This window comes from Teleopsis dalmanni, chromosome X (assembly GCF_002237135.1).
Source record: "Teleopsis dalmanni isolate 2A chromosome X, ASM223713v2, whole genome shotgun sequence".
Lineage (NCBI taxonomy): Eukaryota > Metazoa > Arthropoda > Insecta > Diptera > Diopsidae > Teleopsis > Teleopsis dalmanni.
The window spans coordinates 87,238,184-87,310,272 of record NC_051848.1 but is presented as its reverse complement, the minus strand read 5'-3'; the positions used below and the strand labels follow the sequence as shown (position 1 = coordinate 87,310,272).

The following is a 72,089-nucleotide window of genomic DNA, read 5'->3' as shown; positions in this document are numbered from 1 at the left end:
TGGATATACTTTGGACTCAGATTGAGGTGAATTATCTTGTCGTCGGGTTTGTTTACACTTTTTCATAGATTTGTATATTACGTAAGTGCAACACAATGTCAGCAGTAAAATAGTTCCCACGTAACTAATTATATGGTGTGGTTGAGAAACTGGTTCGGCCTTAACTGAAAACTTATCCATAGCCTTTAACCTTTGATGTAACTTGGACAGTTCTTTCAGTTGTGTGTCAAGATGATCGTCAGCCTTGTTGATGATTGTTTTTATTTCATTTGGTGTAGTTATGGATGCAAGCTGTTCTACATGAAGAAATGATGAATGAACTACAGATGACAATGAGTAATGACCTTGAATTGTAACTAGATTATTTCTTATTGTACATTCTGGTCGTAATGTTAGAATACCCGATCCTTCTATTGTGACTTGATTTAATTGTGTTCCGCAAACAGATGATATTTCAGTTCTATTCACTGTAGCATATATCCATTGATTTGTTTGTTCCATTTTCGTCCAAACCATCTTATTGGATAACTGTGTTAATCTGCAGCTTGTTGCGGTTCGATTATTAAATAATTCTATCTCACACGTATGAGTTTCTGCGTATCTGCCTAGTTTTATATGCTTTCTAGAACAAATATACACCTCCTTGTTCGGAATTTGACAATTATCTAGCTCATTTTCTCGCAGGGGAATGTATTGAACTCGAAATGTGTTTACTGCTGTAAACGAGACATCACTTTTGATTGTTAAATTGGTGTTGTTTATAACTGTTGGTATATGTAATATCCTAAATAGTTCCATGTCATAAGAATCTATAAGTGGTACCTTAATAACAACTATAATTTGTTCCTTAGTTACTGCTCCAGATATTTCCATGATTCTGTAGAGTTGAACTAAATCATCTTGATTAACCGGAAATCGTCGAGATAGTGGAATATGACTTCTTATATGCTTAATCTCATTTTTGAGTTGTTGAGGTGATAACAATAGAGGACTTATTTTTCCATGATGAGAGTCAATTAAAACATTTATAATTTCTGCTTGTATTCTTTGCAAATTAGCATCCATCAGTGTCAATTGTATTGCAATTGATAAGAATATCTGCGTAATTTTAATTTGTTCGGTTTCATTGTCAATTCGATTTAATACTTGGCTAATTTGATCTTGAAGTTGACCAAGTTGATTATTCACAGTTACTTCATCACGTTTAAGTATATTTAATGTTGAATCTATTATGGAGGTTTGATTCTGCAGCAATCTAGCTAAGTGGTTATTATCTTCCTTAAGCTGATTTATTGTTTGTGCCATATTCTCTGCGTAATTTGAGTCCAGAACCCCAAATAAAGTCTTTGCCACATTTCCAACGAGGTTTATGGCTCCTCGTTTATCTCGTCTGTTGTTTAATAAAATCTTCTCCTGTAGAATATCATCTCTTGTATGCTCAAACGTACCTACGAGAGTGTGACAAGCCGAACCCTGCTGTAGTTTGATGCACAATTTATCTAGTGTAAAAATTCCATTAACGAATGTGTTATATTGAGTCTCTACCGGAGCTAATTCATAATAAACAACCATTTTCCATTCACCTGTTACCATCTGAACAGTGCCCATATTTTCGAAGTAGAGACCGATACTTGAATTAAGCTGCGATTCATCCAGAAACAATTAATCACAATATATATATATATATATATATATATATAAATATTGCTAATAACAATTTAGTGTAGTTTCTTTACAAAATTATATATTGCCAACTTGACATTTCTAATCTATTTTACCTATTGCGTTGGTTACTGTTGTTAATATATGTGTTAACTTGCATGGGTAAAATTCTGGAAAAAATCATTGGTAAAATAATTTTGGGGTATTTAACTAAAAAAAACTAATAAGTCATAATCAAGTCGCCTTTAGTAAAAATCAAGGCACAGCTGATTTCCTTCTACGTCTCCAGCACTATGCGTCTTCTGCTCTTTCTAGTAAAAATCATGTAACTATCTTAGCTACTGATTTTGAAAAAGCCTTTGATCGCATCGGAGTATACGCTATGTTTCAGCAGCTTGGAAAGTTGGTCAAAGGATCTTTAATTTTGTTAAAGCCTTTTTGACTAATCGCAAATTTTGTGTTAGGATTAATTCAACTCGCTCCGATATCTTTGCTCTGTGTAATGTGATTTCACAAGAATCTCCATTATCAGTAATTTTCGTTATATTAGCTTTCGACCCATTAAGTGAAATAATATTGAAACACAATAGAGTTGAACACGCTATCTACGCCCATGATGCAATAATATTCTCCAAAGCCAAGGATGTTCAAATGGTTCCATTATTACGACTGAGGTTCTTTTCAACAAAGGCAAATTTCTGATACTCGTACCGGTAGTAAATCTACAATTGAAGCAGTGAACTTACGTGAGCATACGTTTTCCAAACAAAATTAAAACCATGTGGGTTTCTGGGCATTCAAGAATCAGAAAATGAACTAGCAGATCAAGCTGTTGTGAATAAACTTAATCCTGCCACGCCAAATTATGTTGTATCTTACCAGTAATGTTGTGTTGTTTCCAAAAATGTTGTGTTGCATTTCTCGCCTAAATCACCTAGAAATTGTTGAGTCTTCTGCTTTCTTATTGCCGACTCTGACACAGTCTTTGTATCTATTTTTATTATCAATTAATCGTTTGAACTCCAGATTGTCAATTAATAACTCTGGTATAATTAAAACACTCAAATTTATTTTTTCTCAACTTTTATCAAGTTTTCGATCTCTAAAATTTAAGTTAAATATTTTAACATTTTCTAAGTTCTCTACGGACGCACTGTGTTTTTTATTTAAACAACCAAAATCAGACTTCCCAAAGCACCATTACATTCCATTACAGGTCAAGACTCACAATTAGACTTGTCGTCATGAACTCTCTAACTGAACAGAAACTCTGTTCTTCCAAAATTTCTACCCATATTCTCATCTTCAGAAAACTGTGAAAAACTTGATCATGTGCTTTATGCATATTTACGCAGAATAATAGAAAGTAAAATATTGGCCTATTTCTATTGGTGACTCCCAATTTTCTTAAGTTGAAAATTGGGAGTTAAGTTAAACTACCCACTAAGAAAAATGGTTCGTAAATAACATAATTTTTATGTTAATATATCTAGTTAGACTAGATGTACAACCAAGCTGTCTCTGACGCTATTCGCTCTCCCTTATTCTTACTCAATACATTCGGAAAAAAGAGAGATTTTGAACTTTATAAACAAACATTTGGATGACGAAGGGACTATGGAATGGTCAGTGTACAAATCGCTACAAATTTTTATTCGACTACGTATGGGACATTCTAAGCTTTTTCATGAACACCTTTTGAATGGAGACCCCACGATTTAATTGAAATACAGAACGAACACAAAGCTTCAGTTTTGCAAACACGTTATTCAAAATTAATCTTAAGACTGACTTAATAATGCTTTTTCTGCAATACCTTAAGTAAAAATGCTTTGCTCAAATTCAGTTGACCCTGAAATGCATTCACATTAATATGATATTAATAAAAATATGTATGTCTATATGGAATGTAGTTAAAATATATAATAGTATATACATAAGGTATGAGAATGTAACTCACTTCGCACAAAAAAAGTCCGTGCTTAGGGTTTAACCTCTTCCTAGTTGTCACCTCTGTATATTAGGTGATACACATTGATCATGTATCCATCACATGACAGGAAGTTCCAAGTAATTCTGCAATTGCGGGTGTTGGCATTGCAACGTAGGATTACTTAATGAGTTCAATGACTGAACCCAATAAAGCTTATTACCCATTTAATAATTTGACTTTAAACCAAATTTATACGGTAGCAACGTGAGATTGTTAAAAAAAAAAGCCAAACTCTTCAGTGATGAATAAATAGTTTACCGGTTGGATAACTACTCACTATCACCCAATTTTAGGCAAGGTAATGACCATATATGTTTCGTAAAAAATCAATATATACCTTTCGATTCATTCAGTACAGTGAAGCTACCAGGAAAAGCATTGCAGAATGAAATGTTTTTAATTATTGTTTGTATACGGACTTATAATCACATTTCAGATGTGGATGAGATCTGGAAACCTTTGGAAGTGTAACGATGGCGAATTTAAAAAACTAAAGTTGAATTAAAGAAAAAAATGTACACAGCATGATGTTATTACTACATCACACCTTTTTTTAGATATTATTACATATCATTACATATTTCACTATAATCCACAATATTCTTCTCCATTAATTCTCACAATATAATATATATAATATTTGTGCAATAGTCTTATGTTGTTATCTTACTTAACAAAATTATTAAATGATATTATCTAATCCAAAGCTTATATAAATTTAAATATTTTATGCAAATTAAATTAATTGAGAGTTAAATTAAAATATTCTTTTTTCGTTTGTTTCCATGTTATTAGTTATTAAATTTTAACAAACTACAAACCTCATTAAGTACATTATCTTAACCCGACCTATCCTATTAAACCTTTGAAGTTTGTTTTATTTTATTTCTAGAAAAAATTTTCCTTTACAAATTTGAATAATTGCTTTGTTGACTCATTACAGAACGTACCTTTCTTCTCGTTCTTTCGCCAACATCCTTGTATTTACCGGTTTTCTAACACCAGTAACTTTATATGGCCCTCTCAAATAGGTGAAAATTTAACAAAAACAAACTTTTTCTCCTTTGAGCCCTTGTCGTAAAAATTTTTTGATTTAATCTTTGCCATCTTTAGATTATTCCTTACCAACTCATCCGAGCGCTAGATTTGATATTTAAGAATCTTTGAATAATCCTCAAGATTGAACAACGGGGCTGTTTTCCGTTTCAACGCTACCGGCCTTTCAAACTCGAACCCAATAGTGTTCGTGTAGGAGTTTGTTTTGTTGAAGTATGTATGTAATTATTACTTGCATGCATTGTATGATGCTAACATTCGTTCCAGTTTTCTCCATCTTCGGTAACAAAACTTCACAGAAATTCACTTAATGGCCTATATCAAATATGGCCAAATAATGTTTGACTGGATCGCCATGTAATATGAGTATATGATGTTCTCAAATAGATTGATTATTATCTTAGCTCTCTAGCTACTTGTTGTATCCTTCTAGCAAATCTGTCGTACAGAACGTGAGATTCGTAAAATGAAAGTGTGTTCTTTTTAGTCAAAGTTGAATCGCTCCTTACTCATAAAAATGTTCCAGTATTTATACCGTTCGAAACTTTTGTACTAACAATATTTAAGATTTCTTATTTATTATGAGTAACCAAATAATGCATTGTTTAAAAAATACTATTTATAAATATATAGATATATAATCTATATCTTCTTTGCTCTTTTTTCTACTTATAACATTTCAATACTTTCTTACTTACAAATTTAGTTTATAACTATATGAATATTCTAGTTTCACCTCTGTCCTCGCGCCTTATGTTACAAATGTATACTTGTAACTCCATGAGAGTCGACAAAAGTGGATGTACGTTACTTGGTGCTAACTCGAATCCTTAATCTGTATTAGCTTGGTAGCCTATTTTTTGTGTGAAGTAGCTTGAGCACTTGTAACCCAAACTAATTGATATGAGAAATAATAATTACCAAATGATTTGTGTTGTATTTCTGAACTTTATTAAAATTATTTACTCTATTTATATAATATTATTTCATATAAAAAATATTCAATTATGCATTAATTAACAATAAATATTAGTGCATAATTCACAAAACAATAAATTTGCTCATGCTGTGCTGATATAATTGTTAGGGTGTTTAACTAAATAAGTACTAAATAAACACTAATATTACACTAAAGAAGTGCGGTCATCACAAAATAAAGTGCATAATTTCACTTTTCGTGGGTCAATGGTTGGTGGCAGTGTTTACCTAAATAAAATGTAAACACACATAACCAAATATTAGTGTAGTAATCATAAATAAAAATATTGAATATGTATAAACATAAACATTCTCTCCGCCATTGAGTGCCAACTCAACTTGTCCTATGTTTTGGTCACCGTGAAGTCCAAACGTGCTGTATTGTAAGTTCCGCTTATTGTAAGTTACTGGCAGGTTTTATATATATTTTTCCAACTAAGGCTTATTATTATCGTTATTGATATGATTAATGCCAAATAGCTTATAGTGTGATGACGAATGCTCTTCAAACGTACTTGAGAGGGAAGAGCTGGTTTTTTGATGGTGTGAGTTCCTTGTGCTGTGTTTCTAAATAATTGCTTGTTGTATTGAAGATATTCTGCACCTCATCAATGTGGACAACTGCTGATAGATTTCCAAATCGTGGAAATGAAGTGGACGCAATGCTGTAGATATAATAATAGCCATGTATAGTCACTTCTGAGTTTTTAGCAATGCATGTAAGTCCAAATGTAAGCATTTCGAATCCTATTAGTGAAAACTGACTCAAGTAGGTTTCGCAACTAGCTGACATCAATGTTTTAAATTTTGGTGCGTATAGCCACTGGTTAGGGTTGTGTAATTGCCTCAGTGCAATGTTTTGTTGGAGTTTTATTATGTTGCACATGGATTTATCGATGATTCCATACCCAATCTTGTTTGTTTCTTAGCGCAAATATATATATTATCCTTTGTTAAAAAACATTCCCTTAACTCATGATCATTAAATGTAATGTACTGGTCTGGACACTGTTTGTTGTTAAATACTCCACTTCAGGTTTGATAATTACCATGGTGTTGTTAATTACAACCGGTATCGGTGTTGTTTTGACACATGACACATGACGATTTTTAATTCTTGACTTTACTCTCATCAGCTTGCAAAAATCGGTTAAATTGTCTTCCGTGAAAGGTAATGTACGTGACGATGGTAAGTGGCACTTGATTTCGTTGATCTCCATTGTTAATTGCGTAGGTGTTAGTAGCAGTGAATTTTACCGTGATGTGTGTCTGTAAGCACATCAATTATTTCCGACTGGATATGTTGAAGGTTGGATACCGATTATGTAAGTTCTGTTGATAGAAAGAGTAGCAACTGAGTAGCGACATGAATCTGTTCCGCTACAACTCCAACTTTATTCAAACTCTTATCACCCTCATTTTGAAAATAATCAATTCGGGACGGCATGATTATTTTATCTCGCTTATTTATGTTTATTGTGGAGTCGATTATAAATGTTTGAATATGAATTAATTGCATCGCATAATCAACTCTACTGTTAAGTTGATTAGTTTGAATCAAGTTCTTCGAATAAGGTGTGTGCAATTATATATGTGAGTCCTGCTGTGTATTATATCTTGTCCAAAAGTTGTATATTCGAGACTGATCTAAATGTTGTATATCTTCCTTTTTTTATTTGTTCTGATTTGTTTAATTTGTTCGTGGTTTGTTATTTCCACAAATTGAAGGGAATGTTGTATTTCAATATGTAAATTTCATAATCGGTTATGGGATGAATTCTTTCTTTATTGAATACTCAGTTACAATTTCAGTGTTTGTCCATGTTACTCCACATATTTCATCACATGTAAGATTTTCTTTATTAAAATGAACTTTCCTTAAGTAACTCCTTATTGCTTCTTTTACTAGAAACAATATCGTTCAAAGAATACAGCCTTTTTTCTTAGTGCATTCTGATATTAAATTTCTGATTAGTTACATCACAGATTAACCAATCTTTGATGTGTCCACACTTTTTAATACTGCATTTTTCTTCAACTTATTTTTTCTTGTCAAATGCTTAACTGACTTTTCACTTATCAATTACTTTCACTAAATCCATACTAATTCTCTATTTAAGAAAACAGACTCTATATATATAGAGCTGCTTTCACCTACGCTTAAAGCTTTCTCTAATGTGACCTTTACATTAGACATGCCCCAATAACCCAAAAAATTTTAAAAATTAATTAAAAATTAAAGTTTAGTTTGTAATAATTTTGCGTAATTTGCAAAATTATTCGTCCTCCATATTTTTAATTGTCTTTTCAACAATTTGTTTTAGTGACTTTTTGCTAAACTATTGTGATCTTTAAATCACAACATACCAGTAGTGGAGCTGCCTTCTCGTTTTGTTCTAACTCGTGGATCATCTTGGATATTTTTTTTTAGAAAATTATTTCAGGATCAGTTTACGGGATTACACGTTCAGAGGTTACATTGGTCCGTCAGGTGTAGGATCGCAATGTAATTTGTCGATTTTCGATAGGTTGAGTATTATCTGAACTCTTCAGCCGCTTGTAGTATCCTTTCAGCAAATGTACCGCATTGGATATTGTTCTCATCAGTAAATATGCCGTATAAAATCTGAGACTCATATTCCTTAAAATCAAAGTTTAATCTCTGTTTATTGATAACAATATTTAATATTTTTTATTTACTATGAGTAATCAATCAATGTATAGGCTGCTCCCACATTGCTAATGAATAATTAATTTAAATATATGAATTGATGCTTTGCTATTCTAATATATTTAATAATACATATTTTTAATGCATATTTTTATATTTAGTATTTAGAATACTTCAAAGCGTCGGATTAGTAAACATCGTGTTATTAATTGATAATCCACTGCTTGTTTTGCATGAAGCATCAAATACAACTTACAGTTTTGTGGTGCTGCTTTCAGATCGAAGAACGCTGTGATTTGGGATGATTTAGTGAGATGTGAATTGGTTAATATCAGTTTTCTTTATATGTCTTAAGTCAGCATACTCATTCATACTCCACGTACTATTTCTTAAGTATTACATCCATTTCGAACCTTCTTTCTAATGCCCAAAACCTGTTTATAGCAATTTGCTTTGATTCACCAAGAATTGATGGATCTTGTTTCAATGGTAGTCAAACACTGAACCGACCATCGGTTTTTCTTTTCATGGATGTTGCAAATTGGGATTCTCACAATTCTTCTGCAAGAGTAATTTTTTTTGTTTGAAGTTTCTAATACATCTTATTGCCAGAATCGGTCGATTACATTTTTACATCTTGCTCATCCTCTAAACATATATGGCAAGTTTGGACTTAAGTTAATAAAATGTAGTCAGTTATCTTTTCTACAACAAGTCATCTAAGAACTATGTTCTGTAATAAGAGGAGATCCTTTCCAATTCTTATTTGGCCGATTGATAATATCTGATGAGCAAATTTGGCTCCAAGTAAGGTATTGATTTTGTTCAGATTGTTGAATGATGGATCTACCAGTTTAATATGTTTTGGTATCTTCCAGGTTGAACTTTCAATGTGAGTGCTAGGCTGATCACACACAGTAGTACATAGACTTCTACTCTGCTTGTGTATCCGTTTATTCTGGAGGAATCAGTTAAGATTATTCGTTGTTGTTCAGTTTGTTTTTTTTTTGTCAGTTACACGGTTGACTTGTGAGCCGGAGTCCAGCAATACTATGCAATTAACTGTTTTATTGTTAATACGAATATATCCATGTCAGTTGTGTAGGAGCATAATGTCTGATTTTATTTCTTCTATAATATTGTAAAGAGATTAGGGAAGTATAGAGAGTTAAACGTAGCCCTGGTGCAGCGAGGCGCCCTTAATGTTCGCAACGAGGCGAATATATTTAAGCTAGGTTGCAACTAGGCAACTTAAAGCAAGTAAAGTGACAGACTAAGCATTGAGTTGAATCTGAGTTTATTGGTAAAAATTATACAGTATTTATACTTATTCTAAGTCAAACACTAACCTACCTAAATATTATGTTCCCCTAGTATTTTTCGTGCTAAAATGCTAATTATGCATTTTAACTAATTTGATAAAGAATATATTTTATTATTTAATAATTTAGGCTAAATGAAATTCCAAATCAAGTTAATGGACTTTAAGAATTTCATTTGCGCAAAACAAAAGGATCAAATAACCTTTCTTTTGCGCTCCTTCACATACCAAGTGTGGGGCTAATGTAGAAGGCAGGTCTTTGCTCTTGATATGTGCTGGTATTGTATATCATCATTTTACATGTGAATTTCCGAACGACCTTATATAACTAAATCATCCATATGTAAGTATGCTTGTGTTGGAGTTAAGCCTGAGAAGGCAATAGTTCTTTGGGATGAATTAGGTGCTACTTTTGAATGAATTGGAGTTAAGCCTGAGAAGGCAATAGTCATCATTCTTTGGGATGAATCAGGTGCTACCATAGGGTGAACTTTTAAATCTGAATTAACCTTTATCTGTTGAGAATGAAGTAATATCTTTAGAGTTTTCATCAAGTTCTATTTGGTGAAATCCAGATGTTATATCTTAACAAGAACAGTATTTTGTTTTGCCTAAATGATCAAGTATATCATCAATTCTTGGCAATGGGAACTTATCTGCAATTAATTTTTTATTCACATTTCTGTAATCTACCACTAATCGCCATCGTTTTTCAAGGCTTCCTGGTAAGGATTTCCTGGGCAATAGTATCGGATTATTATCATATTTATATTTTTGCGGTAGCTATACAACGCTGCTATACAAATCCGACCATGATCTTCAATGCTTACCAGTGGTAAAGTAGCTAATTCCTCTTTATTCTTAAAAAATTTTAAAACCTTTTTAATTGTGTCTGTAGTAGACCGGTTCCACAGTTCATCTCTACCTAGAAGTCCGTCTGCTGGTAATTGGCTACCTACTGGCACTACATGCATTTTGAATTGTAGAGCTGGAAATTTTCGGTGTTCAATATTGACCGTACCCAATGTACTTATATTGCCTCCAAAAGCTCCTGTAAGACCTTTTGTGTCTTTGGTGTTTATATCTTTTAAATTGATTAACGCCTCTGTTTTTATAAGGATGGTGTCTGCTCCCGAGTCAACTAAAAGTCGAAGTTTATTCCCCACTGCACGTTCGCAAGGTACTCCTACATAGGCATCATCAAACGATTGACTAATGCTACCTTTGGCATTGTAACTCGCTCCTTTTGCCCGTAGAATTCCTATTTGTTCAAACACCCACTCTGATTTTTCTTTCCAGTAATCCGATAGTATTGAACAATATGAAATTAGTAATGTAACTATACATGTCCAAATACTGAACATATATTTGTTCACCCTCAACACTATATTATTCAATTTCGGCTTTTTCGAATAACTAATTTTTTCCTCTGAATTTTTAAACCCTATTTGGTTGGTCAAATTTTCTTGCACTTCCTTATGTTTTATCGTGATTATACCATGATTCCTTGAATTAACCGCTTTGGCTCCTAAATTCTTCATCTTATTATTTGTATTCGATCGGTTCTGAACATTGTTGTTGCTGTTACTTTTAGTTATTCGTGCAGGTCCTAAATTAAATTGACATTTACTTTTTGAATTTACGGCAGTCCAGTCTAATGTCATAGACTGGGCCGGTTGAAGTTTCCCGACGGATTTGGTACTGTTATTCTGCAAGTTATTGCAAAATGTCCTTCTTTGCCGCACCTAAAACATCTAAGATTTGCGCTCAAAGGTCTTCCACTTGGTCTGCTAAAGTTTGGATTACTGTGCTTTAAAGGTACTGAATGGTTTTGCCAGTCCCTCTCTTGTCTCACGTTACTGTAGTTATTTTGGTTCCCACGTCCTGTATGTCCCAATTCACAAAATTTATTCTGTTCATGTCCTCTCACTCCACAAGAAGTACAATACAATTTGTTTAGTCTACTGAAACAATCCTTTGTATCGTGACCCGTCTTCTTGCAGAAATTGCAGGCCGATTTTTCTTGTTTTACTGTCTCCATAGGATGTTCTCTACATTTGGGTCCATTTTCATGCCCATATACTCCACAATTTGTACAGTATGGCGTATTTTGTCTTTCTGGGCAGTATGCCCATCCATGTCCGTCTTGTTTACAAAACGTACATTTCATTTCTGTTCGATTCTCTGTGGTGGACATGTTTATATTTGAACGTGATTCACCCAATAATTCTTCGGCTGATTCTGCAATAAAAATTAGTTTCTGGATAGGATCATTCTCTAACCCAATAAACCTATGCTTTAAACTATTGTCTTTCAAACCCTTAATAAAACAACGTACTGTTAGTCGCCTGTATTCTCCTAACTGTGACAGAATTTCACTCTCACCTCCTTGATTTCTTATTAGTTGTTCGGCTTCATGTAGTAACGCCTCCAGTTTACCTCCAAATGAACTCGCCGACTCATTCTGTCTTTGTTTGGTACAAGTTAGATCATTCCTTATGTGTTCCAATGTACGTTTCCTGTGTTATGTACGTTTAACCGCCTCACACAATTCATTTACTGTGTTGAATGGTCTACCGGCGATATTCTCGTAAGCTACACTCACTAACCTTTGTTTTATGCAACTTACGACATACTGTGCTCCCTCTTGCGGTAGTGCTTGTTGTACCAGTTCACAACCCGCAATAAACTTGTGTACTTCACTCCGTAGATCGGGTCCTTCTGTGCCCGTGAAATACGATACCACCTTGGTTACTATTTCCATGATTGCCGTAATCGATGCCATAACTTTTTTTTCGTTTTTGTTTGTTTCCACCATTGTTCTCAGTAACTGTTTTGTTTGTCCGCACTTCGCTAGTTCTTTCTTTAAATCATCAATTTGTGCTGTTAGCTTTTTAATCTCGTTTTCCCTAATGTGATCTGTACCTTCTGAGTCCAAGATTATACTGATGTCCTGTTCCGTTTTTCCCTGGTTTTTTAAAACGTTCTCCAAAATTGCCGTCTGATCTTCCGCGTCTTGCAATAAAGATGTTAGTTCTTCCGTGCGTGAACTTAGTTGCTTACACTTATGTTCCAAACCCTTTTTAGCATCTGACAAATCTTCAATAACGTTCGCCAATTCTTTAGACCTTATCCCTTCCACACTCTCTATATTTTCCTTTATGTATTCAAGTTCTTCAACCCTCGTTAACCTGTTATGTCTAATATGATCTTTTGTTAATTGAACAAATTCCTTATCTGGATTAAGTTCAATTAATTTTTCCCAAGCGTGTACTCTTGCCGATTCTAAATATCTTTTAAATACTCTAAGCTCCTGTTGTAAATGTTCGATTTCCTTTTCCATTTATGAGAAATAAAAACAAAACAATTACGTGATCCCACTCAACCAATAACAATAATTAATTAATCAAAAGAAAAAAAAAATACCAAACCATATCTCTGCATTACACTTATTACTTAGAGAAAAAAAAACAGTGTTTAATTCCACAATTCTCTAAATTCTTGCCTATATTGTCGGGCCCACTCTTTATCTGTTTTTGGTACTGGTCGTTTTATGCAGTTTTTATTGGGTTTTATGCTTATGTTTTCGTAAAATATTCCCTTATCTTTTGTATTGTCTATTTTACTAATAATACGATGTGCTTCCTCAAACAACCATTTATGCGAATCTAGATGGTTTTCTAAATCTTTTGCCTCGAATTGCTTATCGCAAACAAAACAACTTTTCCCCATATTTGAACAACCTTAAAAATTAAGAAATTTCACATAATAACGTAGAACAACAGAACTCAAAAAAAAAACTTACATACAGAAATAAATTTACATACAGAAAAATTACATACAGAAAATTTACATATAAAATTTGATTTTAAAAAAAAAATAAAAATATATATTATATCATTTCAATATTATTTTTATGTGTTGTAATAAAACACATTTGATTTGATTTGTCTTTCTTCTATTTTAAAAACTTAACTATAAATATTTCTTATTAATGACTTACAATTTTTTCTCCCATTTTTCTTCTTGTTTTTTGTTTTTATTGATACTCCTTATTAATCCGGGTCTTGTCTTGTCCTTAATGTGTTGGTCCCTCGCTGTACGTTTTGTTACTTTTAGTGGTAAAAAAAAACGTGTATCGGCTGCCAATTATTATGTGTTGCCAAAAATTATTATGTGTTGCCAATTATGTTGTGTTCAATTAATTAATTAATTATGTTGTGTTGTTGCCTCACCTTCATATAAATATTCAAAATAAGTTATTTCACAATTGCAAAATTGCTTAAAATAAAAATTGAATGACAGAATTTAGCAATGTGAAATAATTTGATTATTACTTAAATTCTACCTTAACATTCTCCCCTCCGTTGAGTGGTATAACAATAACTAAACTATTTACACTTCTACAACAAGCTGTTGTCGTCCTGGGATAGGTTGTGGATATACTGTAGACTCGGATTGAGGTGGGTTATTTTGTTGATGGGTAATTTTATTTTCTTTGATGGACTGACTATCGTATCTTCACGACTGATGTCCTTCTGGAAATAATGGAGCAAGCCCATGAAAAGGCGTTTTCAAATTCTTGCAGTTGTCTTCACTTGCGCTACTCGTACCATGCCATCATCGCCGTAAAACACTTTCGTAACACGACTTAAGGGCCAGTTGAGTGGAACTGTATCTTCCTTGATTATAACCATCGTGTTTTCTTTTACATTGTCAACTGGAACCTTCGATTTATGTCGCTGTTGTAGTTCTGTTAAGTATTCAGCGTTCTATTCAAGTCTCAAGTGAGAATTTCCACCTTATAAGTAAGTTATGACTTGTCCCATGAACATTGGTGTCTATAGGTGCAGTGAGTGGTTCACCAATAAGGAAGTGACCTGGTGTCAATGCGGAGTTCGTTGTAAAGTAGTCTGTTCTGGTTCTTTTTTAGTTTGATTGTTTAGCTTTTTATAAATTATATATAATAGTAAAGATAGAAATGTAATTCTTCAATTCTTTTTAAATTTTCTTTTTGTTTTATTACTATATCCTCAAACGTTGAAGATTGCTTTCTTGGTTCTAGTTTTTCTATGTTAGTGGATGGTAATACAAAAACTTGGTCTATTTTCACTTCAGTGTTTCGGAAAACGATATTATTAACCTTGTTGTGGGTACATACCCAATAGGGTGTGTAGAAACCGGCTTGACCGGCAGTGAATAAAAAAATAAGAATAGCCTTGCAGTAAGTCTCATGTTAATACGCTGAGCATTAGCATTAAGATGAATCAATTACAATAAACCTAATAAATTTAACAACTCAACCTAATAAGTCGTGTTTTACTTTTCACTAATAAGCACACTTCATTATACTTATCCAAACACATTAATGAATTGGAAACGTCCCATCCGGACGTTGGTTTACTGTACCTCTACCCGTTATCTGGTACTTAAACGAGATACCCCAGGTATGAAAGTAGTGCTTTAAAGTTACGGAATTTGTCAAAACAGTAAAATCAACTGGTGTTTCAAAAAACAAAAAAAAAAAAAATTTATATGCGCCTATACAATCAACAATGCAATTGGTTGATTGATAAAATGCAATTGATTGATAATAAAATCATAAAACCATGTTATGTCGTCGTAACACGAGATAATTCAATTTTAATGGTAACAGTGATAAACAAACCCAAAGCCAACAATTGAAGCGAATGTTTTAAATAAAAATATTTTTTATCTCAATAAATCGAACGGACATCTTCCCTCCTTAAATCCAATGGAAATTCAAAATCGAACGGACATCTTCCCTCCTTAAATCCAATGGAAATTGAATAAACGAATATTTTTTAATTTTTTTTTTTAATTATGTCTTTCAAAAAATGGCTTCACCATGTTGTTGTGGAAAGTTTTCATCTTTCCTTTTATTAAAAGTTTTACATTCACCATATTGGTTACCTCCTTTACGATATAGGGGCCCTCCCATATGGGTGCAAATTTATTCTTCCTTGTTTGATTCCTCAGGAGCACTTTCTCTCCTATTTTAAATTTCTTTTCCTTTTTATTCCTGTCATAATATTTTTTAGACTTCAATTTCGCCCTCTTCTGATTTTCTCTCGCTAACTCATGAGAACGTTGAATCTGATACTTCAATATATGAGAGTATTCATCGGAGTTATAGAGAGGTGACGGCTTTTTCCTCAGTGTTACTGGAATCTCCACATCAAAACCAAACAAAGTCCTACTCGGTGTTTGTTTTGTGGTCATGTGTACCGTATTATTGTGCACATGCATGGCATGGTGTAACCATTGATCCCAGTTTGCACCATCCATGTCTACGAAATTTCTCAAAAACTCTGCCAGTGGTCTGTGGCTTCTTTCTAAAGACCCATTTGACTGGGGATGATACGGCGATGTACAGAGTTTCTTTATCCCTAGTATCTTGCATGTTTCTTTGAATAGCGCCGCGGTGAAATTATAACCATTATCCGTCACCAGAATCCGCGGTATGTTGAATTTTGCAATTATTTCTTCGAAAAAGGCCTGCGCTGCCGTTATTGCTTCAACATCTGGTAGTGTGACACAAATCATATATTTGCTAAAGTCATCTTGGAAGGTCAGAATGCTTCTATTACCCCTTGACGAATAAGGCAATGGACCAACTATGTCCATGTAAACCTTGTCAAATGGTCGTTGAGGTGTGTCTGTGATAACCATGGGCATTCTATCTTCCCTCGAGCTTTTGTTTTTTTGACACAGCGAACATGCCCTCACGTAATCCTTGATTTGCCTTTGCATTCCACTCCACTTAAATTGTTTGCGAATCCGAAAATATGTGCGGGTGGCTCCCTGATGGCCTCCCATTGGGGAATCATGGAATCTAGCTAGTACCTCTTTTATGTCTCTGGTATCAGTCAGATAAATGGCCTGATCCTCCACTCCTGGATCACGTTCCTCTTCCTTATTTGTACCGTTTGAAACTGTTGTCCCTGGCTCGACATCGGTTACAGATTGTTGTGATGGTGCGTTGATCTTTCCCTGGTTTGCAGAATCTGTAGCCTTTCCATCCATTTTTGTTGAGGTTTTTGATCTGGTTACTACTTGAATCTCACTTGATTCAATTGGTAGTCTGCTCAATGCATCCGCATTTAAATTAGATTTCCCAGGTTTATAACAAATTTCGAAGTCGTATTCCAATAATTTTAGCCTAAACCGCCCCAGCCTTGTGTCTTGAGTTTTTTGATTTGCCACCCCTCTGAGAGGTTTGTGGTCCGTGAAAATCTTGAAATACCTTCCCAATAGGTAGGATCTGAAATTTTTCGTTGCCCAGACAATTGCTAGAAATTCCTTCTCGATGGTGGAGTATTTTCTCTCTGTTGCACTCAGTGCTCTGCTCGCAAAATACAATGGAAGATCCTCACCTGTCTTTCCTTGCGAAAGAACGGCTCCTAATGCTTCGTCACTAGCATCGGTCGTCAAAACGAATGGTTTGGAAAAATCAGCATATTGTAAAATGGGTGGATTAGTCACAGCTTCCTTTAAATCATCCATCGCCTTTTGACACTCGTTCGACCAAATAAATTTTTCCCCTTTTCTCAGTTACTTGTTTAATGGTAGAGAGATTTTCGCGGCATTGGGTATGAATTTCCTGTAATAATTTACTAAACCCAGGAATGCTTGCAACTGCTTAATTGTTTTCGGAGGACGGATGTTCTTTACACATTCTGTTTTCGATGGATCAGGTAGGACTCCTTCACTCGAACATTTATGTCCCAAATAAACCACGTCTCGCCGCATGAAATGACATTTTTCCGTTTGTAACTTCAGGTTGTACTTACGCAAAACGTCGAAAACCTTCCTGAGACGCTTGTCATGTTCCGCTAGATTACTGCCATATATGACAATGTCGTCTAAATAAACGAAACAATCCAACCCTTGAAGCCCAGTTAGTATGTTGTTTATTATTCGCTGGAACGTTGCTGGGGCTCCCGTCCATCCGAACGGCATCCTAAGGAACTCATAATGTCCCGTGCTAGTACTGAAAGCCGTCTTATCCCGATCCTGGTTATCGAGAAGTACCTGGTGATAACCACTAGCCAGATCGAGAGTAGAAAAATATCTACTGCTGCCTAATTGGTCCAGAATCTCGCCAATCCTGGGAATTGGAAACACTTGTTTTATGGTTATATCATTTACTTTTCTGAAATCGACTACAAGTCGCCATTTTTTCTCCCCAGCAGATCCCTGTTTCTTGGGAACTAGAATAATTGGTGAATTCCAAGGTGACACACTTGGTGCAATGACGTCGTCTTCCAACATTTTCTGTACTTGTTTGGCAATTTCTGCCTTATGAGCCTCTGGCACTCGGTACTGTCTAATATTAACAGGGGGTTTGCCTGGTTCTGTAGGTATTTCATGTCTCAATGCAGTTGTATGAGTCAGTTTATCCCCCTTAAGGATAAATATATCGCTATAATCTCGAAGGCTGCCCACTATGACTGACCTCTCTTCTTCGTTGATATTATCGTCTAATCTCACCGAATTCATCAGCAAGTTAAAACGCTCCGAGTCCTCTGTGCTGCTTAGTAAATTTACGTTGTGGTTTGATTCCACATTTGATTCTTCATATAGCTCATAATTAGGCAACACTTGATTTTGCAACACCACCGCAAATTCATTGGAATTTAATACAGGAATATGCCCTGTGTGATTGATCACTCGAGTGAGTGTGCCACCTACGTATACATCTTGCGAGATTTCTTTTCGGCTCACTACTATATCTCCTGACTCGACAGATACTCTAATAGGAACTATTTTGACTGACCTAGCCGGAATTGTGATAGACCTGGCTATACAAATCCGTCGGTCACCCTCCGCTCGGGTTAGAGGCAATGTTGCCATTGTCTTTCCTTTATCCAAGAAAATCAATTTTTTGTGCACCGTGTCTGCTATGCAACGATTCCAAAGTTCGTCTCTACCTAGTAATCCATCAGCTGGTAAACTTGTAGCTTCCGGAACCACGTGCATCCTAAAATTCAGTCCTGGTATGTGCTTGTGATGAATTACCACGGACCCTAATGTATGAGTCTTTCCTCCGAATGCACCAACCAATCGTTTAGTATCACCTTGGTCTAGATTTATCTTTCTCTTTAGGGATTCAGGATTGATCAGACTGGTGTCTGCCCTTGAGTCCAACAAAAGTACTAACTGTTCGTTGATTGCTTGATCGCAAGGGTAAATAATGAAAGCATCATCGTGGTCTTCTTCCGTCGTATCACAACAGACGTCTGCGACCTGGCTATAATCTTGATCCCGGAAAATTTGTTGTTGAGAAGATAATCCCCACTTGGTTTTTCGCAACTTTGCTTTTAGGTTTAATATGAGCATTAGACATAAAGCCACTAATGATTGTATGATTTGTTCCACAGATTTCTTTAGCAAACCCTTATGTTCCTCGTAAGTTTCATTTTCGTACTGAGGTGTGGGGTCGTAATAGTAAATCTGCGGTTTTTCCACAATTGATACCTTTTTAGTAACTTTCTTTACGCGTTTCGTTTCGATCATATTATAAGTTATTTTAGAGGCTTCAATTTCTCCCTTATTTAATCCAACTGGAGAGGCTGACATTAGTAAACTGTTATTCACGTCATGTACTAAACCCTCTCCGGGAGAGAATAACTCCTCTACTGAAATGAGTGAAATATCGCCATTGTAGACATTGTTCCCCGTCGTATCTCGGGGTTTCGTATTCCTTGTGGTATGAAAGCATTGGAGGATGTGTAGCCGTTTGGAGACCTGTTCTCGAATCTACGAGGTTGTGGCTGCCGATATTCACGTTTGTACTGTGAGAATTGATTTGAAACTCTTCTTTCGAATTGATTAGGGCCTTGGTTTTGTTCTTGACTCAAACCAGAATTACGAGTTGTGAAATTTGACGGATTCGACGAAGTAGTATTTTGATAATTTCTGCCATCTCTCTGAGGTCGCGAGTTAAGGTTCGGTCTTAACTCAGTGTGGAAAAATTAAATAATACACGGTGCGTAGTGTATACTTTCAAAGACAAATTTATTCTGAACCAAAAATTTTATAAGTACAATTTATATATTTAAAATTTACATTCAATACTAATCGATATTGTGACCCAAAAATAATTTATTGCACATAAACAAAATTCCACTTGAATATCTGTTGCATTTCCTAAACATTACTTAGGAATGCAACGTATTGTTGTTGTTGTAGAAATTTCGTAAGTGGGTTACTTTCGAAATTTCTACCACTTGCATTTTTATTATTAGCGGATATTTTGTAATACTGTTTTCCCTATGTGCGGCTTTTTTTATTTCTAGGTCGAATAACATAAGTGTGACTTATGTGGTAATATGAGTACATTGACATGAGAAAATTCGATACTAAATATTTGTATACAAAAGCAATAATAGATTTTGTAATAAGAAACTAAGTAAAATAAAATACAATAAGTAAATAAACAATAATAAAAGATTAAGCATTTTATATATATAAGAAAAGAAATACAATGAGAGTATAATGAATATTCTTAAGATAATTTATGTGGTGTCATCTTGTGTGGCGGCTTGGTGAGTAATTGTAACTCGCGCGACTTGTTTCGCCTTCTGAAAACAAAACTGATTTTCCTCATGACCTTTAATTTGGCACTGCTTGCAGAACACAGTTTGTAATGTTTTAAAGCAACGCTCTTTCTCATGTTCAAATCGCGCCTTTATTAGCACATTTCGGCCCTATTTCATGCCCGTAGTCACCGCAATTGATGCAGTACGGCGTATATTTTCGTTGACGACACTCATCTCTTACGTGTCCTTTCTTCCTACAAAAAGTACAAATCAACTGATCATATATTGGCTTCCTATGTTCTGGCTCAGCTTGGTTGAAATTGACTTGATGTCTTTTCTTGTATTCTTGTCTCTTCTCCGCCATTTTAATTAGCCCATCTAACTCAAGATAATCATAATCAATTAACGATTCCCTGGTTGCGTCATTTCTTAACCCCTTTATGAAGCTTTTGGACGCTAAAATTCTCAAATCTGTTGACAGACCCTTCCTATCCGACTCTCCCCAGCTGGTGTGTATTATCTCCAAACCATCCGATAACAAACCTTCCAATCTGCTGCCATAGTTACTGGCAGATTCTGCAACCCCTTGGTTTATATTGGCCATCTTCGTGCGGACTTGTTCCAGAGTGTTTCTCTTATAAAAACTCCGCTGGATATATTCGCAAAACTCTGTGATTGTGGCAAAGTCTCGTCTCCCTATCTTTGAATACGCTGGCCCACGGAGACGCTGCTTCAAACAGCGGATAATGTTAAGTGTATTATCTGAATTCACTTCAGTTCCCCACTCTTGCTCCACTAGTTTGAATCCTTCCACGAACCTTTCTACTTCTGCCGCTAGCTCCGGTCCCTCTCCTCCTGTGAATATCGGACATATGTTATTCACTGAGTTCATTATCGCCGTTACTTTCGCCATATTGGAGTTCGTCTGATCCGCTCTGTTTAGTTTGTGAATCACCCCAGTTCCTGTTACTGGCAATTGCAAAGTATCCACGCTCGGAGTTGCTGGTCTGTTAAATGTATCCAGCTCTCTCCTCGTGTTTTCTAATTGCACTTTCAATGTTTCAATAACGTGGTCCTCGTCTATTAATTTACCGCTCTCCGTCAATTGCTCCGAAATTTCCTCCTCCGACTTTCCTAGATTTCTAAGACTCTGAATAAGCCGTTCGTTCTCTTCCTCTGCTGTTCCCAAAAGTTCGGTTAATTCCTCTTGCCTTTTCCTTGTTGTGCTTCTATCTTTGACAGTAAAACACACGGGATAAGGTTCAGTTTCTTTTTTATTGATAAAAAAAATCCTGTCTAGTTCCTACTCCTAGACACTGTCGCTGCTTTGCTATTTCCATTGTACTCAGTCGCTATGTTACGTCTGCCTTGGTTCTGCTGCTCCTCTACTAAATTCCTTCGTTATGTTGGTTAATTGCTTGTTGTGGATTTGTTGCCCGGTTCCATTAAAATTGTTCTTTTAATTAATGTTAATTATATATTTATTTTTGGTTTTATTGCCACAAGTGTTTGAATAAATCAAAATCGCAACGAAAACGAAACGGTCTCGAATTCTCTGTTCGCTCACTCAAACTTAGTTCCGTTCACAACTCAACTCAACTCAATTTAATTCAAATTAATTTAATTTAATTTAACTAATTCAATTTAATTTAGCATTTATTTCATTAACAATATTAGTAATTTATTATGGTTTCTTGAATGAAAACTTGCTTCCGTCTTTTCGATTTGAAGTCAAAATTAAAAAAAACTGCAAAATGATTTTACCAATCTTGCCGGCACAACTTTTAACCCTCTTCCGGAGATCTATGAACCAGTTCTTAGTTTGGTGGTAAAGCAGCAACTGTTCGACAAAAGTTTCTGTACTTTTGCGTTAGCTTCGAAAGTAGCGTGTTTGCTGGTCACGTTTTGTAGTGTCAGCATATTCCACGCTCGCGTTGTGGGATCATTGCCTTCTGCATAGTCTTATGCTACCGCATCGTAACATGAGACTTAGTGCGAAGGCTATTCTTGCATATTTATTTAATAACGGTCAAACCGTTTAACACACACCCTATTGTATGTGTGCCCACAACATCCTAAACCTTGTACACTGTAGTTCCAACCAAATTTTAGCTTCCTGTAACTGTACGTGCTCTTTCCGTTGCTCGTCCGATTTAATATCTTCCACTTCCTCGATCAAATCCAACAGATACGTTATTTCCGCCAGTTCTGACAAACGTCTTGATTTTATGGTGTCCTTATGTATCTGTATAAAATCCCTGTTCTGTTGTAAAGCACCTAATTTCCGCCACGCATGTACCTGAATGGAGGCTATGAATGTTCGAAACTCATGGACCTCTTGTGCTAACTTCTCCGCTCTTGATTGAGCGTCATCCATCTATCCGTATTACTGAATATTAGTAATAGCTATCTGAATTCAAAATATAACTATATTAAAAAAAACGCTTATCTCACTGAAGAACAGTTAAAAAAAAATGTATGCAAATGGAAACCTGAATATTCAAAAGTAATCTTATATCTTCGTAGTAAACTTTTCGAAATATTCCGTTCCCAAAAATACTCGAGAAATCGAGAAAGAGAGAAAAAAAAAAATTTTTTTTCAGAGATTTCAGCTAGTGTTAGTGCACTTTTCACTAACACCTTCAAGAGTTGTACGGCCAATTGTTGTTGTGCGAAAAAAAAAAAACATTTTTTAGTTCACAATGGAGTTACCGTTCCTGTAAGGAATTCTTTGATACAATTCAAAGGTAAAGTTATTGATGAAGATGCACATCAAAATGTTGTAAAAGTATTTTAAATAGATTATGGTAACACTGAGACTGTTACCTTAGAAAATTTATCAGCTTGTGAACCCAGTATTGCACGGTTGCCGTACCAAGCGAAAAAATTTTTTTTTGAAAAAATAGAATCAATATTAAATAAGAGAAACTCTTCATTTACTTTCCGTTATTTTAAGTACTGACATTATAAAATGTACTCAAAACATTACTTCCATTTGTATAAAGTCATTTATTTTATATTAAAGTTTATGTATAAAGCAAAATAATTAACTTGTTGAAATTGTGGAATTATAAATATTAATGAATATATATGTATATATTCATATGTATATATTCCAAATTAAGTTATCATGTATTTTCTAGTTGATGGCTTTTTTTTTTATTCGTGAATTAAACATTTGTTTCGTAATTAACATATTAAGTTAAATTTTAATTTAGAAAGAATGAGATAAATTCTGTATAGTGAAATTATTGTGTTACCTTAATCTTGAAAACGCAGAGTAGACAAAATCTGATAATTTTTTTTTTTCATATATTTTTATATAATTAAACAACACTACACAAATTCAATAAATAAATATTATTTATAGTTTATAAGCTAAAAAAAAACAACTTCCCAAGAAAAAAGGATTCACAAAAAGAAACACAACCCAAGATCCAACAAAACAAAATTTGCAAACATTTCAAAGAAAATAAATGATTTTCATCTTTTAAATCGTACAAAAAGAGTACAACATTTATAGATTTTTATATACGAATTTGAAAAAGAAAAAATTTAAAAAACTATATAAAAATTATTTATAATTTGTAAACATTTTTAATTAGTTCTTGATGTAAAATTTCATATTACTTTATATGAAATATTCTAATAAAGAAAGCTTCAAACAGTTGCTTAAATTAAAAGAAAGGGGAAAAAAAATCAAAAAAAGAACACAGACCATGTATCTGCATCAATTATATGTACAATTATATACATACATATATACAAAGAGAAATACAAAACCATATATCTATAATTAAGAGTCCATACAATTAATGTGCTCGAATATTTATATATACTTTTATTTTATTATAACTTTTCGAAATTTTAGTTATCTAAGTTAGAAACACAAAACCCCAAAAAGAAAATCAATTCTTTAGTATTTTGTATCCTTGTTTTATTATTTTATAATTTTTATTTGTAACGCACCCGAAAAATTAGAAAAATGTTGATAGAAAAATCTTTTTTCATTCTTTATCGTATTATTTTAGAATATATAAAAAAAAAATGTAAATTAAAAATTTCACACTAAGACCTATTATACAATATCAGTATACAAACATTCATATACCTTAATACCATTTATTTTTTACTTTATATTAATATTTGAATAAATTTTATTTATATTTAAAATTTTAATTATTTATTTTTTAAATACAATTTTTAAAAAAAATTTTAGTGAAACTTTTTATTTTTTTTTTTTGATTATATTGAATTGAAATGAAGGTCTTTTTCGCTTTGTTTTACAGCCTTTTGAAGCATTTCCTTTCAATAAATAAAAATTGCAATTTTGTTGTGATAATAAAAATAATATTTATATATAACAATCTTCATAAAAATGAGATAAATATTATATATACTATTTTTTATTTTTTCATTTTGTTTTTTGTAGCTTTATTTTATTATTTTATTATTTTTATTTGTAATGTACCATGAATTCCATGAAAGCGAATGTATTATTGAAAACGATTTAATGTTTACCCGAAAAAATTAGAAAAATGTTGATAAAAAAAATCTTTTTTATTGTATTATTTTAAAATATAATGAAAAAAAAAACAAAAAAAAAAAAATTGTAAAATTAAAAATTTAAACTAAAACCTTTTATACAATATCAGTAAACAAAACACTCATATACATTAATATCAGTTGATTTTATTTTTTTTTTTTTATGTTAAAAAACTAAATTCATAAAAACAAAAAACAGTAAAATTGTCTTATAAACAAAATTATGAAACTATCCCCAAAAATAGAAAACTGATGATCCAAATAAAAAAGATTGTGTAAGGCTTTTGTTAAAATTGTAATTTTACAAAAGTTTTTATGCAATTGACCGCAAAAAAATAAACAAAAAAAAACTTTAATTATTAAGAAATGTGTTAAAAATAAATTATTTAAACACTAGTGAACACATTTTCTTTTTATAGAAATGGCTTCTGTGTTAGGAATGTTATATACCTAAAATTTTTCGAATACATAAAAAAAAATTTTATTTTATTCAATCTTAATTTAGACTGAAAAAATATATATCTATTCGTGAATAAAAAAAAAATAATTGCTGCTTAAGCCGTGAATTCCTACGACTTGTGCATACAAAGATGAGAACTAGGAATATTGAGTTGCAACTCAGACACTCACAAAAAAAAATAGAAACATCTCAAAATCTGTAGGTAACGTCAACTGATACAATGTACTGACGAGTATGAAAACTCTGTATGTCTACATTTACATACTAACACTGTTCATTGTTGTTGTTCACAGCAAGAACTAAATATTCGTAAAAAATCGCAAACTCAGCGAAGAAATAAACAACCATAAACTTTCGTGTGGCTACTGCTACACATTTAGCCCACACAAGACAAAAAAAAAATACAACGATTATTATGGCGACAAAGCATTAAAGAAGCTATGGCCAAGAATTAACTCTGCCCAACGTAATATTTTTTTTTTATAATTAAATATTTATATTTTTTATGAAATATGTACTATATTTTAATAAATTTGTCACATTACCTAAATGAATTAACAGTTAAAAATTAAGTACTGAAATTTAAAGCAATTATTTACTTAACGATGAATAATTATACAATTTTAAAAATTATTAAATAAAAAACATTTAATTTATTTTCTATTACGTTAATAGGTATGAGCAGTTATTTATAAATGTAATACCACGTAATCTGAGGTGGTATCAAATAATGTATTTTCTTACTTCGTTACACTGACTCTTAGGCACATAAACCAATAATCAGGTATTTATGACGAAAGGCTTGCAGGCACATAAACCGCTAGCCAAGTAAGTAAATAATTTTATTTACTTGCTATAGTGGTTAAAAGGCACATCTACCAATAACCAAATTTTGTTTTTGAAGGAAAGACGATTGTTTTCGCTCTCGATTTTTATTATCAATATTGTTACCTTATATAGTATAGAATTACTTACTAAGCATAATAATATTTACAATTATTGATAACTAAAATAATAATTTAAATTTCACATATTGCTGCATAAGCATAAATACAATATGTGAAGCTATTGAACTTATAAACGTAAACAATGTATTTAATATTTACAATATTTATTTGCTGCATAAGTGTAACTACAAGCGAGCTAAAATATGTTAGGTTTGTTAAACTTAACAATAAATAATTTTAAAGGAAATTGTAATGATTTCTTTCGTTGATAAAAAATTAAATTTATTAAATATAAAAAATTACTTTATTCAATTTTTGCAAATATTTTAATTATATTATAAAGTTTATTTATATGGATTTTTAATTCGATTTTAATATATTTCCTTTTATGGTAGTTCTTTAAATATTTCAAGCAGCATTAATAATATACTTTTAATTATTTCAAATTTTCAATAGCATAAAAAAAATGTAAAAAAAAATTTAAAAATACATAAAAATAAATAAAACAACTAAACAAGCAAAAAAAAACACAACGAAATAATTCATGTCAATTGACACGAACACCCGTAAACAATATTTCCCTAAATAGAAACACATTTATTTAGCAACATTGTTTTTTATATTGTATTTCTATACAATCAAATTATCTTCAAAAAAAATGTATTACTACCAAGAATGTTTTCTAATAAGAATGCAGGGAGAACACAAAACTTTAATTTATACTAATCATAAATTAAATAATAAATTATGAATGAATTTTAAATTAAAAATTTTGAATGGTGCTTACCTGCATCCTACCGGCTGCGCCAATTTGTCGTGGTCCTACAGTTGAAGCAATGAAACACATGATGTTAGGGAATAATTAATCTTTATTTTTTTTCTTTTTATCAATAACCAAACGCTGCCACTGCCTCTGCTGTTGACTGCTGTAAACTGCTGTTGAGTATATGGACTCCTGTCGGTACTACGTTGGTTGTCAATTGATGTTCCAGCAACTTGCCTCCAAATGAATGTATTTGCTGTGTCCAAAATTACAACGCTCGGATTCGTCAAGTGGGTTTCGGACATTTGTTGTTAACCCAAATTAAGTAGCACAATTTGAGAGATCTGATTTCCACTATTGAAACTTGATTGACTTTGTCGTTCTGATTTAGTAAATTGTATTCAAACTACCGATTTTATATTTTCATTTATTCATACTTTGTTCTTTTTTAAACTTTGTACTCGTCTACTTTTCTTTTATACATCCACACGGTATTTTGGTTGATGTCAACATGCATCTCCGACATTTATTTCACGACTCCCCTTATTTACTTCTTTTTACTCTGAGTTAGTTTCAGAAGTTCAATTTTTCTGCTGGACACGTTTCGCCGTATCAGCGCATTTCACGATCACGTTGTAAGATCGTTGGATTCAGCAATAGTTCGCTGTTACATTTTTTTAACACGATACTCGATGATAAAGCCAATTTTATTTTTTCTTTTATGTTTGGCCAAACCGGTTTTAGCACACCCTACGCATCACAACAGTGTCTCTCAATCGCAATTTTATCTTCGTCGTCTAAGGTACCAAATGCCCAATTAAACAACCGTCCTCCTGCATTTACTAATCCTCTTTTCATTCTATGGGGTAGTAAGGTATGTAACATATTTTCCGTTAAGGTAATCTCTGAATCTACCAATGTTCTGTAACCTGTATGTTTATTTGTTCTATTCACTGTATATTTAAAACTTTCTAACAACTGTCCAATTTCGTATGGATCTATTGTGTGTAAAATGTAATTGTATTTACTGACAATCTCAATTTTTCCAACGTTGATTTCGGTATATCCCAGATACGTTACTATCTTCTCCACATACAATTCGGAATTTATCCATACTATTCCAGTGAAAAATAACTGTAGAAAAAATAAAATAGCTTTAAAATTTGTTGAGTACTATAATTCTTAGGGCTAGTTCTAACTATGTCTTATGTAGTTTTAAACGATTATTGTGAAAAATCTTTTCTCTACCCTTTATAATTATTTTCGTATTTACGGGAGTAGGTATTTCTGTAATTTGAAAAGGACCTTCCCATATAGGTGAAAATTTATTTTTCCTACTCGGGTTTCTGAACCACATTTTTTCCACTATTTTAAACATTCTATTTTTTGTTCCTTTATCATAGTACTCTTTTGCTTTTTCTTTAGCTATTTTATGGTTCTTCCTTACTAATTCATATGAACGTTGTATTTGATATTTTAACAATTTGGAATAATCGTCATTATTATAAACTGGAGTTGGCTTTCGCTTTAAACTTATTGGTATCTCGAATTCAAAACCAAATAGCGTTTTAGTAGGTGTTTGCTTAGTGGTTGTATGCATAGTATTATTATGTATATGCATTGCATGATGTAACCACTCATCTCAATTTTACCCATCTTCTTTCACAAAATTCCTCAGGAAGTCTGCTAAAGGTCTATGACTACGTTCAAGAGCTCCGTTTGCCTGTGGATGATAGGGTGTAGTTTGAAGTTTTTTAATACCCAGAATTTTACATATTTCTTTGAAAAGCTTTGATGTAAAATTCGTTCCATTATCCGTAATTAAAACTTTAGGAATATTAAACTTTGCGATAATTTCATTAAAAAACTTTCTCGCCACTGTTGACGCTTCTGCATCTGGTAACGCAGTACATATTAGATATTTTGAGAAATCATCTTGAAAAGTCAAGATGAGTTTATTCCCACTTTCCGTTGTTGGTAATGGACCTACTATATCCATGAATATTTTATTAAATGGTCTTTGGGGAGTGTCAGTTAAAATCAGTGGCAATCTTTCCACTTTTGAGCTTTTGTTCTTTTGGCATTTATGACAAGCTGTTATGTATTCTTTTATTTGTTTTTGCATGCCTGCCCACTTGAACTGTTTTCTTATTCGAAAATAAGTTTTAGTTACCCCTTTATGACCTCCTATTGGTGAATCATGAAATTTTTTCAAAACTTCCTGAATGTCTTTTTTATTTGTTAAGTACACTGCAAAGTCTTCATGTGTATGTGCTATCGAATTCTCCATTTCCTCTTGGTTGTCTACTGAAATTGTATTTGAGTTTTTTGCAAGTTCCGCCTCTTTTGCTTTACTCCTTGTTGTAACCGCTATTGGAAGTCTACTCAAAGCATCCGCATTTTTATTAGTCTTTCCCGGCTTATAAAAAATCTCCAAATCGTATTCTAACAGCTTCAAACGAAATCTACCCTGTCGCGTATCTTGATCTTTTAGATTAGCAATTCCACTTAATGGCTTATGATCCGTATATATTTTAAAATGTTTTCCCAGTAAATATGATCTGAAATTTCTTGTTGCCCATACTATAGCAAGTAATTCTTTTTCTATAGTTGAGTATATTTTTTCAGTACTGCTGAGAGCACGGCTTGCGAAGTAAATTGGTTAGTCTGATCCAACTTTTCCTTGGGATAGTACTACTCCTAATGCTTCGTTACTAGCATCCGTTGTTAACAAACATTCTTTTGAAAAATCTGGATACTGTAAAATTCGTGGACTGGATACTGCTGCTTTCAACTCGTTCATTGCTTTTTGGCATTTCTCATTCCATTCGAATTTTTCCCCTTTCCTCAGCAATTTGTTTAATGGTAAAGACACCTTAGCGGCTTGTGAAATAAACTTTCTATAGTAATTGGTTGGTTGTCACAAATTTTGTTTTCTCAGAATCCGGTATCACTCCTTTATCCGAACATTTATGTCCTAAGTATATGACTTCTCTCCTCAAGAGTTGACATTTCTCAGTTTGTAGCTTTAAATTGTTTTCCCGAAGTGCTTGTAATACATTCATAAATCGTTTGTCATGTTCTTCTAAATTACTGCCGTATATTACTATATCCAAACGGCATATGACGATATTCAAAATATCCAAGTCCCGTACTAAATGCTGTTTTTTCTCTGTCTTTGCCGTCAACTATCACTTGGTGATAGCCACTAGCTAAATAAAAAGTCGTAAAATATCTACTGCAACCTAACTGATCCAAAATTTCATCTATTCTCGGAATTGGAAAAACTTGGTTGATGGTTTTTTCATTTATTTTTCTGAAATCTACCACCAGACGCCATTTCTTTTTCCCGTCTGTACCAGGTTTTTTAGGTACTAAAATTATTGGTGAATTCCATGGTGACTTGCTTTTGGTCACCATAGCATTTTATTTACTTGTTTGTTTATCTCTTCTTTATGTGTTTCTGGTAATCTATATTGGCGTTAGTTTATTGGTATCTGACCTGGCTCTGTTGGAGTCTCATGTTTCAAAACAGATGTGTATGTAAGTATATCTCCTGGTAAATAAAACACATCACTATATTCTTCAATTGTTTTTGTTATCAACATGCTCTCCTCTCCTCTGTATTCAAATTTCTGTCCAAATTTACTGTTTCTAATAGCAAGTCATAACGCTTATAGCCTATATTCATAAAATCAGCCATATCACTACCCTTTAACTCAATTTCTCTACCAATTTTAACTGAATAACTATTTGCATCATGAAATTTTAGCACCTTTCCAATTGTATCCATTGTTGAACGATTCCATAGTTCATCTCTTCCCAGTAATCCATCTGCTGGTATCTGGCTTCCCAATGGAACTACATGCATGTTGAATTTTAACTCTGCAAATTCTCCATGCTCTATTTTTACTGTACCCAATGTACTAATGTTACCACCAAAGGCTCCTATTAGTCTCTTTGTATTGCGTTTATTTATATGTGCTTTCTTTAATAATGCTTCGGACTTTATCAAACTCGTATCCGCTTCGGAATCCTAGATTCCTACTAGTAGCAATTTATTGCTCACTGCCTGTTTGCAAGGTACTTCTATATAGGCATCATCGAACGATTGACTAATCCCGTCCATGGTATTGTAATTCATTCCCATAACCCTTGGTATTCGAAAGTTCTGAGACATCCAATTTTTATTGATTTTCAACTGCTCCCAGAGTTTTGAAAAAACTGGCATTATTAACAAACATATAATCAGTACATGTATTATAATAATTCCCAAATATTTCTTACATTCATTTGATAATTGTTCTTTAAATTTCTTATATGTATAATTTGCCGTATTAGTTAACTTTATGCTATTTACTTTCAAGTTATGAGATTCATTTGCTTCTATTATGGTTGATTTATTTTCTTTCTTTTTTTCTAATACATTCCTTTGGACTTTAACTGTCACTTCTGACGCTGGTTTCCTTTTCTGTGTTATATTTATCTTTCTTAGATCTTCGGCATTTCAGTCTAGCGTCTTAGACTGGGCCGGTTGGAGTTTTCCTGCCGAGTTGGTAGCGTTACTCGGCAAGTCTTTGTCATATGCCCTTCTTTTCCACACCTGAAACATTTAATTTTTTCACCTTCTGAGCTACTGCTCACTTGGTTATTTTCTGGTCTATTTTTTTGTTGTGAAAAATTTTGATTATTTGTCCAACGACTATAATTATTTGTCATTGGACGTTGATTTTTCTGGTCTGAATTTACAAATCTACAAAGCCTATTTTGTTCATCACCCTTTTCTTTAAAAATACTACAAAATAACCTATTCAATTTGTTAACGAGTCAACGAACTATATGATAGGCTTGCATTTATTTCCTAACCGAAACCAATGCCAAGGGTGACTGGTTGGTTGACTTATTCCTTCGTAATAATGCAGTTCAAAGCAATTAACAATAAAAGTTGCTTTGAACTGCATTTTGCGAAGTGAGCAAATGAATTCCACGTTGTTTTAGTTGCAATTATAATTTTTTTGTCAATATAATTTCATACTTAATTATTATTATTTTTTGTGTAATTTGCAATTTATAATTGATTTATTTTAATTATTGATTTTGCATTTTATTATTGTTAATTTTATTGCATATCGGCAATTTACCACTTGCATTAAAGACGTAAATTGCAGATATATTTTTCATTCCAATGAAAGAATCAAACCATCAAACTGCTTGTTTTTTTATCAATCCAAGAATCGCTTACTTGAATTGGAGCTTCTCCTCTTCAACAGTCATTGAGTCGACGTTACGTCTGTACTCAATTCTGTCAAAAGCATCTAAGCTTTTGTCCCCCTTTTCACAATTTCTTAAAACATTTTGTGGAGTAATGCCCTATTTTTTTACAGAAATCATATGTTACTTGTTTCACACTTAGCTCATTAATTGTATCCATTCTACATTTTGGGCCATTCTCGTGATCATATTCACCACAATTTGAGCAGTACGGTGTGTTTTGTCTGTCTTCGCAATTTATCCATCCGTGTCCTAATTTGTTACAAAAAACACACTTTGTTTCCCTTAACGACATGTTAATATTAGAACGATGTTCCCCTAATAGTTCTTCCGCTGATTCTGCTATGACCACAAGTTTAGTTATTGTGTCATTCTCCAATCCAATAAATCAGTGTTTCAAGTTATTGACTCTAAGTCCCTTTATGAAACACCTGACAGCTAACTGTTTGTACTCTCTTAATTGCGACAGGATTTCCACTTCACCCCCTTGATTTTTTATTTGTGTCTCCGCTTCGTGGAGTAGAGCCTGTAGGCGCCCCCCATAAGCGGTAGCAGATTCATTCTGTCTTTGCTTGTTGAGTGTTAAATCTTCTCTGATGTGCTCTAAGGTCCTCCTTCTTAAATACGTTCGTTTGACAGCTTCGCACAAATCGTTTATTGTAAAGTAGAGTCTATTAGCAATATTATCGTATGCTATACCCACTAACCGTTGGTTTACACAACTTACAATATATTGTGCTCCAGCTTGAGGTAAAGCTTGTTGCACTAGTTCGCAACCAGCTACAAATTTATGTACCTCTCCTCTTAGCTCCGGGCCTTCTGTTCCCGCGAAGTATGGAACCATTTTAGATACTGTTTCCATAATTACACTTATGGACGTCATTTTTTGTTCCGTTCCTAATCCTTTATTATTTGCCAACTCCTCTTCCGTTGTTTGATTATTTGTTTTGATCATTGGTTTATTTTCGTCGAAATCAATTTTATTTTTCCTTGGATTTTCCTGATCCGTTTTATAATAGCGTTCTAATTCTTTTTGTTATTGTTTTACTTGTAGCACAAGTTTCTTTATTGTTTCTTCCTTTTCCCTAATTTGGTTTTCTAATTCACTGTCCTCCTCCAGGTATATGCTAATATCTTTATCTGACTTTCCTTCTCTTCGAAGGGCTTTTTCCAAGCTTAACGTCTGATTTTCTGCGTCTTGAAGTAAAACAGTCAATTCTTTTGTCTGTAGAACTAGCTGTTTGCATTTATACTCCAAGCCACACTTAGCATCTGTTAATTCTTCTAATGTACTCTGTAATTTTGCTGTTTTTATTCCTCCAACTTTCTCTATCTGTTCTTTTATATATTCTAACTCGTCTATTTTTGGCAATCTATTATGTCTTATGTAATCTTTAGCTAATTCAAGAAATTCTTTATCTGGATTCAATTCTACTAGTTTGTCCCACGCTAGATTCAACGTACTTGTTAAATATTTATTTAATTTGAATAATTCTTGTTCTAAAATTTTTATTCTCTCCTCCATTTATGAATTTATTGTAAGAAGTTTGAATAAAACTCAAACAAAAACTTCCTCAAATAGACTTCCGCAAAAAAAAAAAAAAAATTTTATGTAATCTTTAACCAGATTTTGAACCAATAACTACATAAATCTCAAAATCATAAACCCCAGACAAAAATCTCTAACTTTAATTAATATAATTCATTGGATTTAAGCATAATATTATTAGCCAACATAGAAAGAAAACATACAGAAAAACAAAAATTTTCGTGAACTAAAAAACCAACATTCATTACACACATATTTTTCACACTTTAATTTAATGCAATATTTTGTAATTTATAAATACAATAAATTTTGTACGAATTTGTATAAATTTTTCCAAATCTATTTGAATAAGATAAATTAAATTAATTTTCTTTATTATAGTCATCTATTATTTTTTGTTGCCATTTCCTAATGGCTTCTTTTCCTAAATGTTTTACTTTGTTAATTGCTAGATTATAAAGAAACTCTCCGCCTTTGTTTTTTATTCTATCAATTAAATCACCTTATTTAATAATTTATCATGAATCCTCCAATGTGATTCAATCTTTTCCTTTCTAACTCTCTCCTCGCATACAAAACAATATGAGTACTTCATAATACCTCAAAAAGATAGTCAATAGTAGTCCAATATAAGCAATAGAAAAATGCATAAACTTACTGAAGTTTAAAATCATAAAATGTTAATTCTTTGGATATTTGAATATCCACTTAGTACTAAATTATTAATTATGTAAATATTTACTAATTTCCAAAAATTATTAACATATTTAATTCCACATTTCCAAAATTATGTGGCTAAATTTTCAAACTAGCTTACTGAACAACATTAATATAAATTTTCATGCTAGCTTACAACTTAAATTTTTATGCTAGCTTACTGAATAAAATAATTTAAATTTTCTTGCTAGTTTGTTTACTTAAAAATAACAATTATTGTATCACTTACATATATTTTATAGAATTGTTTTCCGTTTGATGTCATCTTGAAGAAGATCCCTCGTAGAATGATGTAAAATGTTTCCCACGTAGGTTGTTGAAAAGAAATTCCTTTTCGGGTACCGGCTGCGCCAATGTTGTGTATTTTTTCTTTGTAATATTAATGTTGTAATTGTTTGGGGAAACAATGTTGAACGTTTTCTCTGATCCAAAATTTGTTGTACTTCGATCTTGTATATTCGAAGTCCCCAAAAGTTTATATATCAAATCATGTATTTTATCTATTGTTTATATATTTTATTTCATCTTTTGTATTATTTTGAACATTATTTAAAATCTTGTTCATAGTCTTATGTTTTGTTTCGTTTATTTTTGTCACTGAATTAGGTAGAAACATCAATGTTATTATTAGTTAAAACAAATCTATCTCCATTTAATTAAAAATCCAACTTTGGTTAACTGCATCTTTAGTCTTTATTAAAAATTCAAAGTCAAGATTATCTTTTTGTTCCAACATTCAAAATTAACTTTATTTTTATTAATTTCACTTTTCTTTACTCAACTCCTTTTTACCATTGAGTTTTCTTAATTCTAACAACATTTGATTAAAATTAAAATTAAGATTAACAATAGGATTTCGACTACGACTAACTTTTGAATAACATTCCGATCAAGATTAAAATCTAAATTCACATATAGATTCAAATCAAGATTCCTCCAAGAATTCACTTTCTACGATTCGCTTTCTATGACTCACTTTCTATCATAGGTTTTTCACGATTGACTTTCTAATGACTGACACATTTTACTTTCACTTAAAACTGACTTAAAACTGACACATTTCGAATTTACATCAAAAACTAACTGCTACTGCCTCTAATTAATAAACAGACTCTATATATATAGAGCTGCTTTTACCTACGCTTAGAACTTTTTCTAATATGACCTTTATATTAGACATTGCCCCAATAACCCAGAAAACTTTAAAAATTAATTAAAAATTAATTCTGTAATAATAATTTTGCGTAATTCGCAAAATTATTCATTCTACATATTTCAGTCTTTACCTTGTTACCATATCTTTTTTTCAAAGTCATTTACAATTGATCCAGATAATATATACTAACAAAAAATCAGCATTTCACTTCGATAATTTGTCTTACTGACTTTTTGACTTCTTGCTAATATTATTGCAACTGTAAATAACTTTGCCTGTTTTTAGGTGTTATGAGAGAATGTCCCCATAAGGACTGCTATGCATTTATTAATTATTATTGAACAAAACTTTTAACTTTTCTATATTAATAATCAAAAATACGGTCTTAATTCTTGCTTTGAAGAAACAAACTACTGTTAACTTTACATCACAACAACATCCTACACCTGCACCACCGCCGCCGGTACAGTTAAGCAACAATTATTCAGCATCCTTGACGACAAACACAAACATTTCTTCAAGAATATAAAATAAAATGCAAAATGCAATTTTTTTTTCCTTTATTAGTTACAAACGTAGTCTTTTACATTTTTTGTTTGGAGACGGGATTGTCCGTTTTAATTTTTTAGTAGATATTAATATCTGCTTAGCCAGGGGATAAAGGATTTCATCGATATTAGTAGTATATCTAATCCCTTGATAGGCATTTCCTGCTTCTTCATTATCTATTATATCCTCCGGGGTTGATCGAGCGAAGTGTTCAGTAAGTGGACGAAGCAATTTCGACATCCACACGGCAGTTTCTCTGTTCAACTTCTCATCGTCCGAATCGTCGAAGGAGCGAGAGAGAGAATAATAGTAATCCGTTTGGCTCATGTTTCACGTTTTGAGACAATGTTTTAAAACCACAAAATTTATAGCAGAAATATGGTGAATATATAGAAAATCAGAACAAAGGTGACTGGAAAACTTATATATTTTTAAGAAGACTTCACAGTTTTAATATAGTAATAACCTAAATAAATTTTTTTTAGTAAAATAAAATAGTGCGAGTAAGTGTTGTCCAGGCTGTGTTGTATTTTTTTTTTGAATATGTTTAATCGGAAAAGTAATGCAATTATGAGATATTTGTGTGCACGTTGTTTGTCCCTCTTTTCTAATCCTAATAGTTTTTCGAGTTGATTCGTATTCCTAATGAGATTGTGATTATTTTCATCAATCACTCTCAAATGTTCGTCAATATTTTGTCGATCTTCATCAGTGATTATCCCACATAACTAATTCTATAAATAACTAACGGCGTTAAACAATCCCCTTTGTTCTCTAGTCTCAAGTTATTAATTGTTCATTCTATTGACTCCATATCGTCTTCTGCAATTGTCTTGTGACTCATTACATTCAAATGAGCCAATGTACTTTTAAAATGGTCCAGCAAGGCATGTAATTCTTGCATATGCTCCATATGAATTATATAATCGTACTTGCATACGATCCTGACATGAGTCAAGGTTGATTTCAGAATATCCTCTTTTGCTATGAAATTGTTGTACCGTCATGTTGGCCATAACTCTGTGTAATTCTAGTAGGACTACATAGCACACGAGGGGACACTGAAATGCGAAACCTTATTGTACGCTACTTGGTGCTAACCCAGATCCTTAATCTGTATTAGCTCGGTAGCCTATTTTGCGTGTGAAGTAGCTTGAGCACTACTTGTATTTTATGTGTTGATTAATTTGAGCACTTGTAACCCAAACTAATCGATGCGAGAAATAATATCAAGAATTGATTCGTATTGATTTTTCTTTATTTCTGAACTTTATTTGAACTCTTTACTCTATTTATACAAAATTATTTCATATAAAAAATATTGAATTATGCATTAATTAACAATAAATATTAGTGCATAATTCACAAAACAATTAATTTGCTTACACTGTGCTGACATAATTATAAGCCAAAATACGACACACTTTCCTCAGGGCACTGACCAACAAGAAAAGCTGATAATGCAGAATTGCACTTTTCGTTGGTCAATGACTGGTCGCAGTATTGGCCCAAATGAAATGTAAACACATGTAACCAAATATTTATGCAGTAACAAAAAATTATTAAATAATATTAAAATAAATATAAACACTTATGATTAATCCAGAGTAAAAAGATTAGCAATGATTTATTTTCAGTACACTACCCATTACCATTTTAATTTCCTGTATGGTGTTAAACCTGAACGCACTACTTAGATGAGTGCTGAGATAAAATTGCAAATGTTCGTTTTATTGTGCCTTCAGATTATTATTTGAAATTTCTGATCTTCAGGTTGAATGATGATTTGCCTGTACATTTTTTAAAAGTCAGAACAAAAGACAAACAAGTAGAATAGCAAAAAATTCATCTTGAATTGTCGGACCAGTAAACCATCGTGCATTTAATGATAATCCACTGCAACTCTCAATTTTATGGTGCTGCTTTCGGGTCGAAGAACGCCATGATGTGGGATGATATAGTGAGGTATGACCTGGTTTATATCAACTTTTTCCATATATCCTAGGTCTGCATACTCATTCATGAACTCTACTTATTATTTCTTACGTATTGGGGATTCGTTTATCCTCAATGTTCTATTAATGATTGTTATTATACTGAAATTCCACCAAGCACATGTAACTTGTTGGACAGTATATTTGTATATTTGTCTTTATGAGTATACCACCGAGCACATAAACCCGTTGGTATTTGGATGAAAATATGAAAGAAATAAAAGATGAGGTTGCTTCGACTTTGTATGATCGAATACTTTATTGAAGAATTGACTTATCTATATATACATTTTTTCTTACAATAATTACTTATAATTGCTTACTAAAACTTATCACCTAAAAAGAGTAAGCAAACGTGCAATAAGTTACTGACCTACAACTTAGTGCACATATGCCCTGGAGTTAGTTTTTTGTTTGATATTTCTGGTTTATCTAATTCCCAGACTCGCTTCTTTGCATTTTTTACATCTTACTCATCTTCGGAGCATATACCGCAAGTTTGGGCTGAAACAATTGAATTATGATCGGTTATTTTCCCTACAACAAGCCATCCAAGCATTGTGTTTTGCAATATGTGGAGACCTTTGCCAACTCTTATTTCACCGATTTACATTAACTGATGGGCAAATACGGCTCCAAGTAAGAGATCGGATTGATTCGGATTGTAAAATGACCGGTCTACCAGTTTAATATTTTTTGGCTGATCACACACCATTTTAGGTAAAAGATAGCCCTCCACTCTACTTGTGTATCTGTTGATTTTGGAGGAGAGAGTTAAATTAATTCCACACCTTCCATACAAGCTGATGTATTTTTCAGTTTTGTACTAATTTTTTAATTATTCGATCAGTTACAAGATTGACTTGTGAGTCAGAATCTAGGAATACTCTGCATTCAATCTCTCTTTCATTTTTGCGTTAAATGACTTCACGTGCTCTCCACAATACAACGTAATTTATCTTGGTATTGTGATTATTGGAGAAGAGAGAGGCAAAGCTCTTTGAGATAGCTGATATGGATGTCGGTTTATTTATAGATATTTCAGACGTGCTTTCGAAGTGCAATAAGATATTGTGTTTCTTGTTAAATTTTAAGTAAAAGTCTGATGCGCAGTCTTTCGTGAAGAGACCACTCTTCAGATAATTAAAACAGCATTGCATTGATTTGATGTATTGTAAGCTTTTAGCTGGGGTGTCATCCAGGAACTGCGTGCAAAAATGCATTGGATGATTTTCTTTTTTGCATATTGAACATTGTACAATTTTTACTTGAGCAGTATTAGTTGTAGCTACTGTTTTGACCCATTTTTTTGGCAGATGCGCTACTGTTTATTGCTTCTAATGACTGGAATCGTTGTTCAATAAATTAAAAAAGCTCCTTCATGGAGACCAGCTGCGGATTGGTTGCTAATGATTGTTCAAACGCTGTTTGCGTACCCTTGTCTAATTTTTTTAACGTCACATGAATAATTATGACGTCCCAATAATCAAATGGAATCTGTTGTACTTTAAGTCCCAATAAGCACTTCTCTGAATGTCATGAAGTGGTTTCAGACCAGAAGTTGATTCAGTTAACAATGTTGGCAATGCGTTCTTTGTTGCTGATGGTGCGGTGCTCGTTGATTGCACAATACTCTTGATAACTCTTCATCTTATTCACGTTGCTTTGGATATTTTTTTAACTGAATTTTAGTTAATGCCCTGTTAAAAACATCCAGATATTAATTTGTTAGGTCAATCATCCTTTCATAATAACCCGTGGGGAAATAGTCGTCTTCTACATTCTCGGTCTTGGCTTTACATGCCAGTAAAGTGTTATTGTTTTTCTCTAACCTCGTCCATTGTTTATATAGCCTTTGAATTCTGTCCTTGAACTAGCGATCATTCTTCCTAGCGGCTGGATCCTTCTTTAAATTACTAATTATCATCTCGATTTCTGCTCCTCTAGCTTGTTGCTGAGTAATCAATGTATCAAAATGTTCCATAATGATACAATTCCTATTTAATATTTTGATAAGATGATCACGTCGGGGTCACCAAAATGTTAAGGATGCGTTTATACTTAAGTTTTTACTAATATGAGTGTTATTTTATATACTGAAACACCACCAAGCACTTGTTTCTTGTTGAAAGGTATAATTGTGTTTTTGAATTATAGTGATTATATCACCGAGCACATGTAACTCGTTGTTATTTTGTTGAAAAGAAAGTAGTTAGACAGGCAACTTAATAAATGACTTATTTTTTCTGGATAATACTTAAAAAAATTTCTCTATCTAAAAAGGAGAAAAGCGAAAAAAGTATTGTGATAGTATTACTACACTAAATCGTCCATTCTACTTCTATTATTATTGGACATATCCAAGATGACTTGGGAGTGTTGGTGCAAAAACCTAATGTTCGATCTTAGAATTGCCCCAATTACTTCATTAGGTTTTCGCCATAATTTCATAATTTACTTTGCTAAATTCGCAAAGTTTTCATTAATCGAAGAATGCTCTACATATTTTTGCAATTCTTCCGTATTCAATATTCTCAAAGTCATTTACATCATGACATCAATTATTAACCAAATACCAAAAATCAGCATTTCTTATCGTCGAACGGACTGATGCTTTGGCTTTAGTCAATATCCGTCAAGCCGCAAATAACCTTGCCCTCTTTTATAGGGAAATATACGATCAATAAGATCGTACAAAAATAAAAATTCTATACATATTTTACAGAAGAACCGAAAAATATTAAAGTTAAAAAAAAAATATAAATATTTAACCCACAACGGAAGAAAATATAACTATGTTGCAACTAGGTAACTTAAATTAGTTCCATTTTTAGAAGGATCAGGTCTGATGCTTTTACTTGTAATTTAATGTCCCAAATACACTATTTCTGTTTGTAGTGTTGTAGTTGTGCGTTTTTGGTCTGTTGAATACATACATGAGGTTTTTGTTATGATGTTGTAGGCTACATCCAAAAACAATTATGTCATCGACATAATTTAATCCAGATAATCATCGCTTTTGTATTTAATCTTGATAATGCTATTGTTAACGTCTTTTGAAAACAATTCGATTAAGTTTTCAGGCCGAAGGGTAACCGCTTAAATTGGTAATGACCTGTATTAGTTGAAAAGGTAGTCAAAACTCTCGATTCTTTTTGTAGTTCAATTTAATGAAAGCAGTTGGTCATATCAAGTGTAGAGAGATACTTTGCTCTTCCTCGTACATCAAATACGTCTTCTAATCTTGTTGGGGGAACTAGTCATTATTTATTTTCTCATTTATTTTCCCCAATAATTGATTATTTGACGTTTTGTAGATTTTTTTATTGTTTGCATTAAAAGCAATCCCTGCTGTTGCATTTCGTGCTGCACTATTAATATTAATGTGTTCTTTTGCATTATTTGTTTTTGGCCCTTGATATATGTTTCACAATAATAAAAGGGAAGATCTTCTCTAAATACTTCGTTTACTTTACAATGGATTTTCTTTTATTGCAATTTAATTTTTAGATTTACTTGGTTGATTTATTTTCCTCTTTTTTCTATAAATTTGATGTGCTATGATGTTCAATGATCTTAGTACAACAATATATAATGTTCCTTACCACTGGTGGGGGGAAACAATATACGATTGATGAGACATTGATTGTAAGTCAATAACTGATTTATTTAAAATTATTTCATCTTTTATACAAAGTAAAATGCAACAATAATTGCAAGATGTGCAATAATTACTTGAATTAAATTATTATTTAATTCGCACAAATTGCTTACTAAGCAGTAGGTGCGAGTGATTAACTTATCACCTAATTCTTAATTTTTTATTGCATCGTCGACATAAGTGTTTGGGCTTTTTAGGGTTTCTATAGAGTTAACTTTATCTGCTTCTTTTCAAATTTAACTTTATATATAAGCTTTTTACTATTAGTTTATTCACAATTATTTTAATTTAATTTAATTTTATAAATTTAATGTGCTATTAAATTGTTTGGGCGTTATATATTATTTATATATTTGTAACCATTTCATCGTTGACGATCTTTGTAAATATTTTTCTGAACTTTTGTAATGGTTCTAAGAAATTCTTTAGAGTTTTCCCCATCAACTGTGCCAATTAAGTTTTTGAATGTAAATTTTTATAACAAATATAAAGACTTTAAACTGATATTTTAAAAGACTTCTTTACTCTTCTATGATAAATTTTGCACTAACTTCACAATAATTTACAATAATCAAAGTATAAATGAACCAAAATATAAAAGGAAAGCATGTCTCATTATTGTGTACTTAGACAATATATAAAATTAATAATTAAGAAAAATATGCTACATTTTGATTGAACTAAGTTAATTTATAAAAAAAATATACAATATAAATATTGTATAAACGTAGTAATATAAAATATGAAATTGAGTAAATATACTATTAAAGTCGAGATTCAAGTAGTAAATAAAATAAAATGTATAAGTTTATTATAACAATAATTATAAAAAAATATATAGAAATATTTTCGTATCAAGTTGACGAATGATAGAATGATATATATATATATATATATAAATTAATTATTAAATTAAAAACATGGTTTAAATGCCGCCTGCCTGATAAACGTGAATATACATATATACTGACAAATTTTATTAATTAAGAAATTGTGCTATTAAATAAAAAATTTAATTAAATAAAAAATTATATATAAAATCGTTAATGTAACTACTAGATGTAATTTTATAAAATGAATTTAATTTAAAATATATTCGATTTAGTAATAAAATTATTTAATTTATATATATAATATAGGAATAATATATATATATATATATATATAAATTAATTATTGAACTAAAAGCATGGTTTAAATGCCGTTTGCCTAATAAGACATTGTGCTATTAAATAAGAAATTATTTATAAAATAGTAATTTTATAAAATTAATTTAATTTAAAATATATTCGATTTAGTAATAAAATTATTTAATTTATATATATAGGATATATATATGTATATATATATAAGAATATTAGAAGATTCAATAAAACATGGAAATTAAATATAAGTCGTTTGTTTATTCTTTTGTATTATAACTAAATATTTCAGTTATCATCATATAATAGAAAAAAAAATAATCTCAATAATTTAATGCATTTTTGCCACTATTGGAACGGTTTTTACATAACCGTAAGGCTGCGGTTACATTGCATGCGAATTTTTTCTTGCGTGTTCGTACGTATGTCTTTTTGTGCGAACACGTCGCATGTTGTTGTTATATTGCCTGCAAATTGACAGTTGCGCGTTTTTTGTTTTGAAAACAAAATGGATAGTGCAGATGAAATATAAGTTAACAATTATCTTAGTACAATTGTTGTCTAATCAATTTTTCTGTCTTCTATGAAGACTTTACCCACAAAATTAAACAAAACACGTTAGCTTACTATGAAGCGCTTTTCTAAAACTGAAAACGCATTTATTGATTTTTTCGTACGACACATAGTTCAGCATAAGAATGCAAAAAGATATATGATCTTATGCTGACGTAGTGTCTGGAAATTGGTTAATATTATATGATAAATAAAATAAATAAATATGATAATATTTATTAAAAAATATATTATCCGCTGACACCAGTAAATCTGCAGTGCTTCAATATTTCCGTTGTTAACTTATATTCAACGGAAAATCAAGTATTTATTATTTTCAAATAACTGAAGATGAATATAAATTCATGATTTTTGTTCTTCAAGGTATAAAAATGGAGAGTTTGTCTATTCCTCAAACAAAGAAATTAGCAAATCGCAATTCATTACCCGTTTTCAAATTTTTTTCAATTTATTAAATTAAAAATACGTGAAAAGAACGCATACCTTTCAATTTCACTTTTTCCATTTTTGATTTCGAACGAATGAATTTCAATCAAAATATTTTGTTTAATCAAATTTTTGCATGAGAGACAAGACGTCGTGCGAATAGCTCACATACCATTTACATATGATCACGCATATTTAATATGTTCGTACGAACACGCAAGACAAAATTTGCATGCAATGTAATCGCAGAGTAATATAGCTTTAGGTAATTTTAATAAAAATTCAAATAAAATGCAAAAAATGAAAAATTTTTTCATAAATCCTTATTTTTAAAAAGATGAAGAATTTTTTTGTTTTGAAATAAATGTAACATTTAGAACTAAATGTAAATCATGTTTTTAAAAGGAAAATATGTATAATAAATAATTTTAATTAAAAATTAAAAAATATTTTACATAGAAAAAAATTTTATGGTTTTTGTAAAATGATTGATATTGAAATATATATTTATTTAGATCTAAAAAAAAAAATAATAAAACAAAAACTTTATTAATTTTTAAATGAGTTTAATTTATTAAATAAATAAACTATTTATTTTCATGCTATGTGGTTAAGTTGGTTACCTATTCAAGCGACCATAACTTTATTATGTAAAATTATTTGTTGTTGACTTAAACTACAAAAATGTATGGAAATAATCAAAATTTCAGAATCCATTCACTCCAGCTCGATGTGACCACCTTCTGTCTTGACTCTGAATTGCATGCATCACAAATGTAATTTTCGGTATTTTGACCAATTCCTGAACAAGGACTTTTATCAGCGCAACCACACTGGAATGATTTTTTAGTCCTCACATTGCTCTCAAAAATAGATGGAATAGTCCATCGGACTTGCAGCTGGCGAATTCGAAAGACAATCGTCCATTTTGTATACGAAATGAAGTTAGAAATATGATTTTTTAACTATTCTTGGTTCACACGAACTTTATGACATGGTGACAAGTTTTCTTGGAACGTCAATGGTCCACAATCGAAATATTTGCGTGTATACTTCTCTAAAGTAACTTCCAAAACATATTCCCAATAATAAGTCGCATTGATTTTGACACCAGGCTCAATGAAACCGATTAGAGAGCGGCGTTTATAGCTGCCCATACCATTACTTGAGATGTAAAAGGAAAATTATTTCGAGTGGTTACTCGTATCGGCAGTGCATTCAGTTAAGTAAACAAGATTATTTTGATGGTTTATAAACTGCATCAGATTCTTCGCTGGGATATTTTTCGTTGTTTGGCTACTTGATCATCATTACGATGTTCTTAACTCTTTAACACAAATAACTTTGAATAAGAGTAATCCGATATCCAAGGTGCACAACAAAGTAAATAGAAAAGTTTTGATTGCAATCGAAGCGTTTGGAATATATAAGCACAAATATAGATAATAGATAAAGTATAGATGGATAAAGTATAAATAGATGAATATAGAAATAGATAAAGGATATAGTCCAATTGAAATTTGCATATAACTATTGGTATTATATTTAATTTTATTCCGGAATAGAACATGAAAATCTAAAAACTTGATGACAGGGAATAGAAAGGACACATTAAAGACTTCTTTTCGTAATAAATAGTAGTGAACAGTAGAGAAATGACGTTGAGTAAAAATAATTCATTTAGTAGACATTGTAGAAACAAGGTTGTAAGAATTAAGAGAAGGTATACAACAAATGATATGAGCGTTTTACATAGCGACACTTGTTTGCAATTTTTAAGAATTGTTTATTAATAATATAAATAAATATATTAATATAAATATATTAATATAAATAAGGATGCATATTATAGATTCTTAGATATATTTAGAATATATTTCTATTAACATATATTAAATTGTATCATTACACGTAAAATCATAAATCTTAATTTATTATTGTTTAATGTGATAAAAAAAGAACGATCATAGTTGATCGTATATTTACCTTTAAGTAGGTAAAGTTATTAAAATAAGTGAACTATTCCATTTATTATGGAGGTCACAATTTATATTTTGAGCCTTGGCAACACTGAATTGTGGTCAGGTGTCATCTGACATTTCCTACCTTAACCTACCTTAGACTTTTTGTCAAAAGAGCGTTATTTGAGTTATTTACAGAGATTTGTAAATTAAGTGTACGCGAAAAATGGAATTATAACGTATGTAAAATTGTTACAGATGACGAATCATGGATATATATATACGCGTAGGAGCCGGAACGTAAACAGCGGTCGAACAGTCGATTGTATGGGTGTTTCAAGATGAACCAAATCAAAATTATTCGCGTTCGAAACATTTTAAAACAAATGGTTGCTTGTTTTTTGGAAAAACTAGTCATGTGACAACTGTACGAGTATCATTACAGAAACGTGAAACGGTGACTTTTGAATGGATTACAATCATTTGTCTGCGTAAAGTCTTCAGTGAAATACGGAAAACAAACAAGCGCCGTTGGATCATTCTTCATCTCTATCAAGGCAATGCGAGTGCTCACACACTTCGTCTAAAAACCGACTACTCGTAATTGAATATTGAAAAAATTGAATTGATGGCTCATCCGCCGTACTGATTTCGGTCCTGATTTGGCACAAAATGACTTTTTCTTGTTCCCGACCGTCGAGAACAAGAATAAATTGCGTGGACAATGGTCATGATTTGTATCGGCAGAAGAATTTCTTTTTGAAGGTGGCTGAAGCAGATTGGAAAGAATGCTTTGACAAATGGTTCAAACGCATGTAAAAGTATATTAATCGTAAAGGAGAATACTTTGAGAAAAAATAAAGCAATTTTTAGCGACAGGTTTGTATTTTTTCGTTATTAAACTCAAAATAGAAATAGTGACCGTTGTAAAAAGCATGTAAGTACTGTGTATATCGAATGGAAATTTGCTCGGTAACACAAAAACAATATCATCATTGTGTAATTGCTGAAAAGTACGTTACTGGCAGTGCAACCATTACACGGACAAACAAAAAATTCTAGACAGTCCTGTATAGGCACAACTTTTAATTAAAATAATGAATCATTTAGTTGGAATCTCAACAGTTTTATAATTGCAATTGTAATTATACAAGCGTAATTATAATAATTATAATTCTAGAGTTTTTTGTAGCCTCGATGGCAACCTGAATACTTTAAAAACAAATATAATGTCACAAATTAAACAGTGAAGAAAATATAAAATTATTAATCAATAAAAAGAAAATGAACTAGTCATTTATAATCACCAACTTCATAGAATACTTATGTAGTGCTATAATTCCATATGCATCTTTGCGTTTGCTTTACTAATAGTAAGAAAGTTTTTTAAAAACTTTTTGTATTAATTGAGCTATTTTCTTCCCCTTTTTTAAATTTTTTTCATTTTATCATTAAAAGACGAAAAGCCAAAGTCATTATGAACAACTTTGCTTTGCATTTAAATTATAGATATAAACCCCATTATATATAGATAAAAATAATGGGGAGAAACTTGATATAAAAATGTGTTACTGTACAAAAAACTAGTCAGTGTTCTACTTAACAGCGAAAATGTTCTTAATAGAGTCCATAGAGGATGTGCCTATTTTAAGCACAACATTGCGGATTATGAAGTTTTGGTCCTTTCTGATAGTACATAACTGGAGACGTTACGTTTGTCTAACACCCTACATTCTTATGAATATTACGCAGTTTTTGGACCTATACTATACTACCGAACCAATAGTAAATGTTATCAGGAATGCCTATATAACAGTTCTTTGTTTTAATACTATCTTAAGGGCTTTGCTACTCTGCCTACATCGGTATAGATACGAACAGTTTATGGCGAAATTGAAGAATTACTACGTCCAACTCATGGTAAGTAATGCTAAAAGTAATAAAAAAATTTAACATATAAAAATAAATATATGCATCAGTTATCTCTCTAAAATATATAAATTATTCCAATAAATTTTGAAAAAAAACTGTTTCTCTGTTATCAATTTTTCAGTGTATGAACGATACGTTTGTGAATTCAGAAATCAAAAACACAATTCAAGCAGCAAAAGTTTTCACCAGGATTAATTTACTAATGGGTATATTAGCTTGCATTGGTTTCGTCACCTACCCGATATTTTCAACTTCAAAGGGTATGTATAACATAGTACACTACTTCAAAGTTAAAAAGCTCTTACTTCAAAATAATATTAATATCAAATATAATAAATATGTAAATGTGCAGAGTGTTCCAGAGTATCTCCCATTTATTCTTATAAATGTTCCATTATTTATTCTTTATATGTTTAATATATACCTTAATAAAATCCTCTAAAAGCAACGTATTCATTAGTTCTCATACGGACTAGTAAAGTTGTGAAGTTTTTCTAAAAAAAGTAGGCAGTTCGCTTCAAACAACGATTATGACGATAAGTTTTGTACAAGAAATTATTTGTATAATATTCACGAATTATATATATGTTATATAAAGAACAAAAAATTAATCGAAAGTTATATTATGCTCGAGTAATCTTAAGATTACTAGTAAGATAATAAATTAGTATTACCTGTTTTTAATACATAAGTGATTCATTGGTTTAAAGTTTTCATCACGACAGAATTTTTTGACTCCCTATAACTCTAGAAATATGTGTTACAAATAGAGTAGCTCTTTCTGTACACTTTTGATTCATTTTCTAGATAAGATGCCGTTAGCTAAGGAACCTACGGAGAGCATATGAGTGTCAATCTGTATACATGAAATACGGGTGCATATAATCAAGAGTATAGATTTATTTGAAATGAACCTTGTCTTATTAGTGCTATTGGATAAGTTTGTAATAAATTAAAGATATTGATTTTCTTCCTGCTCTTAATATTATTTTCGCTTAAGAATTATTTTTGGTATATTAACTGAAATTTTATTTAACTATAATTTATTGTATAAATGTAAAACGTAGGGTACAGCCTTAATAAATTTTTTAAATATACTTTTAGAAATAATGCTGTCGGGAACAATTCAATATTTTTTTTAAATTAACAGTTAGTATAAGTATTGAAATATAAACAGTTTCAATTTGTTTCTATTTCTTAAGTACTCAATTAATTATCTTAATAGAGTAAAAAATTTTTTAAAAATTTTATCATTTATAGAAGCTGAAATATACCTTTTTCGAAATTAAGCTTAAAAGCAAATTCTCAGAATTCCATGGGTACTTATTTCTTACATAAAAGGTACAAACTTTTTTCTGAGATACTCTAAATTTTATTTTAAGAAAGGAGCTAATAATGTTTATTTAAATCGGAGGTGATGAATTATATATCCTTTCTTCGAGTACTAAAGAATGTTTACTATAGGTCTCAACGTAGTTGTATGAAACTTCTGACACTGATGTGATATATAAAAAAAACAATTACTATCTCGTAAATTTTTACAGTAATATTCAAAAAGAAAAAACAATAAGTATGTAATATAATAAATATTATAATAATAAAAAATATCAAAACAATTGCTTTATATATTTTTTTTTTTGTTTTTTCTAGTGTTACCATTTGGCGTCTTTGTACCAGGCATAAATAAGTACAGAAGTCCTTATTATGAAATTATTTTTATACTGCAAGTTATTATGGTTCCCATGGGTTGTTGCATGAACATACCATATACAAATCTAATAATATCATTCATAATGTTTGGTATTCTCATGTGCAAAACTTTACAATATAAAATAAGAAACTTGAACTTCATCAACAGTTCAAAAGCAAAAGATGATTTAGTGTGGTGTATTAAATACCAGGTTAAAATTATCAGGTGAGATAATATTATTTAAAGCATAACAAATAATATGGATCATTGAATATGAAAACAAATGCCATTCATAATAATTTTTTCTTATGAAAATTAAAAATAAAGGGTCACATGCCTAGGAAAATTGATAGAAGATAGAAAAGATGTTTAATGCTCAGCAACTTCTATCTAGTATCTGATCTCAAAAGGTTGTACCTGCAAACAAACTCATATTCGAAACAAACGAATAGTTTAAAGCTTAATATGAATTGTTCGATTATTTGAAGTCAATATAAATTGTGGCCGAAATGGATATATTGTGCATATCTATATACATTTTAACCCTACACCTTCAGTTTGTTATAAATGTCAGAGTTTGTAGGGTCATTCAAAAGGTGTGACCAGTACACCCTAAGAATTGAGTGAAAACAAGGTTCGCAAACAAGGCTTGCAAATAATGTTCTCTGTTTTTTCGATATTCGATATATATATTCGATTATTTGAAGTCAATACAAATTGTGGCCAAAATGGATATATTCTGCATATCCTTGACATTTTAACCCTACACCTTCAGTTTTTTATAAATGTCAGAGTTTGTACGGTCACTCAAAAGGTGTGATCAGTACACCCTAAGAATTGGGCGAAAACAAGGTTCGCAAACAAGGCTTGCAAACAAGGGTCTCTGAGTTTTGGAGGTATATTTCTTAAAATCAACGGATCTGTATAGTTTTTACAATACTTGTTTTTTATCCATTTTCTAAGGATTTTTTACGAATCCGCTAATGACTATACATTTAGTCATATAATTACTATCATCTTTATGTATTTGGGTCTATCTTAATATTGTAGTACTAAAGTTTATTATTAAGAAAGATGTTTCATCTATTGCATATTGAAGTAATTGCTACAAACTGTAGGACAGTTAGGTCTGCATGCACTTCTTTTTAAAATATTCGCGGGTATACGCCATTAATATCCAAATTAAACAAGTAAATTTTGAATTTTTTCTTGATTGTTAATCATTACATCTTAATGAGTTATATATATGTTATGAATGCATTTTCTTTTTAATTAAAAATTTTATTTTTATATATTTTCACTCGAAAAAAGTGCACTCTTGTAATTTTGTTTTCTTTCTTTAATTAAAAAAAAATATATATTTTATAAAGGTTTGTAGATACAGTCAACGGCTTAACAACCTATATTTGGTTAACTGAGTTCCTCACCTATGGAGCAATGCTTTGCGTTATGTTATTTTTGCTGCTAATTGTAAGATTTTTTTTAATTTTATATTCCTAATGGTATTTTTAATATTCTGATATATTATTTTCAATTCAGGTTCAAACAGTGGGTCAAATGATAATTGTCAGTGCTTACATCATAACATTTGCAGCTCAGATAATACCTATGTATTTCTTTGCCAATGAGCTATACGTGGAGGTTTGTAGAATTTGATTACCGTATTGTGAGTTCTACATTAGAGGCGTTCACGATCTCGGTAAACGAGTAACATAGCAAAACTCCAAAGTGCCGAGAAAAAAATACTATTCGAAATGAAATATAAATTTTACGTTAAACGAAAGCTCGTTGCATGAAATCGTGAACACCCTTTTTGAATATGTTGTAAATCACGGATTTATTTATGTATAAAGTATTACATTATTTGATATTATTTTATAGAGTATTGCTGTAGCTACAGCTGCTTATGAAAGCAATTGGTATGATTCTGATATGGATACTAAGAAGTTTCTGAAGTTATTTATGCTGCGTGCCCAGAAGCCCTGTGCGGTATGACAAGTACTTCAATATATTTTTTTAAAAATATGATTAATAATAAAATGATTTGCTTTGGAAAAGATTTTAGTTGGAAACGTAGCACACATGAATTTGGAACTCTTACAAACATTGCTGAATACAACCTATTCCTACTTTACATTGCTTAAACGATTCTATGGCTAAAACCAAAATAATTATTACTATTAAGTAGATACCGTTTAGTTATAAGTAGAAATGTATAAATAGAAAAGATTCACAATAACAAATACATATAGCTGATAAAAAGTATATTGTTGTGTGAGGAATAAATAATAACCTAAATGCTTTATTAGATATCAATCACATGCAAATATATATATATCTATATTGTTTAAACTAATTAGCGTGTGCAATAAAAATATGCATTCAAAAACATTATTAATATAAAAACAATAAATTCGAAAAATTTAATTACAATCGAAAATATTTATACTAATTAGCAAAGATTGTTCATAAGTTGAAATTTACATGACCATTACATCACCTGTCATAAGCTGGGGGAAGTATGGAAGATCAATCAATCACAGAAGATTAATGAGTCCCTAAAATGAGTCTCTTCTGTATGTATTTTCTTGAAAATTGAATTCAATGTGTTAATAGTATATTACCTAAAAGTGTGACCAAGCAAAATAATGCTTTTAACCTCATATTAGAAATGATAATTTAAGCAACAAAGCAGAACTGCACATACTGATGATACCCGGTTCTCATCCCGGGTCTTTAGAAAAATAAGCAAAGCTAATGGGTCTTTTGGAGAGAGAACAAAGTACTGTCTTTCAACAAAAAATCTTTTTAACGTTTAAGAGCTGTTGACATTGCTGATAAATATATGTTCAAAATTGTGGAAGACTAGTAATCAACGTGACATCAGCCAAGAGCTTCAACAACAACAAGTTTTGTTTATTAAAAGCATGCAAAATGAAATTCTCGTGCAAACATGAAGTCACCACTGTAAATTGGACATTCCGATATAGTATACACAGTATAACTTGGACATACAATATCTTTTTCTGTTACTTGCTACGAGTATTCCGTGTTTACGCATAGCCTTTCTACCTAAAAAAAATAAATATTTGGATATTTGTATATATAACTTTTAACCAGAAACACATAATTTTTTGCCTAGTTGAAACACTTGAAGTTTAGTGTGATATCCACATAAATATATACACGTTCCCGATTTAGTGGCTTTTGTTTGCAAAAGTCTTCAAATTGCAAGAAAACTAAACAGAATTTTGTGTCATACTTGAACTCGAAATATTTGTAACAATTATGTATCAAAATGAAGTATAATAAATAAATATGAGTATATCTTCTAAAATAGAGGATAATATCAATAGAGGATAAGAATAGTATCTTATTCGAAGCAAACTCATCAAACTTATTAAACAGTGAAGTTTTAATTTTTGCATGAAATACAAATTCGAATACTTTGCTCAGGTTGTAAAATAAATGCAACAATATTTCTAACATTTGCTTTTAAATATCACTTTTTGATTACTATTATCGAGTGAATACTATAAATAGTAAAAACTAAAGTATATTAATTGTATTTGCATTTGCTTTCTTTGATATTTACTGACTTGCATGTATGAGTTTGCAGAACTCATCGACATTCAATCGCATTGATTGCTGCTTAAAATAATATTGAATATAGAATTATAATATATAATAATATTTTATCATAATTTTTTTACTTTGTTGATTAAATGATTAAAGCAAAACCTTTAATATCTATTTGAGCCGACAATTTTTTTAAATCTAAACGAACACTCTTTCTAAACACTCTTTCTGAGCTAACGATGAACATCCGGTTCATCGTTAGGGAAGTTTTCTCAGTATGAGGAACACAGATGAGTTTTATGAGAGATATATAATTACAAGAAAAGCATTTCATTAAAATTAGCGTATTAAAAATATTATTTTATATTATTATAGCTTATAGAATATAAACCGAGATTATTGACGAAGTACATAGATGATATCTTCGCGATAATACGTAGATACAAAGTAAATCAAACACTTAAAATTTTTAATTCTTTTCACACAAATTTAAAATTCATCATAGAAGAAGAAAAGAATGACATGGAAAAGAAAAGAATGGCTTCCTTATTTAGAGGTTGAATTAATTAGACATGATAACCGGATTCACTTCCAATGGTACAGAAAACCTTTAGCGTCAGGAGGATTAATTAACTACAATTCCAATCATCCAAAACACATTATTTTAAATATGGCATCTAATTTATTAGAAGAGTTCTGGTCCTTAGTGACAATATTTCCCATAGCAAACAAACTTCCCAGATAGAATATTAACACGATTCCTTATAGGAACTTAAAAAATGTCCACCCAACTAATAATAATGACCAGAAAAAACATAAATCAATTAATTTTGTTCCAAAATTATCAAATCAAATAATGAATTCCAATACCTATGACAAGAAATGGTGTAAAATCATCTAGAAGAAAACAAACACAATGGCTACACTATATAGTAATACCAAAACAACAATAAACAATCAAGAAAAATGTAATGTTGTGTACCAGCTGAATTATAAAGGTGACGGGTCCAACGTATCTAATAATATATAAATAGGTACGACTAAGAACAAACTTAAGACAAATATGGTTGGATATAAATATTGATTGAAAAATAAAAGTAGTGCTGAAGCCAGTACAGCATTTTTTTTTTTTTTTTATACACATACATTGTATATTGACTACTGGAAATGCTTTCAATACTTAAAATTCTGAATAGTATAAGACTAAATTATAAAACGGATACGGACAACTGTAGTCAGGCTTATAGGAATATTAGAAGCAAATGTTGATTTTGCTATTGTCTTTATTTCTATTGAATTTATTGTATGATTTTTCTTTGCAAGTCTCCGCTATAAAATTGAACATTGTATATTTTGTTCAGTTTCCCTGAAAATGACTATCGAAGATTATCAAAATATTGGACAAATATTTTAATAAAATATAAACTGCTTTTAAATATAAATATTAAATTATATTCTTTTTATTTCTATTTCAATTGACCAATTAGCCCGCTAATAAATTATTTTATTATAGCTACCTTAAGAGAAATTTTAGTAATAAATTGGAGTGGGTGGTTGTCTTTGATAATGATTAGACAAGGTAGTCTTTTTGATGGCATTTGACATATTAAATGCTGGTGTTATCGTTATTGTGTTCAATCCCGTACTTCCTTTTTGTGCTCCCCTTTCGGGTTATGGGGTTAGAATACGCCTAAGGTAAGGCATACCTGTCATAAGTGGCGACTGAACTTCATTTAGCGCCACTCTGTACTCTATGTATCACTGGTAGTGAGTGTGTATCATCTACGCCACCTAGGACCAGGGAGGGGCTTTTAGATTCTTTGGCTGTAAATGACTCCATTCATTTACGGAGTCAGCAATCGCCAAAATTACAATATCATCTGCAAATGATATTGCAATTTTACTTTCATTCGATGTGGAGTTGCACTTTCCAACCGAATGCCGTGATCCAAAAATAATCAGAGATATTAGATAGGCCTTGCTCCTTACTAAGAATAAAAGTACATTCAAACGTATAGCTTTAATTGGTACTAGTGGAATTTCTTGAAATTTCTTGAATTCATATAGGGGGTTTAACGGCGCATTATGCGAATACGTTTATTAAGAATTACAATAAAAAACTCTGACCTCTGTCTCCTCATGGCACTCCTTAAACGCAAGGATTTGAATGTCTCATGAACTAAAACAAACTTGTGTTTTGGCTGCGCGAAGGATTTGAGACTTGTTATATACACTCTTCCGGCTAAGCAGAGTGTTAATTTGTATTTGATGTTTATTTATATTCTCATCATGGTTATAAATGACCAAGAAGTTCTAAATACGTTTTACCCATTCAATGTACACACTGGCTTTCAATGGAAATGCTGTTAAGTGTATGAGTGTTAAGATTAAAGTGTAAATCTTCTTGAAGTAGAAAATTTATTAGAAAAGCTATAGTTGAACTTTACCTCGATCACTCTCATTGTCCCATACAGTTTGCACAAACAGACTAATATCTAAGGCATAGTCATATTAACAGAGCTGACATACAATATGATGATTACCAGCGTAGCTGTGGGTCCGAACAGTGTGAAGTATGTATTGCTTTGCTACTGCTCTGCTCGTACCTATACTGAATAAGTACTATAGTACTGTAGGATCTTTCTTTCTCATTAATCTATATGGCAGCTCCAAGCTGAGCATTAAAGATATTACCCAGCTTACCCAAACGATACTGCAATTGTTGGCTCGGACTATTTATGTCTTAATCCTAAAACTACTAGTGGTCTAAGCAAGCACCAAAATTTTTTTTTGTGTTTTTTTTTGTGTATTCCTACAACTATTTACATTATAAACAACGAGTAGCTTGTATCTGATCAATAACAAAAGTACATAAATAAGCAATATTCTAAACAAATTACACTAGATTCTAATTCGATGCCATGTCAGCGACATTTCGTCGTTTTAGTCGTCTTGGTTGTCCATACGAGGTTAAGATGTTAACAGCTTCTGTGTTTACATGTTGCTACAACCTCAGTTTGTGACTTGTTACTTTCTTTTTTATTTCTTCAGCAACTGTGGATAATTTTACATATACCATGGCGCTTTTAAAATGTTCCGTAGAACCTTGTTCTGAAAACATTGGCTCCCCATATAGGGAATGACCATACAGGTTTTAAAATTTGATTGTACAGCAGAATCTTGTTTTTGCATAGATAGTGTGGATTTGCAATCAGCCACTCCATTTTTCGCAACTTCATATCAAACTTGACTTGTTTCTTTTGTATGTGCTCCTTCCATCGAAATTTTGTGTGTCCAACGTTATGCCAAGATATTTTGCAGTATAAGCATATAGTGTCTGAGTACCTTGTATCGAAATAGGAAAGTATTGTATTTATTTATTTGAAAAATCCACAAGAACCGATTCAACAGAATTCAGTTTGATACGCCATCTTTTTTTTGTCCAATTGTTTACCGAATTTGTAGATATTTGTAATTTGGCTATTGATTCTTCAACGGAGTCAGCAATCGCCAAAATTGCAATATCATCTGCAAATGTTATAATTTTACTTTCGGGTCTTATTGGCTAGTCCATAGTGTAAAGCAGGTATAGTAGTGAACCGAGTACGCCCCCCTGACGTGCACCAGCTTTTATTGCAGATAGATTTGACAGTTTTCGTAAAACCTCGTGGTAATGTAAGATTTCAAAATCACAGAATATGACCAAAAAAAAAATGGAAATTGAAGGTACCCTTATAAAAACCTACAGCACATTAAAACTGTCTGAAGTTAAGTCGCAGTGGTTAAGTGGCTTGAAACGGAAATAATCAAATAAGCTGTCGGAGGATTCCAAACAGATTTGCTTAGTGGTTTTTTTTGTGCAGTGCAGGTCTGTGTGTTTGATGCTATTTTTCCATACTTTCATTTAAATTCATAATGCTCGTTACCATATATTCCAGACATTGGTTTTTGTGTTCGAATCAGCGCTATGTTTTAATTATATAGCCGCATATGAATGGATTTAAAAAAAACTGAACAGGTCAACAGGTTTTCAGATTCTGTGCAATACATAAATTACATTTAACAATCAAAATTCTTATTAAATTCTCTATATAGTTTATTTGCACATATCACCCGCGACTAAAAACCTTAGTATCGTTTCGCCATCTATAGTGAATATAACCTTTTGTCAATATTTTATTTTTGCTGACCATTTGTACTGTGGGTTATACTTGCATCGTGGTTTTTTTAAAAGCAACTAAAATGTTATTCAAACCTGTCAGTTCATTCCTTGTTATGACACAAGCCAATTGCAGTAGATGAAGCTGTAGAAAAAAAGGGCATCTTTCAGAAATTCAATTGTTTGGAACTCCTACTTCACAAAAAATGGTTTGTAAATGCGTTTCAAAAACGTGGGTTTATTTGAAATTGGTCATATAAGCATTCAGGATTGACTGTGTGAAGGAACATCAGAAACTGTATCAATATCAGAAATAGCCATCAGAATAAACGCGAGGATTTTAGAAGACCCTCGATTTATAGAGAGAGGTGTGTAGTAAAATTTAGAATTTTTATTCTTATTTTATTTGAAATTGGTCATATATGCATTCAGGATTGACTGTGTGAAGGACCATCAGAAACTGTATCAATATCAGAAATAGCCATCAGAATAAACGCTAGAATTTTAGAAGATCCTCGATTTACAGAGAGAGATGTGTAATAAAATTTACAATTTTAATCAACCACAAAAAAAAAAATTTTATATGAAGTTTTGAAGTTCCAGAAGCTTAATGCACATTAGCTGAATATGAAATAATGCTATTTTCTTCACAACATCTACAACGTATTAGAGAAGAGTTGTAAAGTTGAGATGTGGATCTACTTTGAGAATTTTAAATCAAAGTAAGAAGCTAAGGAGTTTTTTCCTTACGCTCTCAAGCGAGTAAAAACTGAGTTTATAGCAATTGATTTAGGTAATGATAGATATAATTGGCACCAATTTAATGGAAAAATGGATTGAAAAGGACTTATCAAGTCAATGCATCTGCTTAAGCATTTTAAAAACCATCACACGATTAAATGAATTGAAGTACAAATTGTTGCAATAATCAGTTAATTTGCCATATTTTTTTTTCATTTCTGGTTCCTCTCACAAAGGTTGGAGGCATATTTTGAAAAATCGTCGGAATTGAAGAAAATCAAACTAAAAAAATATTTTTTTTTACTATTAGAAGTTCGTTTTTCTATTCTCGTTTGCAAACTTATTGAGCAACCTATAACAATTGCTTTAAAATCATTTCAAGTCCTTGATGACAAGTCATTAATCAACTAATCAAAATTTTATACATATATATTTTAAGAATAGATTTGCACCATTACCAGCGGTATAGTTAAATTTATTTGATTTAGAATATATCACGTATATAATACACATCAACAATTTTTAAACTTTATAAATTCCATCCACTATTTAAATTTAGTTCTAAAGTAAAACTAGTGTTCTAATAGTGAAATTAATTGTTTAACTAATACCTTGAATTTAATATCATAAATTCTTCCACAATTTTAAAATAAATATATTATTAGTAGAAACTATAAAATTTCTCCAATAGAATCATTTCTCTCGAGATCTCCAAGTGATGTTAATAATACTGTAAAAGTCTTTGTACTGTAATACAATAAATGCTGAGACAATGTCATTTTAAGGTTCATTTGGGAAAGTCCATTTCGGTGTCCTCGCTTTGGCTTTTAAAAGAAATCAATTTCAAAGCAATGGTTTCAGCGTTTTTTTTCTGGTTACTTATCTATAACAATTTGATGGTTTATATAAATCTTTACGAATGAATTCTATACAATACATTTGAGAATAATTGTACTATCATGGTTTCCTGATTTCCTGAGTACTGCTTGGTGTTGATGTTGGTGTTTTTAAATAACTACTTAGATTGCAACACTCTTCCCACTCTAATAAGCTCATATACACTGGCTTCGATACATCATGTACATTTTTTTTATCTTTGCAAATCGCCTTCGAACTTTTACTTACTTTTCTGATTTTAGTGTTTTTGAAACTTAAGAAATGTTTTCTTTCAAGCCAGTCAGAAAGATAGTCTGTTTTGTAGTTCATGTTTCCGTTATCTGCACAAACTGCAGAGAGCTTGCAATCGCTAATGGATATTCTTGTATATATATGCGAATCCTCAATCTCAACAGTGCTTAGTGGCTTTAAACGATCATTTTCAGTATTATTTGGTTTTTCGTCTATGCTCAAAATCTTCCTCAATTCGCTTATATCTGATTCTGCACCCTTTTTAAACACAAGATTCTTGTTGCGGTAGTTACAAAGACTGTTGGTTTTGCGAAGTGGTTTTGTATCGCATTCAGGAAGATTAGATAAATAACCATCGCTTTTGGTAAGTCTGAAAATTTCATCTGCAGACCGAATTCTTTTAACATCGAATGGAAACGTGATTATTTGCGATTCTTTCAGTTCATTAGTGTTAAGCTCTGACAATTTTAAGAGATCATTTTCAGTTTTATACTGATTTTTATCCACAACAATCGTTTCCTCTAGTTCGTTTTTCGTTGTATTTACGAAAATACCTTCTGGTTCCATGCAATTTTTAGAATCAGTATTGCTCGATCCTTTAACAGAATCATTATCTTTATTATCCAAAAAATCACTACCCACTTTCTCTGTAATATTAATGGTCTTTCTGGAAAGTTTGGGCTTATAGTTTGCAAAGTAACATTTCTCAGTGAACGCTTTTTCTTCACTGGCTAGCTCTAGTGAGTTTGCCTGCCCTCTATCAAAAAATTCACAGTATGGGCAGGGATCCGTGCACATAACAGATTGCTGAAAATTGTAAATTAGATACACTAGTTTTTAATAAAATATTTATACGTACGGAAGGCATCTCTGGACATTTTTTTGTTGACTCCGTTTTTACTGATTTCACCTTTCCTGAGTCATTTGCACGATATGTTTTTTCGTAATGCATTAAAACTGATGCAACCGATATCGTCTTTGTCGAATTATAGAATGATAATAAATTAGGGAATATGTTATTTTTTCATAAAATTAAATGTGTTTAAAAGAAATGCTTACGTCTGTCTGCATAGCTTGATCTTTCATATCTGAGAATTTCGATTTTACGCCTTCTAATCTAGAATTCATAACACCATTCTCTTGTTTGCGACAATCACCGTCAGAGGTCATCTGAGATTTTGAAAAGGCCGATTGGTCTGAACTTTTGCAATTTTCATCCATTTTTGTACACATCTACAAATTTAATGCATTTTAAAAATAATTTGAAACGAATTTGACCGAATGTAAATAGTAATCACTTTAGTAATCGCTTGAATATATTATAAAAGTGTACATCCTTTACATTCTACATATCCGGGGTAGTGTAGGTATTAATCAGTGATAGGCAGTTGTCCACACATTTATTGCAAACTATTCTCTCGAGACAATGAACTCTCTCAATACATGTTGTCGGAATGCGAACGGCTTATGACAAGAATGAACTGTAGGTATTTCTGGAGAGTCAAGCGATGGAGATAGCGCTTACATCTGAAACTCAATTAAATCTAATAATTTTAAAATCAAGATATTTGAGTTCTATAACACCCAACATCTAGAAAGTAAGGCATGTGGTAGGGCAGGAATACTTATAATAGAATATAGAATATTAGTAGAATAAAATATTGCAAGGTGAAAGAATGTGTAGAAACCACTTTCATTGCAGTTCAATGCAATCCTCCTCGTCATAATATTATATAAGGGAACAGCAGTTTTTTGAATTTTTTCACAACTAGACAACAGACTTCTAATGAAACTTATAATGATTCTGTTAACTATTTGCGACTAATACTGGACAAGAAATTGATTTGGAAAAAACTGAAAGTTTTAATTTCTATTGGGTTGTGGATCCAAAATCAATTCGTAGCCTCGATAATAAATACTTCTATTTAATACAATGATAAAACTTTGTTGAAACTATGCAACACAATTATGGGGCACTGCTTCTAATTCAGTTCTAGACAGAGTTCAATTATTGATCAAATGATTCGCAAGAACGTAAGAGTAAATATAATCAAGGAAGAAATTGAAAAATTAAGCACCAGTGCCATCCATCCTAATAACCTAGCTATAAGACTCATAGTTAGACACTATCCGAGAAGATGAAGCAAAAGGACTCAATTACAAGTAACCATTTCAACGGCTAGATCAGAACACATATGAAAGTTCTTTTTCCGCTCTAACTATTTGTTAATAATAGTTGTTAAAGTTTGTCTACAAATACAAATACAAATACAAATACAAATACAAATACAAATACAAATACAAATACAAATACAAATACAAATACAAATACAAATACAAAATACAAATACAAATACAAATACAAATACAAATACAATAAATACAATACAATACAAATACAAATACAATACAAATACAAATACAATACAAATACAAATACAAATACAAATACAAATACAAATACAAATACAAATACAAATACAAATACAAATACAAATACAAATACAAATACAAATACAAATACAAATAGAAAAATACCGAAACTTAAGTAATTGTACCGCAAAAAAAAACAAGGAAAAGCATTTGGTAGTCACAGACTACAATTATAATATAGTATCATCAACAGGACAGAGCCCTAAAATTATTCACAAAAGTTGATATGTTGTCAACCCCGCTCTAACAAACCATAATTCCACCTCAGCACGCACAGGAAGATATGCTGATCTACGGTCCGTCATCAGTTAGAAAATAAATAAATGATAATGTTTCTAGAATAGCTAAAGTTTAGTGTGGGGTAGGGATAAGCCCCCCAGTCACAATAGAGTAAAAGTGCGCAATAGCACTAACTCAAATCACAACAACAACAACAACATGTGCAAGGTACTTCCAGGACTTAAAACGTCAATAATTTGTAATCTGTATCAGTAATGTTTGTTTTAACCTGACTTGAATTTGAAATTTAGTTTGAAATTAATCAGTTCTTTCTAAGGGGTACAAGGAATAAGGGGTACAAGGAATACCGTTATTTAATATTCGTTATTTAATAAAATATGTCTACATACCATATAATCGTTTTCGCGTTCATCGCTTAATAGAGCTTCCAAAGATAAAAGTTTTTCGGAGTAGTTTACAATGACAGGTCTATTTCTGAATCGCTTGCCATTCAAAAACTCTCTTTTGTTTTGACTTCGAAGTAGTTCAACAAGAGATATTGCCTTTGTCAGATTATTAAAGAAAAATTTTTATATTAGCATTTTTAAAAATATTTAAATGAGGGAAATGAAAATGTCAGAAATAAATACTTACATCGGTCTGAACAACCTGATCAACTTTTAAAGCTTCAGGTTCAGCAGCTGTAGTACCCCCTTCAGCGATCAAAATACTGTCATCGACCATTGCCTCCGTTTTAAGTGTAATGGAGATATGAGAACACAGAGACTTCTCATCCATTTTTACAACAAACTAAAAATTTGGTATATAACAAATTTATTTTGTAAAAACAAAGTGAAACAATCTTAATACAAATTTATTTTAAAATGAAAAACTTATTTTACTTCATATTGATACTATTTAAATTTTTCAATGACATCTTAGTAAAATAATTTTTATCGAATATAGTCATTGAGTAAAAAATTTGAAAACTATTTCACAATTAGAATATATTTTGTGGTTTTGAATGACTTTTATTTAGCAAGCTCGGAAAACGTACTGAGGGTTCATCAGTAGCAGGCAATTGCCTAGGTCTATAAAACTGAAGTGAAATTAATCTTATGTTTTGCAAACTTGTGTTACTATTCCAGCCTGATATAGTGACTTCATACTCCATATTATCAAACATAGTTCATTTTTACGTTTTGAGGTTGGCTATATTTTTGTCTTGCGGATTTTCTGATTTGAGCAAAATTTCAACATATATTTGGCATCGCCAAAGTTCATACATATATCAGGAGCAAATGCGTTGTAATTATACTTTTAATCTTTATTTAATAGATATCTTGTAGTGGTAATAGCATCAAAGCGGGAACTTAGTACTAACTAACAATCTTAGTAGAACTAATCTCAGTGATGGATATTGCTGAGATTTAAGCATGTGTGCCTATGTTGACCATGTAAAGTTTTTCCGATTACTCTCGTTATTGCAAAGTATTGAAAGTAGATACCCAAGAAAGTCAACATTTAGTAAAGGTCTAAACAATTAATTTTCATTAAGTTAAACTCACGAGTCGACGAGTCAGGGCGTGTTTATTCGGACTTAAGAGATAGGGATAGATATTAATTGGAAACAATTGGAATATATCTAGAATAAGGTATCACCTCTATGCACTCTATTCATAAAGTAATTTGTATGTTGTTTAACTGAGATTGTAGTTAACACCTTTAGAACCGAGTTGTAGATTAAAGAAGTGACCAGTTGTCTACTTGATTATTTTAATAAGTTAATAAGTAATCATTAGCACATCACATATAATATAGGTGCTATTAAAAGAGAAAAACGGATATCTGGTGGTTGCGTTAAATGTCGTTTGTAGAATATACATATGTTAAGATCGAAAATCCTATAACATGATATATTTATGAATCTCAAATTGTCTGTAGACATGTTGCTTTTGGAAAATATCCATATAAAAATGAATCGCATGGTGTAATATCATTGCAGAATTAAACATAATATTGGAATATATTTGATATGATTACTTACATCCGCCTGTGTAGCTTGATCGCAAGCGATTGAGTTTTCAAATGCTGTGGTTTTTATTTTAGGAGTCTTGACATCTCCATCTTCCTTCACGGTACCACCATCAAAGGACGTCTCCATTTTAAACGCAATTTTGGTTCTAAAATAAACTAATAATACTAAAAAAAATTTAGTGCCTATCAAAAATATGTTTTGAAAAAAGTGAAACAGTTTTGAATAGTATTAGATTTAAAATAAAAAACATATTTAACTTCATAAAAATACAATTTAAGTTTCAATGACAACTTGGTACGAACTTAATTGTATTCACTTTACATTTGGTCACCATTGCAGTACTCTGTTGTGGTAAATATAGTTGGATTTTTTTAAAAACTACGATAATATATGTACGAAGGCTGCTATATATATGTTTGGCCTAATAATGAAATTGCAAATATTTATCATCAAAAATTGTTTTACTGTTTTTCAAAGTATTTTCACCCTGATTTATATACTTTTCCATGCGCTCAAACCAATTGTCGAAGCACTTTTCTGTTGCTCAAGCGGAACAGACGCAGTCGCCACATGACCAGTTTTGCCGAAGAAATCGGTGACCATTTGCTTCGAAGTGCTTCTTCCACGAACAACTTTCGTTGGATTTGGCTCGTCTTCGAAGACTCACACGGTCGATTGTTGTTTTGTTTCGGGATCATACGCATAGATCCATGATTCGTTACCTGTGGCAATCTTATAAACGTCTTTTGAAGCACTGTGAACGTATTTTTTCAATATTTCTTTGCACCAATCGACACAAGCCTTTTTTTGAGCGATTGTCAAATTGTGTGGGATCCAACGAGAACAAACCTTTTTTACGACCAGGTGTGTATGCTGGTGAATGTATGCTGGTGAGAGAAAGCCCCAAAGATATCTCTATCTTGTCACATGACGATCTTATATTATCAGTTTACGCACGGCATCAATGACGAAGCTTAATTAAAATATTTTGATACTAATTTTGTAAAACTTCCATGCATATTTAATAAACAATCCTTTCGAAAATTATATAAAATAATTACCACGTGTAATTAATTGAATTAATTTCCTGAATCAAAGTTAGCCGACAATGTGGAGGATCTAGGGCACTTCCAATAGAGTCAAATGAGAGGATCTAATAGTAAATAACTGTTGCAGTTTCTCAAAAATGTATAAGGAAAAATTTTACCTCCACAGCAGATACATTGTTACGTTCAACATCTTTGAATATGTTGTAAACGGAGTAAAGGTCTGGCACGGTGGATTATTCACTCCGCTATAACACTATCGAATCGTAACAAAGAAAAACAATCATGCCAGAGTGTATTATTTAACAAAAAAAAAACAAAATAATGGTGATCAAAGTAGATTCAAAAGAGAAATAAGAAAAATAAAAATAAAAATTAAAAAAATTTATAAAAAAAACTATCTAAGGGTAAAACTGTGTCTTCCAGTGCTACTCCGTACTGTCTCTGTCCATGCCTGTCAGTTTCGACCTACTCACCTTCACTGTCCTACCGTAGTTACCATTGAGCTGAAGTAAAAGGCCCTACTAAATTCCTCATAGCTAATTCAACTAGGGACGACTAGGGTCCTGTTTAACTCATTTTAACTTTACCTCAACCTAACACTGTCCCCTTTTTCACTTTCACCTGTCATCTATATTTCTAAACTTTAAGCCATCTGGTTGAAGAATTTTTCTTTTCTTACATTTTTTTTTATATAACATACCTACAAATATATAAAAAGGAGAGAAAATGTGAGTTACAAGTACATAAAACCAAATTTAAATAACTAATAAACTTTATTTATTAAATATAATCATTCAAATGAAATATACATGAATATGTATTTATATTAGGGTGCCATTAAGGTATATGGGCAATTTTTTATTCGTAAAATCGGTTGACGGCACCCCCCAGATCGGTTCATTTCACTAAAAAAATAATCTGTGTAAAATTTTAGTTCAATTGGATAAGTGGAAATGGTGCCCCAAGAGCCTCAAAGATTGGAAAATAACGATTTTTTCCATAAAATTCATCTTTGATTGCTTATATCTCCGACATATTAAATTTTACATAAAAACTGTCTTCCTAAAAGTTATAGACCTATTAAAAATAAACAATTCACTCATACAAAGTTTTTCTGTATTTCTAATAGTTATTGAATAAAAGCAAATACAAGCTGAAATCCCCCTATTAAATTTAGGTAAGTTCAATGAATGAATTGTTTACTAAATTTGTTATATATATGTTATATATGTGAGTTATATACATAAGTGAGTTTCTGTATTATTCATTAGAATGCGAAGTGAATTTAATAATATTTTATCGTATTGATTAATTCAAAGTGATTACATTAAAAAGTGTTACCGAGATGTCTTCTTTAAATATTCGTTTCCTTTATAAGATTCGTAAGGATAACCAACCAAGAGATGATTATAGGGAACTTCTGGAACTTGCATTAATGTTTTTAGGAAAAAAACCGAACTGTACAATAAAGTTTCGACCTCCTGGAACTATACATCATGCAAGATGGATGGTGAAAGTCATGCATGTATTAAAAATATTTTTATTTAGGAAAGAGTTCAAATTATCTACAGAAGAAGAAAATTCTCTTTTCGATATGTGTATATTTATTACTAAAGTGTATGTTGAAGTATGGTTTAATGCTTTGTCATCAGTCATAGCTCATTTTCAAGATTTAAATCTTCTTTCTATTCTCAGTCAATATCAAAAAATTGTATTTAGTATTTAAGCTCAAAGCTTGTTCATTTTGCTTTTTTGGATTTAAATATATCACCTGAGACAAAGAAAAAGATGGTTTCAAATTTGAATATAGATAGTGATGACAAGAAAGTCAGGAGAGTATCAATAGGTCCCGCAAAAATAACTGAAATCGTCGAAAAGGCAATTGAACAGTTTGTATACAAAAATACTAAAAACATTTTTAATCGTTTCAAGTTGTGCGATGGCTTCTTGAAAAAATATGCCCCCACAAAATGGCTTGAAAGCTATTTTGAAAACTTTTAAGCTTGAAAGTAGTAAACGATACGACATAGCGAGGAGTGAAACTAATGCTGGACTATAATTCAATTTTAATAAAAAAGGAGAATCGAAAACAGTAGATATTAAAAATTGTTAACGATTACCGCCGTCGTTTTCCAAGTTGTAATAAGGATACTTTGCTCCAGCAACTTTAACTAAAATAATAAAAATTATGTCGGACAAACCTAGAATTAGTACTTTTTTATTATTAGAAAGATTAAATTTTAGATATATTGAATTTATTTTGAATTTTTTAGAAATATTAAATTTTTTGTAACGCTGAAGCGGACAATTGCATTCATAGTAGTGCTGTTCACATTATTCGAAGTTTTTAAAAATTCGAAGTTCTTCGAATATTCGAATATTCGCATTTCAACGAAGTCTTCGAAGTTGGAAAAAACTTCGAAATTTTTGTGAATTTCTCAAATATGATTTTTTAAATATAAATAATAAATATAAGTTATTTAAAATGTAAATTTTTTATTTAATATAAATAATATTTAATAATAACATATTTAATAATAATATATATTATAATACAATATTAATAATAAATAAATTTATGTAATAAAATAAAACAAAAAAACATGTTTTTAATTTTCTGCATAGAACACCAAAAAAAAAAAACAAAAACGTACAAGCGAAGCAAATGCTTTCATCCCTCAAATAATTTGTGTGATGCACGTTTGTTTGCATTTTGCGCTCTCACTTCATCTTTTGCTTTCGAAGTCTTCGAAGTTTTTCACTACATTTAAACTTTGAAGACTTCGAGAACAAAAACTCACAAAAACTTCGAAGTTTTTTCCAACTTCGAAGACTTCGTTGAAATGCGAATATTCGAATTTCTTCGAATACTTCGTAAATTCGAATATGAACAGGACTAATTCATAGTACTTTCAAAGCTAGCAATCGGATGACTTCAACTTATTTTTTGTTTTATTCAATAACTATTAGAAATACAGAAAAACTTTGTATTAGTGAATTGTTTATTAATAGATCTATAACTTTTAGGAAGACAGTTTTTATGTAAAATTAAATTTGTCGGAGATATAAGCAATCAAAGATGAATTTTATGGAAAAAATCGTTAACATATTTCCCAATCTTTGAGGCTCTTGGGGCACCATTTCCACTTATCCAATTGAACTAAAATTTCACACAGATTATTTTTTTAGTGAAATGAACCGATTTGGGAGATGCCGCGGGCAATTTTCCGACTTTCGAAAATTAATGGCACCCTAATATATATACATATGTATTACGTTTATCTATTTTTTTTTCTTTTAAATGTAAAATAAAAAAAATCATACTATAAATGAACAAACTTAATTTTCTAACGCCTTCCATTTCAGAAATTGATTTAATTAAATATTCAAAATTCAATAATAATAAAAATTATAAAAACTATATCATAATAAAAAAAAATCCTAAAAAACTTTATAAATGATATACATACCTTTTGCTCAAAAAGTACTCGGATTTTGTAAATAAAGCACACAAATTTAAATTTTGTTCAAAATATATTTTATCTCCCTCAAAATATGCTCCTTCTGAAGCGATACACATATGCCAACGCTTAACCCAATCTTTCATACGCTTTTCGTAGGCCCGTGAAGGTATGGCTTTTAGTTCCTTCGGCGAATTCTCTTTTACCGATTCAATCGACTCAAAACGCTTACCACGAAGGGACAATTTGAGTTTCGGGAACAGGAAAAAGTCGCACGGCGTTAGATCTGGCGAATATGGTGCCTGAGCGATGACAGTGGTGCCTTGTTTGGTCAAAAAATCGCGTAGAACAAGAATTTTCTATAGTAAAAATCGCTAAATGCACTTGAGGCAGTCTTACATTAACAGCTGCTGTAAACACACTAGTTGATAGATGGCGCTCAAATTTGTACCATATGTCAAGAAAGGGTGTACCAATATAACAAAAAAAAAATTTAAAAGAGGTCTATTACTTAAGGAGTAGTTAACAAGCAACAACATCAGGATACTTTTTGAGCAGAAGGTATGTATATTATTTAAATGAGATATTGAACTTTAATTTTTTTTATTTGTTTATAAAAAATAAATATAATTATAAATTTTATAAATTCTAGATAATCAATAAAACCATTACGTGATGTATCATCCATATGTAAAATGAGATCAGCAACTAATTCCTCATCAAAGAAAATCTTTTCTTCAATATGTGATTTTTACCCTTCAGTGGGTTGTTCTTTGCTGTCGTGTTCGTGTCAGTGAATAAGTGATTTTATTAACTCACAGCCATCTAATTTATAAAAATTCACTGTTACCAGTTACTGATCCACAGACATACGAAGAGAATCAAGACAACTATATAGTTATTGTCTTAACGCAACAGTTATGTGGCAGGATCAGTTCAGAAATTTCTTCACGAATTAAATAAAATTGTATGTAGCGTACATTATTCTTTTAATTTTTATTTTTTTTTTGTTTAACTGATAAACTTGAATTTTGTCTTTTTATTTTTGTTAATCATTTTTGTTAATAACCACACCATGTTGCTTATTCGACTTTCAAAACAACTGACACATGTTTTTCACCACTAGATATTCCACTAGAAATCCTCGCTCTTCACCGCTATCCTCGACAACGTTCTTTTCAGGTCAACGTTTGGAAGCTTAGCTAGATAACGTTTATCCGAAAACCACTCGCTCAGATACTCTTATAACATATGAGCTTTCACCATACTTAACATCCACACTCTTAATAATAAATTAAATATTTCGTTTGTAATGAAGAAGATCTTCTTTGTCTTTTTGATTTCATGGAGTTTATATGCGTCTTAAATCACTGAATTTTAGAAAAAAAATAGTTAAATCATTAATTTCGCAAGAATTTTCAAAACTATAGAAAAGTTCATTCTTCTGATATCCTGTGGCTTATTAGGTAGATGTAATACCGTTGGATCCTAATTCAAGAATTCCTTTCTGTCATAATAATGAATAAGTCCATTTTGACAAATTTCTCTAAATTATTATAGAAAGTTTTCTTAGTATTACTCAACAAGTACGAAAACGATGCTTAATCGTTTCCTCCACCTTTTAGTCATGACAGTTCTTATTAAGTTATTTAAGACAGTTCTAAGTATTGAAGGGTGTCACAGAATTATTATCTCTATGGAAATAAAACGACGAATGATTTCAGCAGAGTCAAAAGAAAGACTTTTTTTTTTTTTGCAGTAGGTGGAAGCATCGAAAGCCACCGTGTGAGACTTGAACCCACTAAACCACCTCTTCGGAATGTAAGTGGAAGATTGCACCCGCAGATGCAAAACCATTCCAGAATTAATAGAGACAGAAAATAAGAGCTTAATATTTGTATACAAATTCCTCTAAGCTAGGAGTGAAAACGCATGAGCGTTGAAATTAGAGGTTATGAGAAAATCCTAACAAACTAATGAGTGAAGATGACCATTAACGGTATACACGATGTAGGGGATTGTAAAATCCACGGTTGTATAACTGGATGGATTGAGGGGAACGAACCATTTCATCAAGGTAGAGAGAAAGTGAAAAGAGGAAGAGGGCTTGTGAAAAAGGGCTTGAAGAAACTCAGAAGGAAGATCCTCGTCACGAAGAATATTGGGGGGGGGGAGAATGTGTCGACGAGTTACGTGTCTGCGCGCAAGTGAAAGAAGATATTCGTCAAGTCTTTCAATAGTGGCAGTGGAGTAGAGCACTCGGCAAGAGTGGTGATGTCCATTGGGTTTCCGCCTGTAGTTGATCCATTTGCGCTGAGGAGATCCCAAACCAGATAGGGAACGCATACGTAAAGATGGGGCGAATGAGTTGCATATAACATAGTACCTTGGTCCGGACGTTGATGAGGTTAGAAGAAAGACTTTATTTTTTCATTTGCTATCTTACCTTAACATTGATTGCTGTTCCCACTTTTCATATGTTCTAAACCAACTAAACTATTTACATATGCTCTGCAGCTCATGTTCCCACTGTTCATATGGTCTAACTTGTTAAGCGTATGTATCCACTACATCTCCATAAACGGACCAAGATCCTGCCCAATAAACCGATTAGACATTTTGTCTATGTTTCGTTCACTTCTGACTAGATTAAGCGAGATTGATGGTAGGCAGAGATCAGTTAAATGTACCTATTTTATTGTAATTATTTTTAGTTCTATAGAAATACTGATTTACTTTGTTATTAATAGTAAATTTTAAGTTTATCGAACTTTTTTAATTAAAAGCACTTGCTTCATCATTGAAGTACATTATATTATTTATCCAGTGCATTTAAAAGTTATACATTTTATGTTGTTGTCCTTGTGTAGTCACACAGTATGAAATAAATTTTCTTTGCTTGAAATGAATCCTGCTTGTCGTATCTTTGAGTACAAACAGAGTTGAGATTACCTCAACTTTGTTGTTTATATTTGCAGTAGTGCATAAGACATCTTTGTTGCGTTGTTTGCCTCTGGGTGCATTATGCAGACGAAAACCTTGTCTGTGCTAAGATTTTGTTGCTAGACATTAGACTTTGTTTGCCAGTAATTTTCTTTTAAGTCCCAGCTTGCATCTTTGCTTTTAATGCAACTTTCACGTCACATCACGTTACGTCTTGTTTCGTTTTGGTTTACTATCTCGAAGCCACAATTCAGTAAGCAAACTTTGTCAGAGCAAGTGTGATAAAAACACTTAATTACAAAATGAACATTTAAAAAGGTTTCAAAATAAATTTTCCTCAAAACTATGTATACAACACCTATATGCAAAAACAAAAATCGTTATTAGTTTTCTACTACAGTACTTGACATTTAAGTATTCGATGTCATCAGTTTTATGTAGCATATAGCATATAAGAAGTTAAGGTTTGTATCTTCCAAACTGAGAAAATATTTTTATATCCTTTTAGTATGAAAGCAGTACCTGTATATGTTCAATTCAGGCCATATGAACTTTACTTGACTTACTTGAACCGATTTCATGTAAATGCCATTAAAACTAGAAAATAATGAATACGGAACTGTATATTGTTTACTTCTTTTTTCATATGTTGGATTGATTTGGGAGCCACGTCAATGGATTGATTTTTGTCTTTAGTGAAGTGCTGACGAAATGCTTTACACATCACTTGTATCAGTATCCGATATAGATTAAACGT

The 72,089-nt window shown here is 31.5% G+C and overlaps 3 protein-coding genes across 4 annotated transcripts in view; 1 reads left to right on the top strand and 2 right to left on the bottom strand.

The window, feature by feature from the left end:
* The window catches only part of LOC119688653, a 1,650-nt gene extending 42 nt beyond the window's left edge, over nucleotides 1-1,608 (bottom strand). The window contains exon 1 of the mRNA XM_038103324.1: nucleotides 1-1,608. This exon is cut by the window's left edge and continues 42 nt beyond it. Within this exon, the coding sequence (XP_037959252.1) occupies nucleotides 1-1,608 (1,608 nt within the window).
* Nucleotides 1,609-47,571: 45,963 nt separating this feature from the next.
* LOC119688651 (odorant receptor 30a) lies at nucleotides 47,572-51,853 on the top strand. The gene is made up of 7 exons (XM_038103320.1): nucleotides 47,572-47,880; nucleotides 48,014-48,152; nucleotides 49,543-49,807; nucleotides 50,953-51,052; nucleotides 51,122-51,223; nucleotides 51,464-51,571; nucleotides 51,641-51,853. The coding sequence occupies exons 1-7, from the start codon at nucleotides 47,572-47,574 to the stop codon at nucleotides 51,740-51,742; spliced, it is 1,125 nt and encodes a 374-aa protein (XP_037959248.1). The 3' UTR covers nucleotides 51,743-51,853.
* Nucleotides 51,854-58,515: 6,662 nt separating this feature from the next.
* Nucleotides 58,516-64,096, bottom strand: LOC119687980. Of its 2 annotated transcripts, XM_038102562.1 has the most exons (7): nucleotides 63,889-64,096; nucleotides 62,496-62,651; nucleotides 62,252-62,404; nucleotides 60,249-60,422; nucleotides 60,049-60,165; nucleotides 58,999-59,996; nucleotides 58,516-58,944 (listed from the first exon to the last, which is right to left on the bottom strand). In XM_038102562.1, the coding sequence occupies exons 1-6, from the start codon at nucleotides 64,003-64,005 to the stop codon at nucleotides 59,019-59,021; spliced, it is 1,695 nt and encodes a 564-aa protein (XP_037958490.1). In that variant the 5' UTR covers nucleotides 64,006-64,096; the 3' UTR covers nucleotides 58,516-58,944; nucleotides 58,999-59,018. The 2 variants fall into 2 exon arrangements, with proteins under 2 accessions (XP_037958490.1, XP_037958489.1); XM_038102561.1 differs by having other exon boundaries at nucleotides 58,516-59,996.
* Nucleotides 64,097-72,089: the final 7,993 nt, after the last annotated feature.

Coding starts and splice junctions, on each gene's coding strand:
- LOC119687980 (XM_038102561.1), bottom strand. CDS start 64,005: ATGGAGACGTCCTTTGATGGTGGTACCGTGAAGGAAGATGGAGATGTC. Junction 60,166..60,248: donor ATCAAGCTATGCAGACAGAC/GTAAGCATTTCT, acceptor AATTCGACAAAG/ACGATATCGGTTGCATCAGT. Junction 59,997..60,048: donor AATGTCCAGAGATGCCTTCC/GTACGTATAAAT, acceptor TACAATTTTCAG/CAATCTGTTATGTGCACGGA.
- LOC119688651 (XM_038103320.1), top strand. CDS start 47,572: ATGTTCTTAATAGAGTCCATAGAGGATGTGCCTATTTTAAGCACAACA. Junction 47,881..48,013: donor ATTACTACGTCCAACTCATG/GTAAGTAATGCT, acceptor TCAATTTTTCAG/TGTATGAACGATACGTTTGT. Junction 51,572..51,640: donor GTGCCCAGAAGCCCTGTGCG/GTATGACAAGTA, acceptor GCTTTGGAAAAG/ATTTTAGTTGGAAACGTAGC.